Source organism: Streptopelia decaocto (assembly GCF_964273445.1).
Source record: "Streptopelia decaocto genome assembly, chromosome: 2".
NCBI classification, from domain to species: domain Eukaryota; kingdom Metazoa; phylum Chordata; class Aves; order Columbiformes; family Columbidae; genus Streptopelia; species Streptopelia decaocto.
The window spans coordinates 119,613,722-119,673,707 of record NC_138655.1 but is presented as its reverse complement, the minus strand read 5'-3'; the positions used below and the strand labels follow the sequence as shown (position 1 = coordinate 119,673,707).

The 59,986-nt window shown below is 38.0% G+C and overlaps 1 protein-coding gene across 1 annotated transcript; it reads right to left on the bottom strand.

Moving 5' to 3' along the window:
• Positions 1–5,649: 5,649 nt before the first annotated feature.
• Positions 5,650–46,164, bottom strand: TOPAZ1 (testis and ovary specific TOPAZ 1; the record flags this gene model as incomplete). Its single annotated transcript, XM_082044596.1, has 20 exons — positions 5,650–5,896; positions 7,160–7,343; positions 8,091–8,294; positions 9,336–9,500; positions 10,350–10,515; positions 14,504–14,604; positions 16,494–16,668; positions 17,697–17,763; positions 19,222–19,337; positions 19,597–19,689; positions 19,902–20,053; positions 21,723–21,786; positions 26,191–26,328; positions 27,052–27,122; positions 29,042–29,154; positions 31,317–31,378; positions 33,393–33,523; positions 35,894–35,961; positions 41,061–43,494; positions 45,006–46,164. The coding sequence occupies 20 exons, from the start codon at positions 46,162–46,164 to the stop codon at positions 5,650–5,652; spliced, it is 5,910 nt and encodes a 1,969-aa protein (XP_081900722.1).
• Between the last annotated feature and the right edge of the window lie 13,822 nt (positions 46,165–59,986).

The following is a 59,986-nucleotide window of genomic DNA, read 5'->3' as shown; positions in this document are numbered from 1 at the left end:
AGTTCCCTGTCCTTCTGGAACTGAGGGGCCCAGAACTGGACACAATATTCCAGATGAGGTGTCACCAGGGCAGAGTAGAGGGGAAGGAGTTGCTGCTGTCCTTGGTTACAGACTGCACCTCATCTTGTGAGTCTGACTGGTGATACCGCAGCCACTTCTCCAAGGCCTGTTAACACAGGATGCAGAGAAGCCGTCCCTTCTCATTGCTGATAGCAGAGTATGTCTGCAGTTGTTACTTGGTGATGCAGAAATGAAATCCCTGACACAAGAAATCGCTGCTCTTTTGCAAAGAAGAGGGAAGGGGTTATCCAGGCACTCGCACTTTGCATTCCCTTTGGTCTGCAGAAGGAAAGTGCCAAATGGGCAAAGAACCAACTGGGAGCTCTGCAATCCCATGGGGAAAAGCACAAGCTATATTCCTGCAATTACTAATGCTCAATAGATACATAACTCGCCTGGAGCACTGTGTGCAGTTCCGGGTGCCACAGTATAAAAATACACTAAGCTGCTAGGGAGTGTCCAGAAGAGGGCTATGAAGCTGGTGAAGGGTTTGGAGAGGGAGCTGTATGAGAAGCAGCTAAAGTGACTTGGTTGGTTCAGCTTGGAGAAGAGGAGACTAAAAGGAGACCTCATCATGGTCTACAGCTTCCTCACAAGGACAGGAGGAGGGGCAGGCACTGAACTCTTAGCAACCAACGACAGAACCTGAGAGAATGTCAGGAAGATGTGCCATGGGAGGTTTAGGTTGGACATTAGGAAAAGGTTCTTCCCCCAGAGGGTGGTGCAGCACTGGAACAGGCTCCCCAGGGAGGTGTCACAGCCCCAAGCCTGACAGTGTTCAAGAAGAGACTGGACAACGCCCTCAGACACATGGTGTGAACTGTGGGGTTGTCCTGTGCAGGGACAGGAGTAGGACTTGATGATCCTTGTGGGTCCCTTCCAACTCAGGACATTCTATGATTCTATGAAATTTATATAACAATTTTTCTTCCAAGGTAGTTGGTGTCAAGAAGCAGCTGAAGCAGAAATATAACCTCAGAGCAAAAACGCCTATTGCTGACGAGTTTCAGAACAAAGAGAGATTAACTGTTATGGACTGGAGTTATTTGCATACAATCTACAGCATTTCCAGGCAGAAAAGGTTAAAAAGAGGACTGACAAGGTTTAGGAACTATCTGTCGTTCAGTGAAGCTTTAAATCAACACTCTCACAACCCTTGGGGGATTTGCATAATTTCCATAACGTGCAGCATGTTTTTGCCTCCTGATAGAACCCATCAGTTATGTAAGCAAATTGGTTGCATAATTATGCAGATAGGGAAATAAACTTAATTGATTCAACAGAAAAGTGTGCTGTTCATTTCACCCAGGATTTCTTTTAAATCCGTGAGGAATAAACGAAACTGGGGAAGGTAATCAGGAGGTGACACTGCCAGAAACCAACTCCATTGCACAGGGTACCCATTTTCAAACAGAGCCCCCCGTGCACAGGAATGAATTCCTGCTTTTTAGCTAAAGGTCTGAACACTTGCTGCTTATGAATATCACCACCACGTGCTGTGGCAGTAGTATTGTGGCTTTATCTGGTTTTGTTATTCCCCATCAGTTCCCAGGATACATCCCACTGGCTCAGGCATTTCCAAATGGAAAGCTTGTTTTATACCAGATAAAAATGACATCTGAAAGAGCATGGGTTTCGATTACTGCTTGTCCCCTAACAGAAGGAGAATTTTAAGCATCACAATGAAGTTGGCAACTGAGCCATTTTCTCCTTGCTCCTTTGTTTCTGTTCTGGCCCTCGATCTGCAGATGGTCAAAAAGTGGCATCAGCTTCTCCAGTCCCATCACACACAATGGCACAGAAGCTCTGAGGCAAATGTCAGCAGGAAGTTTTTATACTAGTCATCATACCAGTCATTTGAGAAAAGAGTTATGCAGAAGTGGCTAAGACTGCAAAAGGTACACCTGGCTTTTGCCAAAAAAAAAAAAAGCCCCGCAAGATTCAAGATGTATCTGGAGAATGTGAATGGACAAAAATGTGAACTAGTAATTGCTCTTAACGTGGCTGTATTTTACTGAGCAGAGGAGTATGGCGTTTTGGTAATTAAAAGATTGATTACTACACCAGGGACATTTAATTTTACTATTTCTCCTCATGTGAAACTCTCACTAATATCCATTAGAATTCTTCAGCAAACTGAGCACAGCCCATAGGCCTTGCTGTAGCCTCTCCTCGAGTCCGTAGTTGAAACTGGAAGCTGGCCACATCCACAGCTGGGAGCTTCAGTCCAGTTATTCATGAGTGTTTACTACATTATGTGCTACAGCATGGTGAAAAACTGCAGAGTCTGACTGAATTCGCACATTCTTAACCTCCTCATGCAGCAATATCATGGTCTAGATTCTTGTAGAAGTTATGAGATATTAAACTCCATGATTATTTTGACATTTGCCTATTTTCCTGCATACCTAAGAATGTTAATTACAAGGATTTGAACAGAATTAAATAATTTAATGACAATACTGACTCACAAATATTCTGGATACTTCATATAAAGAATAAAAAACGTTTATTAACATCTTAACAAATCATCCAAAATGATCCCCCCAATTACACTATATACTTTATAAAACATGGTAAAACTATCAAGCGTGTATTTCCAGCTTGTCACCTCTGTCCCCATGTGGGTTAAGAATCTCTCAAAACTATGAATACCTTGAAATAAAATTGTGAGAAGTCTTCCAAACAACATTATTCTGGTTTAGTTACAAGAAACTGTCCGCATCTAACAGAAGTAATCTTTCCAAGAGCATACCTTGTAGGGAGTGAAAGTTGAAGAAATATTTTCACAAAGGGAATTTCTCATGCATCTAACAACATACAGTGTTGTCTAGACCGAGCTACTAAGTGCAGAAAAGTTTTTTTGCACATTCTTCTGTCTCCCTCTGCAAACAGTTAAACATAGATTTTATTTCCTATATGAAAAATCAAATATATCAAATGAGTTGCTTAATCCCAAACACTAAAGTTCTTTCAGCTACTAAGAAACAGTAACTTATATCTGGGAAAAGCAAAAACATTGTCTACTGAGTGGCTGGCTCTGCAAATCTGTATTGTCTCTGTGGTATTGAACTTTTATTCTTTGGAACATTTGTTCATCATTCCAGGCTTGTTTCTGTTCCACATTGAGGTTTTGTCCTATTCAGCACATGGAATTTCTGTCACCAAAAAGGTACTGAGAATGTTGCTCGAAAAAACCTTTCTGACGTTTTGATGATGCAGGGAGCTTGCTTTGCTTGTTAATATAAAACATGACTGATTTTGCATCCTATCAGCTGAAGATGATACTCAGAAGATGACGCCAAAACATTGCACAAATCTTACACAGTTCCAAGTTAAGCTAGAAGGTCAATGATTAACCTCTGACTGAAAAATAGGCAACGTTTGGAATTTTTTTTTTCTGTGGACGATCTAAGTGAAAATTCAAGGTTGCTTATAGTGGAAAAAATAACGCTGTCTCTATAACATCCCAAGCTTTCAAGCCATACAGATTAGCAAGAGAATTTTGTCCTTCTGCGTCTCTCAAACACAGTGTTAGTCACATCTGGTACCGCTTACACAAGTGTGGGATTTAGCTGAGGTTCAGATAGCCTCTAATTCCAAGGAAGATTAAGCTACAAAGAAGTATCTTACAAAAAGTAATTAGCAAAAATGACTTAAGTTTCTCACTGCCAGTTTTAGTTTGTTAAAACCTTCCAAATTACTCTTGCCATTAATGCCGGAGTGGTTGGATTAACATCAGTTTAGATTCTTCATCTGAAACCTGATCACTTCTTATCCTGTCTTTCAGCTATAGGGAAACAAAAGCAGCAGAATGCTCCTGGATTTGTCCAGGTCGACAGCCTTAGAAATGGCAGAGCCATCTTGGTGAATATCAAGTGGTGGAACCCAAAGTCTGTTTGAATTAGTGTCAACTGTTCTTCAAGAGAAATTTTGAGGTAATGGGCCTTTATAGAAATGCCATCTGATTGTCAGTACCGAATCTACCATTTTTCAGAAGGAAAGCAGGTAAGTCCCCCACGGAAGAATGATACCCTGTGAAAACACAAGAGCCTCCACCCCTGCATTTTTCAGTACAGGTGGCACAAGAGGAGGGCAGCGATCTTGGCGGTCATCAGATTCAATCCTCTGTCTTCCAGTAGCAACTTCCAGGCAGACTGGGTGAGCAGTGGTATCGAAAAGGGTCAGGACCTGACCCTGAAGAGGGTCACAACTGTCCACCAAGTTAGTTACATCAGATTAACAGCATGAACCTCAAGACCAGAGTGACAACACCCCTAACAAAAACACACTGACACGCCTCCAAAACCCTCTACAACCATCCAGCGCTAAGATCATGATGGCTTTCATGATTCAGACGCACAAAGCAATAATGCTGCTGGAACTGGGAAGAGACTCATACTGCCTCAAAGGAAGGAAAGACTTTTCAAACATTGAAGGCTGATGCCACCATCTTGATCTCACTCATGATGGAACAGTCTTGAAAAACCTCATGAACTTCTATGCCCAAGAGAGCAGAAATTTTCAGCACAAAAAGCTCTAAAGGGGATGGAGAACAGGACCAAAAGAGCTGTATTATTGCCATGCTTGTGAAGATTGATACTGGAGATGTAAACTAATACTGCAGAAGTGGGAAGCTCAGGGAAGTAGCAATATTGACAGAGGTCTCACTGATTTGCCATGAGAGTTTTCTGATATAAAATGTTTGGTCCTTTTTACTCAGGCTGCAGATCAGTAGATGAAGTGTGATGTAAGCAATTAATGCTCTGAATCTGATTCAGGATTTGTAGCTGGAAAAAAGAATTCCCGAAGAACCAGGAATGCTAGAAACAACTTGCTAGAAGCCTCATCATGCAGTTGGCAGAAACTAAACAAACAAAAACCAGGCAAAACCACTTCCCTATGAGAGCACAATCAAGGGAGAAAGCAAGTTTTCCTTTTCAGTGAAAGCATGTACATATACATATGTGAAGCCATATACAAATTATTATCAAGACACAACTAAACCTTCAGCTGTGAGCAACTTGTGTAGACTCAGTTCTGTGTAGGAAGGCATCTTAAGTCAGGCATGTCTCAAATGATCTTGAAGTTATTTTAAACTCAATGCTTTTTTTCTGGGTTTTTGGAGTAAGGAAATTAAGATCTAAGGGGCACACAGGAAAATATCCTCCCAAGATACTGTGAGGAAGACAAAGGGAAACATGTATTACTTCTACAGACTATGAAGCAGTGTGGAAAACCTCTCAAGAACAGTAGATATGCTCAATCAATGTACTTATCACCTGCTGGGTGAAGAATAACAGTGCTAGATGCTCCATAAAAATGGAGAATGTAGGTTCTGAGGCTGTGGCTTTCTCATAATCTAATGATGCCATCACAAAACATCTGTGTAAGCCAGTGTGACAATCTCTATAGTTAGGAAAATAAATTGTACTCTTTCTGTGCTACTATCTGCATTATCATCAATATGAGTATTTAAAACACAACTGGAGTTTGAAGCCTTGCTGTAAATCAGTAAGGCACAGTCTGAACACAGTGGGAACTGCCTTTATTAATTTGTATTATTGTCAACAATGATTGCTTTAACCATTAAAAACCAAAAGAGTCTTTACTAATTAACGACTGCTGAAACAGCCAGACCTTTGCAGCCCACTTCATATTCTCCTGAAGCCATTTTACAGCAGATGCAAGCTCCAAGCTGTAAACTTTTTCCATATTAACATTCATTGTCATATGTTTAAGAAAAAGCTTTGGATCGGATAAACGAGCAGCCAGGATCAGTCTCTCCGCTGCCGCTTGATAGTCACTGTTATTCTGAACTCCCTGATCTTCACATCTGAAAGGGAAATTTTCACAAATACAAAATTATGTACCATACAGGCACTTTGTTACTTGCCAAATGCTTTATACTGACAATGAGACAATGACAAAACCATTAAAATAATGCTTTGTGTTCACTCACAACAGACTATGTAAATTTCTAGACAAATTTTATCTGATTGAAGAATTAAAAAGTTAGGAAAATTTATCTTTTAACATATTTTACATGAATGAAAAGTAACAGAATTTAATGCCAGTGCAAAGTAGGTTTGCAATATTCACAGGATGTTTAATGAAGAAATGCTTGATGGAAAATTCAGTAAAGGAATGTAAACCATTTTACGAACTGGATATAGCAAGAATTCATGTTCATGCTTGAATCCAAAAGGACCACTCATTGTTGGCATGTAATCACTTTTGGAATAAGGATGTGCCTAAGTAACATGCCTACATTTTCACAAGAGCAGAACTTACTCTGCAAGCAAACAAGCAGAGGTACAACAGCATACAGAGGAAAACAAGAGATAAAAAAACTTCTCAGTTATCTAAAGAACAAAATTAAGAGATGTATTCCTTGGGAAGGGTAGAGAGGAAGGAAGACAGAGTACTCAAGTTGGAGATGTCCCTGTCCCTTCTTAACAAATGTACCTTTCCTAAGCAGTTTCAGATTTTGATGCTGAATGAGTCAATCTCAGAGAAAATGGGTCTTGAAAAAAATAAATTATAGGCATAATCTAGTGACAGTGGTTGGTGGTTTATGGACAAAAGGAAAAAGCAGCAAAACACATTTTATCTGAAGGTACTAAGTCTTACAGAAAGTGGAAAAAAATCTAGCAAATTTAAGATATCCCTTAGGAAAGAGAATCAAGTGAAATGGCTTCATGCACTTTCCAAGAAACAGTCAAGAAATGTGACAGTTGCTTTTTCAGAGGAGTAACAACTTGACTCTGCCCCTCTACTCCACTGCTTAACCAGAACACAAGAATTTATACACTGATATGAAGCCATCTTGTTTTTGAAAATACAGTACACTCTTGGTGCAGTAGACACATTCGGTCAGGGAACAGAGGCCAATATCGCTCTGGTACAAGCATGTAAAATCATTGATTAAAAAAAATCCCCAAACATTTACTGTTCTATAACCAATTTAGAAATATGGACTAAAGACAAATTTAAAACCAAGCATTCATTTTCCCAGCCAATGAAAAATAAGGTCTCTCATTAATTACATGATCACCTGGATAAATACAATCAAAATGGTACATATCTGACAACAAACCTTTTCAGTATTATTTGAAGAGACTGACTAGTAGCCGTTGGACTTTGAATATCACTGGCATTTGAAACAAGAAATATCTCAATGGCCAACAGCATCTCAACCTCAGACAGGTACGCTGGAATCATCAAAAGTTTGTGATATAAATTTCCCTGCAGTGGTGGGTAGCAACCCAATGATAAAGCACCTGAGAGTAAATGCAGAAACAAGAGGAATTAGGATTACAAATACTGAATATAGATCTGTTTTATTCAGTATGTGGCTAAAAGTGTGGGAAAAAAAAAAAAATAACAAACTCTTAATGGATTTTACTATTTCACCTATTTGGCCTGATTTCAGAAGACAGCAAGTAGTATTCACTCATAATATTCACTGTTATAAAATGTTATTTTTATCAATGAATATTATCAGCGATGTTTAAAAAGCTCTTTCGGAAATCTGGGGACTCCCAAGTGCATAATAACGCAAGTACAATTTAGGACAGGTCAGACAGAAGCTTTATGAGCAATGATCACAGTGAGAACACATTTGAACAGCATCTCCCCCTTTGCTCCCCCTCCTCTGCCAAGTGGTCCACTAATAATTTTACCACCACAGATCTAGACAGAAATATAAAGAAATCTAATTTGCCTAGATGAAAAAAAAAGATGATGCACTTTTTAACCATTTCAGGGTTCACATGAAACTGAGCGTGAAAAACCAATTTTATCAGAATTACATTTATTTCATGCCAGGTAGTATGCACAGATTCGTATTTTCAGCTGTCACTATTTACCAATAAACATTTTGGTTATAAATAAATTCCTGATAGTGACATGGAAAATACTTTTTTCTTCTTACAAAGGATATTCTTACCCATTTCTCCCCAATTTACTGAGCTATTATGAGCGTCCAAAGAACATAAGGGAAGGATATTGCTTAAGAATCAACTTACTTTTGTAATAGGTCCTAGCTTTAGACCACAAAGAACTTCTTCCCAAAGCTGTGATTAATCCTCTAAGTAAGAAAAAATCAATAGCTATGTTTTTTGAAAGCATGAAGTCTACTGCAGAAGATGAGACCCCAAGGTTCTTGCTCTCAAAACAGGCTTTTATCAGCTTGTTAAAAAGGCAGCTGTACTGAGAAACATCTATAGTATCTGAAATGAAATGAAGAATATTAACTACTGAGTTAAGCCAAATGCAAATCTAATTGAAGAATCACTTCTCCATCAGTACCTAAAATCAGGACTCTTGCTTCTATCAGTAATATGGAACAAGGTTGAGATAACTTATGATAATGATTTATTTGTCAAAAATACTTTCATACAGTTAGTTCCTTCATGCTGTGAAAGAGAAGTGTTAAGGTCCAAGTAATAATTTCCTGCCAAAAATAATAGGATCAGATAACAATCTCAGACTTAAAATGTGCACCAATAAAAATCACCTTGTTGGTTAAAGTTCTGCTTCTACTCTTACTTTGAATGGCCACTTCATCTCAACTGTCCACTTCTTGGCAGGATCAAGCAGCCTTGTATCCACCTCATGCCTCAAAGGACAAGATCCTTTTAGGATTCTCTAAGCAGGTGGTCTTCCAACTAAGCTCTCCTAACATACCCAAAAGCACACACTGGCAATAGGACTGAGACCTACACACAAGCGTCAGCTAAGGTTTCCCCAGTGGAGCCTAAGTAACTACGCATCTCATTTTGAAGTACACATCTAAAATTTGTCAGATAAACTGAGTCCCAAAGAGCACACAGTTCTTAACATGGTATGTGAAAGAAGCCTAGGTTGGCTAGCTCAGTCAGAGAAAAACACAATGCCCTCATCTGAAGCTACGATAAAATGAATTGCCCCAATGACATCCCTATTTTATCTTATTTTATAGGCTGTGTATGATCTTTAAAAATTTAGTGGGTCTTTCGTGTTGCTCTGTGTAACTGAACCAACTGGAAAAAAGAGGACAGGTGTATCAACTCTGTGTCTGTGTGAATGGATGTGTGTGTGCGCGTGTGCAGCAAGAGCTGCAGAGTACAGTATATATTTTAACTGACACTACACTCTCAGGAATAAAAAAAATGGGCTTGTCTACAACCATCTTCTTAAAAAAAATAGAGCTGTCAAACAAACAAAAAGAACAGTACAGAATCATCTGTTAAATTTTTAGCTCTTAACACAGCACCTTTTTCTTTACTTACCAGCATGGTTTTGAAAACCTGGTAAGTTCTGCAGAACTTCAAATGCCTGCCTGTATAAACTCTTCTTCAAGGATTTGTGCACTAGTGTACATAAGAGATTATGTCGATTGAGTATGTCCACTTTATCACAGGGCCACAATGGCCCATTTGTGGTCCACTCTGACTCTGTGGCAAAAAACAGGGCAGTGTTATTTCTATGAACCAAAACTGCTGGACGTTGACACTTTTTGCCATTAAGGATATACTGTAAACTGTAGCAGAAAACAAATTTCAGAATTTCACAGAAAATGCTGTTCTAGTGACTAGTAATTCGTTCCTTATCACCAGTATTTCTCAGATGGATCCTCTAAACCTCTATACTGTAAATAACCCCTTTTATTAAAAATCACAGTAGTAAAATGGATTGTCACATAAATATATCTGTGTATATAAATATGTATGTATCTATGTACATATATAAAATCAAATAGTAAATTTTAGATCCTCAGTATTACTTTATAGGACACCTCCTATTCTTGTTTATACTTCTGAGTTTCTCCTCTTTTCAGCAGATCAGAGTTCCAAAAAGGCAGTCATTATGCATTATTTAATTTAACTCTAAAGCTATTTAACTAAATGTGGATATTGTGAGGGGTAAAGAAACTCTGCATTGACCCAAGCCTGAAAATTTTTTGATACTGAATGTCACCCGGCTCGAAGAAAAACTACATGGGGCAGGGTCACTTTCCAAGCTGCAGCCCTCCCTTATTATGGTAGGCTTTTGAGTTGAGTGGTGTTGATGGCAGACTACTGGGAAAACTTTTCTGAAAAAAATTTGGTATTAGTCAAATATTTCTTGCATATATCAAGAAGAGTACTAACCAGTAAGATGTATCACGTTTTATTTTTGATGTCCCAGTATTATTAACTTTATTTAATAACACAGACCAGCTTGTAACTTTTATCTGAAAGCTGTCATAGAAGGGGACTATTCAAATTTAAGTCAAAACTCAGTTTTCTATAAAAGAAGCTTACCTCTCAATACCCAAGTTGCTCCATCCAAACTTCCAGTTTTAAGAAAAATTTCTGCAGCTTTATTAACAATTTGACATCTTGATGCTAACCTCTCTGCACCTGTAAGTCCTTTCAAGACTGTAAAATGTATCTGTAGCTCATGCAATTTATCCAAAACCTTCCTTCCCTGGCGTAAGAGGGAGGAGGGAAAGGGGGAAGGTCAGAGAAAGCAACGGTATCAGTGTACACAGAGTATAGTTACATAAAATACAGCAGATTTAATTCAGTGATACAGATTTAAAGGCATCAGTTTAGTTATCCAAACTGAGTGAGGGGAAAAAACAGGTATAGTAAAATTTCTAATGAATAGTAAGGTTTTTTTGACTGTAGGCAAAACCCCTCCACCAACCCATTGTTGAACAGTTCCAGGCACACTATTCTCCACAACATTATTTCTACTATATAATGTTCCTATACACCATTTTAAAAATACTTCGTAATGAATTTGTATTTGCTGACTTTAGTATATCAATATTTTTACTCTTTTGATTGCATTCAGCACTACATGACCCATAAAATTCTAAAAATATCATAGAGTTTTTATCTTGCAGCAGAGGTGTAACTATTAAACTGCAATAATTACTCCAGCATAAGCAAAAAAAAAAAAACACTGATAGTTGTACCCAGCAGGACAATAAGCTGGAAAAAATGTGGCCTATAACAGTAAAACCAACAACTTTATCATAATATTCTGGGTTAATATTTTTATACTGGTTTGCTATAGAGGCTTCCTCTTCACAACTTTTTGGTTGGCCTTTTCGTTCAAAGATAGAAGAAAGCTAGCAGTCACAAAGATAATTAAGACATGATCAATCTAAAAAACACAATGATCAAGTCAAGGTGGGATAGCAAACTGATGTCACCAGGAAGGCAAGGACAGGCAGGATTCAACACTTACTGTCTGTACCTTGCTGGTCAAGCAACACAGATGAAGCTTTAGATTTGTTTCAGCTCTTGCTTAGTGGGTGCATCAACGAGGAGGTGGCTTATTAAAAATTGTGGTCATGCGTGTGCAAGCATTGTGGTGGTAGAAAAAGGGTCGTGGAGGCAAAGGGGAAGGGAGCCTTAGGAGAACAGAGCAGCTGACAGAAAATGAAACTTATTTATTAAGAAGACCTGGCATATGCTCAAAATTGGAGACTTTTGAAGGCCTACAGGTATCTGCAATAGTTTATTTCAGCACAAAGCATCAAAGAATATTGACTACATCATTGAAGTTAACATTTAAGGTATAAAGAACCCATTCAGCTGTAGATGTATGTGGTTGCAGGGAAAAATACATACCTAAAAACTCAGCTGAAACTTTGACAGCAAAATAGAAATTTGAAATCTAAGCACGAAGCAGAGACAAAATACGAAATTAAGGAGGATCTGCATCTATTCCATCCTTCCAGCAAAAGGAAGGGCCACTAAGAAGTGTGTCTCTTTACAAAGGTGGAAAGCATCCAGCTATAAGCACAAATTATCTAGAAAGGAAAGGCACCCTATTAAAATGCGCTTGTGGAATGAGAACCTTAATTGGACAAGAACCACTGGCCAATCCTCTGAAGTCATAAAAAGCTGGGTAAAAATAAACCATGGCAAAGTCCTTCAAGATAGAAAATAGCTGAAACAGGAAAAATAGGGGAGGAAAGAGTTGCTAAAGGAGGGTAGAAGTAAATACCCAGAAAGGAGTCTAGTGTTGCTTGAAGAGCTGTCTCCATGGAAGACCTATTCGCATGTCTCAAATTTGCATGTTTTTTGGGGGTACATCTAGTTTATGAACTTTGCTTAGCTCTTAGAAAGAATATTCTCTTCAGGACCAAAGAGCATACGTATTTTACCCCTAGGAGGCACCAAGCATCAAAGCTATTTGATAAAGAGGTTTGATGTTCATGAAAGGAAAATGATCTGAAAAGCACATCTAGAGCTTTAGGCAGTTCAACATATTCATAACATGACACAGGGCATGTCCTAAAGCCAAAATTACTTTGGGTACAGCAGAAAGAACAAATCCATCACTGTCTTATTTTCTTGACCACTTCTTAAAAGAAACAAGACATGGGATCAAGCTGATAGTGCCCTGTAACCAAAGGATTAGCTGATGCGTCTAATGGAATAAAACTGGTCGGAGAGAGGCAGGAACAACAGTTCTAGTTCATCCCTGAAGAAGAGATCAATTTGGGATCTGCCAGTTCCAATGAAAGTCATTCACAGCTCAGCCTCATTCACACTGCAGTACGGTTGGTCAACACAGTTTGTCTACAAGGCTATTTGAAGATTTTGGTGAGCAGTCTGTTGAGAGGTGGGTTTGATGCCTAGTACAACATTCTCAAAGAAGCAATGATCTTTTGCTCTAGACATGAAAAAAATCATACTATTGTAAGAACTGTCTACTTCTAGTAACTCCTTTTATACAAGAGAAACACTACAGATGCTTTTGACACCCTGCACCTCTGAAAGTAGGACATGAAGAAGAACCTCCTTGGAATATCAGAGGTCCTGCAACCCAAATATTGGGATCTCCCTTAAGATGGACCTGGAAAACAGCAAAAATGTGTCAGGGCATTTCCCTACAAATACTGAATACGTGCTGTCTCTGCTGAAGAAGACAGCCAAAACCCAAGCCAAACTAAGTTCTTTGATGGGCATGTAAGTGCTGATCACTCCTCAATGCCAAAAAATTTAGACTCTCTCTTCTATGGCCAGTAATATCTTGACTATTCTAACTGCTGAGTTTTGTGGAACAAAAATGCTTAAAAAAGCTTTAGCGCACTACTACACAAGTGCTAAAGACCCTCTCTCCTTCCTAAATAGTACCACGCTATGCTGCAGCTTCATAGGGACCTGTTAAAGACCATTCATCCAGCAAGCTGATGCTGCAAAACTAATGATTCATCAAAACGGGTGTATTGCCTCTAGACTAAGCATCTCTTGTCAAATATCTCCTGGGACTTGGGTTGACCTGGGAAAAAGACTAAGCAGTTCATAGGTTTTACATAACTTAATTCCTGAAGGTTATCCCCTAGAGACAATAGTATAAAAGACATTTCAATCCTTTGGTGCAAACCAGAAAGGGTTCCTCAACAACAATTCACAAAAAAACCTTGAGAGAAAAAAGGGACATTGTTCATAAAAATATATGCTAGAAGCCATCTTGTACGGGAAGAGAAACATCCCAGTACAGCATAATTATTAGTTGTAACGATCAGGCCCTGTGACACAAAGGTAGAGTTCACAATGTGATCACTGACCAAAATACACACCAAAATCATTGGTGGTTTATATTTTTTCTTATGTTGTCACTGGTCATGTTGCATTGTGTGGGAGATCTGGTCTGGTATACACTGCTTCTTCCAGAACAAAAAAAGGACGAATTTAACGTTGAAATGGATCTTGCAGTGAACTTATGATCAATAGTGCATGAGGCCTAAAGAGTGTAAAACATCCAGTCAAAGGCCTAGTCTCTTAACCCTGGCCATTTGTAATATTTGACAACACAAAAAGGATTATAAAGGGTATTTATTTGAGAGGCCAAGTCTTTGCAAGATTCACAGAACTTAGAACCCGTCTTCAATGGAAGAAAAACACTTCTGATGACATTTTGGGGAATGAGCAATTCACAAAGTGCAGGAGCAGCTTTGCTGTGCTTCTCTTCTGTCTTCCTGGCCTTACCCATTCCCTTTGAGGCCAGGTTCAGAAGGATCAGTGCAGGAAAGCACCCACTCAAACTTTTCTAAGTATTGCTTGAGTTGGGAGGTCTCAGAATACAGCAGTATTGCCAGATAAAAGAAAGTGACATTTCTGCAGAACAATACCATCAGCTCCTCACCCCAGAATCCCAGGACAACCCGTCTGCTAATCCACATTCATTCTTAACTCAGAAAAGTCAAAAGCTGAACCTGAACAATCAAGTTTCTGGGTTGCAAGACAAAGTTGTGACAGGCTCCACAGAAGCCTGCAGCTCAGAAAGGCACAATAAAATACTTTGACCAGGCTGGACAATTAATAAGGACCAAGATGGTGGGGAGGCAGGTGGCACATCCAGCCATTCAACTAGAGGAACACAGTTTAACATCTAGAGAAGAAATAACTTGTTCTTTCTCTTCCCATCAGTTTCCTATAGTCCAGTATACCTTTATCCACTGCAGTACTTTGTGATAAGAATACATTACACTTATCCCAATCCTTCCAATGAAAATTCTGTCTGCTTCATTATGTTGTGAATTTTTTATTACTGGAAAGAAAAACAATGATTTTTTTAAAAATTATACGTAAATGCAATTTTAAAGAAATTATACACTTGAAAAACATAATCACTGTGAAAATATTAAACATACTTTACAAAATATTTGCCATTAAAAGCAGTAACTTCCTAAGTCATAACACTAGAAGTAGGGTAAATAACTATAGTTTATTGAGACACTGTTTCATAGTAGGCTAATTTATCTGTTAGATGCTTGGACATGTAATGGCATAATTTAGTAGCATCATTATTTGTAAAGTAAACTTTGCATTTTCTGGCACCATGAAGAAATGTTGGCAATTACAGAACTGAGTAATTAAGTTTTTCCAACCACATTATACAGATGCTTTGGAAGCACTGTTGACACTCTACAGCAGTGGTCTCCAAAGTGGGGTGTGAACACAACAGTCCATTCAGGTGTGGGAAGAAAATATTTTTTGTCCCATTAAAAAATAAAAATAAATAAACCAAAATATTTTTAAAGTAGTGTCTATTTCATCTTTACATAACATTTTTCATTTGTATTTGTGTATGTTTTATAATATACTTAATATATTAATGCAGTAGTAAATGTATATAATAGATGGATGGATAGATAGATAGATAGATAGATAGACAGACAGACAGACAGACAGACAGACAGGTAGACATAAATAAATCAGGCGTAACTGCTCAAAAACTTTTTAACTGATAGAGGTGCCTATCAGTTTGTAGACCACTGCTCTAGGGAAGACAGACAAAGTTCCAAGCCCCCAACTGGAAGCTGTGATAGCTGTTTTATAATATGAAGGTCTGTGGTCGGAAACATCATGTCATATGTCTGGAATAAGTATTCATCATGTTTTAGTAGTTAACATAGGCTGCAAAAGATCTGAGTTATCCATTATAAAATGCTTTAATATCCCACTGACACTTCACTGAGCCTCAGTTTTCTGCAAACTTACTAGGAATAAAGATACAGATATGTAAAGGAAGGGGCATAAGGGAGGAAAGGGAAAACCTGCCAAAACCATAAAAAGCTACGAAGTGTTTTGTGGACCCAGCCCTTGGAGAAATTGTTTCTTTAGAGAGTAATTCTGAACATCCAAATTACTAACCAAAACCAACCAACCAAAAAGTACAAATGTTATACATGGGGGCAGACTTTTTCCAGGGCCTGTTATGACACGACAAGGGGTAATGGTTTTAAACTAAAAGAGGGGAGATTCAGGCTAGACTTGAGGAAGACATTTTTTACACTGAGGGTGGTGAAACACTGGCCCAGGTTGCCCAGAAAGGTGGTCAATGCCCCATCCCTGGGGACATTCAAGGCCAGGATGGACCGGGCTCTGAGCAACCTGATCTAGTTGACGATGTCCCTGCTCATTGCAGGGGGGTTGGACTAGATGACCTTTGAAGGTCCCTTCCAACTCAAACCATTTTATGATTCCATGACTGTATGATGTAACCCTGTTCAATGTGTTTCAAAATATACAAATATATATATAGCTATAATTACAGCTCAAAAGTTTATTTATACTAATGAGATTGTGACACTTCACATGACTATATTTCAAGAGGTTTGCCTTTGTCCTGACAATAGGGGATTGTTATTAAAAGATCACCAATTTCAATTTCTTTTCATGACTTCAGAAAGCTCAAATGTTCTTCAGAACTTTGACTTGAAGTGTAAGCACTGTGGATTTTACTTCTACTAGAAAATGGCTTCTATTGAGCATTTTAGCTGATTGTAATTTGCACCTCAAGAAATTATGGGTATTGTAACGCATAAAATTAACTAATATTCAGGAAACAGTATATGAATTTGTTTTTTTACCTCTTTTAAAAACTCTACAAAGAATAGAGATGAACAAAAAGCATTTCTTGCACCTTAATTTTACCTGCATCAGCAAAATCACAAAAAGGAACTCCTGGTCTGTCTGTCTCAGAATCTCTGGTCAGTATTTCAGCAATACATAAAGACAATTTCTGAAGATCATCGAAGTGTTCACATCCAGTCCTCGCATTAACATACAAAGCTCCCAGCTTGGTCCAATCACTTTTTTCCTTGCAATGCTGTGAAGAAGGCAAGGGATAAATATAAGCGAACCTGCTTCCAGAACACCAAACAGAAAATATATTGAAAGTCAAGAGATACATCTGGGCTAGACTTATAGCAGAAAAAAGATGCAGATGAAATGCCAAGAACCTCCATATTCAATATGGCACAGTTATGTGTTGTCTAACTTGCATGGACTGCTTTCCACTTTTGTCCCTCAAGACATTAAAACCTTTTTCCATTTATGTCATGACCCCAGTTGGGGAAGTGCGTAACTTATTAATCCTATTTAAGAACTGGCAGTGTTTCAAGATTTTTTTTTTGCAGGATGCATGTCAAACTGATGGTTATTTTCTATATGGGTTAGTCTTTTGCTTGACATATCACTTGATGACTTTGGTGTTAAAGGAGTGAAAAATCAGTCCTGCTTCTTCCCATCTTAAATTTTGGTCTCAGGATCTGTGCAGTCAGTGTGGCAATATAAACTACATTATAATTGTGTATAATAAATAATTTGCCCTGGAGTATGAAAGATACAAGTGTCCAATTAAAGAATTTTTTATAATATTTTCTTATTCTTTAAAATATCTGCTTAGTGTTGCCAATTACCGCCATTTACAATTGTGCCTTTTTATACTAGATATGAACTCTATCTGCTAAATAATGCATTAAATTTTTTTTAATGCATTAAATGTTTTTTTTTGTGAGGAGTAATGTACTACTACCAATTACAAGCAAAACAAATGGAAGGCACAGGAAATAATTGCTTAACATTACGAAGTCTTTGAATTAGATGCAAAACCAAGATAAAACCTACAAGTATGTAAATAAAAGGCTGACAACACAGAAAAGCCAAAGACAGTTTCGCCCTGCACATTAATCTTTCCCAAATATGGCTTTGCATAAATATATTTATCATAATCTTGATATACCTAATAATAAAGCCCACTAATTTTAAATTATTTAGAAATTGCTATTTCTAGTAGGTTCAAAAGAAGTCATAGTTTAAGTATTCCAACAGGCTTGAAGCATGCACATACTGTACCTGAATTTCAGCCACTGCCAAGTTGAAGTCAAAAAGCCAGTTCTTTTCAAAATGTCTTTCCTGAAATCTTCCATAAGAAAAAAAATATTAATACTTATTTTTAACACATCCTATTAAACTAAACTATGCATTAGTGGAAGGTGATCAACCAATTACCATATATGAACTAAAAGCTGATGCGATTTTTGATCTTATTTACTACACACTATGCAAACTGGACACTGAAAACAGACATCAGGAAGTCAGTACACGTATTAACCAAATAAGTGAGCAGAGCTATTTTCACAGCAAATATTCCCTTGTCTCAGTAGAAACGTAACTGACAAAGTAAGGATAAGATTTGCAATCCATTAATTAAATGCAGAACTTTATGGCATGTATTTCTGACATAAAGGTAAAAAAGTAGTTAATTCCATGAAAGAAAGTGCCCAGGAGCATAATACTATATTCTGATGCTGCCACTGAAAAAAATGGATACATCTACCCAGCACAATGCCATCATGTAGAGATATATAACCTACACCTGTATGAGCTAACACATGCAGCTGAAGCAGCACAGCTGCTCAGTCTTCACAGGTACAGACTGCTTCTCAGTTTGTGCTAAAAACACATATGTACTGAAGCAACCTGAAAGGGGTCACTCATTTGCGAATGAGATTCCAAAAAAAAGTGATAAAAATTACCTTTAGCATATGTGGTAGTTTGCACTGGTAAAACATTGAGATCTGTGGCTGAAAGAGACTCCATGGGAAAAGTATGAAAAGCGGCAAATAATTTCTACAGTGCTTTCACTTGAAACAGTGATGGCTTGTTTTCACACAGTAGATGCTGCATGTCTGGTTTCCTCTAAGAATCAAAAGGTTGCTTTATGGATCACAAATTTAGTTTCTCAACTTGTGTGTGCACGTATGATGCAGATGATACAAGAAAAAGGATCATGATCTTGTGCAAGTGATGGGGAGACATCAACAGTTTTGGAACAAGATTTGGGCTGTGATTTCACATTTTGCCCAGGATAATCCAGCAGTACTTAAAAAACTACTCTCCTCCCTAGCCGTGTTGGCACAACTGTTTATACAGTTACACAGTAAATGAAACTAGAAAACTTACTTAAGATTATAACTAATCCTCTTGTTGCCTAGAAGGGTAGTTTATTGCAGAAGTACTGTTTGCTTATGCAGGCCTGAACGATATATTAAACCCTGATGTTCCTAATTTGACTACAGTTATATACATTTGTAGCACAGCTGGGGAACAGATCGTACAATGATGATCCATAAGGAAAAAAAGAATCATAACTGTGGTCAGAATCTAAATTTTGAGTTAACAATCCTTGATCTTTGAAACACAGTAGACTGGCAGCACTTTAAAATACAATTAGACGTGATATGACAGTATTTTCATCCAAAATACTAGACTTGCATTTTCTAATTGCCTTTTAAAGTTTTTACATAAATTTATGAAAATAGAACCTGAAGAAGGAACTAGACAGATGCACCTATGAAATAGCTCCTTAAAGACATACCTGGATTTTATGTTCAAAACAATATTTATTTCCTGACTGGAAACTTGCAATTGGTGTAGGAACTTAATAATACAGTCAAAATGTTCAAGCTCAAGAAGCATACCAGCATCAATGAGCTGTAATGTCAAACAGGGGGAAGAAAAGTAAGCATATAAAAAACTGTGATTACTTATGTATTTCCAGAGGCAACTGGCAAACAACATTGGGAAAAACATGTCACAGCGAATCTCAGGTAAAAATTACAGGATAAATGGAAAGCTGTCACAATTTAAAAAACAGTACTAAAATAGTATTAAAGTAGTATGTTTGAGTTTTAAAACAGGCAAGGCATTTCAGAAATTCCAACAAGTAGCAATAGTACAATCAAACTCATACCTTACAAAAGGTACTGATTAATGCAGGCACAGCGTCTCTTACATTCAAAGAAGCCACATGCTCAAAAACTTTCAGAAGAACATCTACAGCTGGCTATTTCAGACAAAAAAGCACAATCAGTTTTGCAACTCTGTTCAGTTAGAAAGGTTAGAGTTTTTACAACAGGAACTTTTGAATTGTTCTTTTATTTCCTGCAACATTTGACTACCAGAGTAAAAACAAACTTACTACTACAAATGGCTTAGTACTCAAAAAACTAAGAAACTATGGATCAAAGATTAAAAAAATATTACAAGGTCACGTACCAGTGTATTGATTTGTACAGTTACATTCAATATCTGAAATACTTCCTGCAACAAACAGCTCTTGAGCAAAGAAATGAGAAGATCGTTCAGCACTTGAGAAGCAAAATCCACACCAGGAATAACTTCTCTGTAATATTTCACAAATATCTGGACTGAAAAAAACAATTAATTTCACTTTGAGGTAACTGATGCTAACTATTTAAAAAAGTTATTTCATTAAATTTTAAATGCAGTGTAACAACCCTTAATTATCTGGGATATTATGGGACAGGGATATGGAGAAAAATGCGTGAAAGAATCCAGTTTGAATACAGCGCTAACATTACTAGACCCAGAATCACAGAATCACAGAATGTTAGGGTTTGGAAGGGACCTCGAAAGATCATCTAGTCCAATCCTCCTGCCAGAGTACGAACAGCTAGATGAAGCTACACAGGAAGGTGTCCAGGTGGGTTTGAATGTCTCCAGAGAAAGAGACTCCACAACCCCCTGGGCAGCCTGTTCCAGTGTTCTGATACGCTTACTGAGAAGTTTCTTATATTTAAGTGGAACCTCTTGTGTTCCCCTTTGAACCCATTACCCCTTGTCCTACCGTTGGTTGTCACCGAGAAGAGCCTGGCTCCATCCTCATGACACTCACCCTTTATATATTCGTAAACATAGGTCACCCCTCAGTCTCCTCTCCTCCAAGCAGAAGAGACCCAACTCCCTCAGCCTTTCCTCATAAGGGAGATGCTCCACTCCCTTAATCATCTTTGTTGCCCTGCGCTGGACTCTCTCCAGCAGTTCCCTGTCCTTCTTGAACTGAGGGGCTCAGAACTGGACACAATATTCCAGATGAGGTCTCACCAGGGCAGAGTAGAGGGGAAGGAGAACCTCTCTGGACCTACTAAACACTTCACTTCTAATACACCCCAGGATGCCATCATGTCATTATGCTGAACACCATAAACCCTGTAGGTTTCAAGAAAGCTCAACTGATTTTGTGCACAAAACCAGGTTAGATTTGGTTAACCACATCAAGGTTCCTGACTTTCCAGACAGGAAGCTCTAGGAAGTGAAGGGCAGTGTTATCACGGTGGATGGTCTCACAACCTGTTCCAGTGCTTGCCTTGGCAGACATGTACTGCAGCCCGCTGGTACCCAGCACTGTGCTGCAATGCTCAGTATTTCAGCTTGGGGACATCACTACACAGGGTGCAAGTGGATCCTACATTCACATTATGCTACACTCTAATAAGCTTTCAAAAACTCAGGACTGCTCAGGACAGGTACAAAAGGCATGACTGCACAGAGTGAAACTCAGCCCTTTCTGACCGAACTAAAAAGCTCAGATGGATCTGAATCAACTACTACCCCTAAAAGGTGTTAATCATTAATTGTTTGCACATATGGTTACGTGAAAAGACTAAACTAAAGCTGTTTGGGCACTGTAACAGCACTTTATTTCAAGAGCTTAATTCTCAAGTTTTTTTGATTTCTGATGTTTGGCCAGGGTGTTCATAAGTGCCTTAACAAAATTTTGGTTCTGTTAAACCGCCTCCCTGCTCCAGTTACTCAGTTAGACTCTCAAGCCTAGTTCCATTCAGGCTAAGTTCATTTTCCATGGAAGTAGGATTTATAACAAGCTCCTAAGATAACTATGTATCTAAATACCTAGTCTCAATAAGAAATTGGAACACGCAAACACATGGACTGAATGTACTCCTTCAAAATCAGAACTTCTCAATCACTGCTGAAGATGCACCCATTTCTTCCCTCACAGCCTATTTAAATAAAATAAGTACCAAAGATACGTCAAAAGCTACTACTACATCATACCTGCACGTTTTAGAAGGCTTGATTCTTTGATACTGATGTATGTCCTAAGTATTGCCATGCAAATCTAGAAAAAGAGGAAAAAAATCCATAGTGAAATGTTACCTCAGTTTATGCCAAACAGAACCACCCACAAACATGAATTCTATATGGAAATGAGCTTTACATTACTTCTGTTTAACCCGTACATACTGAAAAATGGTAGAAGAAGGTAATTGTGTCTGTAGACAAAGGCACTGTAAAAAAGACAGCAAATCAAATAGAAAAAAGATGTAGATGAAAAGTTTTGGAAAGGAGCTGCTGGGACCACAACTACATGCATGTGTGTGTATATACTCATAGCAAACAAAAATGAATTTGAAAATACAGTTACTTCAGAATTAGTATAAATGTGGCAGACTGTAAACAGAGAAAGGGAAGCAAAAAGGTGAAAGTGAAAACATCAGAAACAAAAATACCTGAATATACTAAGAAGTCAAAAAATAATCTAGAAATGAAGTTGGTAACACTGATCATCACATCAAGTCACTCAGAAGGACATAGAAGAAAAAACTCAGAACTAACCTGACTTAATGAACCATTTCATCCCAGACCCACTTGATTAAAAAAAAAAATCCACAAGTAAATGTTTTAATATCTTGTTTGGTATTGGAACATTCTTGTCTTAACATCTTAAGCTGTCAGCTTTGTGATAATTACACATTTTGCTACATCTCTGCAGATAAAAAAATTAAAAGCTACTGAGATTAAGTCTTAGAATTCCAAGTCGGGAAAAAGACCACACACCCTTTCAGCTACCCTTTGCCACTTTGGCAACATTTACAGCCTTTCTGCATAACAATGTAAATGGGTCATATTTAATGCTGTTTTGTGAAATAATGGAAAAACATGAGACAGAAAACACCTTAAATTAATAATTATGTTATTACAGAATTAAGTTGGGTTAATTTTTACATGTAACTTCAAAACTAGACATGATCTACACATGGAATTTGTTAACACAGCAAAATAATTATCACCAAAGCAGAAGATACTGGTTTGTGGCCAAGACACATTCCTTTTTTAAAAATCATTAGCTTGTTCAGATCATCAAGTCAAAGCACACAAAAATTGTCCATGGAACTATGTTAAATATAAATAAAGCTTATTGGTTTTATTTTGAAACAGTGTCATCATGTTATTGAACTATAGTCTAAGATAAACCTTTCAGAAAATCATGTAGAAACTTTACTTATTAATATATATGCTGTGTCACCTGGCAATGGGTTAACTCATTTAATCCAAATCTACAATCCCAGGTGGCTGAGGGCATTTCCAAAACAAACTTTAGCACATGCTTACAGAATGTAAATCAGTTTGCTTTCTTTTGGAAGCTGTTTTCCTCCTTCTTTGAACTGATTCCCAAAAGAAGCCAAGAATGTACTGGAGCTCTGACTATTCCAAACATTAGTGAAATTGCTTGGAAAATCCAGTTGTAATAGTATTTAATCATGGGACACGTTATATTACATTCATAAAAGAAACTACAAGTGTTATTCATTTACAACTTCTAGAAGGCTTCAGTTGAGTTAGTTGTTCCAATTTTAAAAAGTGTAACTGAACCTACAGACCATGTAAAAATGTGAGAATCTCTAAATTTTAAGCTAACCATAATAGATTTCAAATGAAGGTACATGAAAGAGAAAATTACCATTTTTCTAAAGGTAGTATACATCACACTGTTCTGTCACCTATCAGTTGACTCCACAACTCATTTAACATGACAAGTTAATAAAAACTGTAACAAAGGGCTGTGTATCTTATACAAGCAACTGACTGTCTGGTAAAATGCAGTTCTACTACAGTAACCCAGAAGTGCTTAAATCAGAAGTACCAGAATTTTTGAAATCCTTCAGCACCTCCGAGTCAGTGTGCACTCTGGTCTTTAATAAGGGCGAAAACCCCACACTACAGCCCTTTGCTCAGTGAGACCAAAACCAGGATCCTTTTTCTAAGAGGTTCTGCTTATGAACCCTGTGGCATCTCTGAGACATGTGCTCTATGTTAAACGTGGCTGAAATGGTTCAAAAATTATTTAAAGGTGGTTAGAGACAGTGAACAAAGGGCAGTGCAACTTAAAGTCTCATTTCTTCAGGAAACCAGATTAAAACAAACAAACAGCAGAAGCATACACCCATGGCCCTGAAGTTGCAAGACGACATTAATGAAGACAGAAATCTTGCTATTCTAAATCCTCTTTGTTTCCTGTTAGAAGTTCACAGGATCAAGGACAAAGAGAGTAAGAACTCACAAAAAGTAAACATTTCTTCAGTGGATACAAGCCCAAAAAATATTCATGAGTAAGATGTAGAAAGCTAAAATAAAATCAGAGAAATACAGTTTGAATAAAGACATGTTTTCAAAGCACTTATTTAACTGTGCAGTGATTACCTATGCTACAGGGTGAAGTGTCATTCAAGCCAAATTGAATTTCCTATAATTTCCATTTATGCCCACTGGCTCTTGTCCTTTAACTGGACACCACCGAGAAGAGTCCAGCTTAATCTTCTTTATCCTCTCCTCCAATCAAATACTGATATCCATCCTTATGATCCCTGCTTCCTGCTCTTTAAATACTTTGGGCAGTATTTAAAACACGGTCTTAATAGTTTTGTTTACCTTGTCTAAAACAAAGGAGATTTCACTGTTTGAAATTAAAGGCATCTTTTAAAAAAATAAAACTTGTAGAACTTGATAAGCTCAAGAGTATGCTGATTTTCAAAACATACTATGTTTTTCTGAATTAGATTACCGCTGTGTTGGGTGATCAACCACAACCGTGAACAGTGTGAAATCCAAGTTATGCCTTAAAACATCAACCAGTTACCTAATGAACACGAAGGAATATCCATCATGGGGAAAGGTATTTATCTTCAAAAATTCTGGTAATTATTATCACTGAAAACAGTACTAAGCAAGGGGACCACCACTCTGCATAAAGTTCCTAAAGAGATTTATTTCTCCTGTATTTGACTAGATGACTGTTGCTGCTTTACCTGTCTTCTATTTATGTACTTTGGTGCCACCATGAGGTGCTTGGCCTATTATCATTTTTAAATGAACAGTTCTGAAAAAAAAATAAATACACAAAAAAACCCCTAAAGTATACTTCCAGACTACCAAGAAAGTTAGGCTAGGTTTGGTGGGCAGAACGCTAAGTGTGCTGAGTGTTAAACCACAAGTAATATCAAATGGAATAGATTTTTAATAGTTTTAGGCAAATAATGTCCTTTTCTAATGTGTCTGTATATAATGAAGCACAGCAAACTCTGATAATTTATACAAATTAGCTGAAAATTACTAATATCCACTACAGTCTGCCAAAGCTAATTCATAATTGAGGAAGAGGGAAAATATCCCATACAGAACTACTCTCAAGTGATATCAGTATTTTTAAGCTGTCATAGAAATTTTCAAAGGGGTTACAAAACATGAGAAAAGAAACAGCTCTTTTTTGAGACATAAAAAGGAAAAGAGACAATATTAAGAAACATAAAACTAAATTACACTGATGTACTTTAAAAATTCTGACAAAATATATTTAAGATATCAAGGAGACAGATAAGCTCCTTCAGATGCTATTTTTTTATTATTATTTATGTCTAATAGGTTCACCACAAGATATTGTTTACATTTTGATTCTGTAATTTCTCACTTACTGACACCAATGATAAAATTGTACTCATACTACTAAGATAGCAGATAAGAAATACATCTTGTAAGACCTGATGAGGAGTAGGCATTTGTTTGTTTAGGCATTTCTCTTTGTTCAGTTGTTTTAATGTTTTTGTTTGCTTCCAAGTGACTTACAGAACCACCTACATCTCGCTTTCAAACAGCCAATTCCAAAATCTTATTACATGGCAGCACAATTAGCTTGCCCTGCACAGGCCTAGAAGTATTACAAACTCATACTTTCTTTGTCAAATGGTTTGAAAACACAACTACTTCGCTCAACACTGGAGAAATATTTTTCCTTGCAAATATTATGAGAATTGTTGCTCCATTTAAGGAGATTACAGCATCTTTAAACAAACACGCCCCTGTTGCACAAAACATGCAGAAAGCAATACCCTATAAATTGCTTTTGACTTTAAGAACACACACAAAGTCTGGGTTTGCTTACAGGTCTCCAATGCTTGGGATAGAAATGTCTCAGAATCTCTTCATTCTTCTACTCCATATTGTACAGCCTAATTCTTGATCTTTTGCTGATGTCATTCCACTAAGAAGTCTACTAGTTCAAAATTCTACCATTTTTTTGAAAAATAATTTTATAGGACCTTGAGAGAAAGAATTTCTAACCATTTTTCGAACCAGTCTCCAACACTTACTCGCTTTGCATATACAAATGAATAAATGACATGTAGTTTTGCATTTTAAAAAGTATTCACACTTAAAATAAATTCCTTTCCTCAGTAAATCTCTTTACCTTTTCATCCCCTTGTTCAGGAACATGCCGAAACCAACATTTTCCTCTTTCACATCCACGCAAAGTCATGAAATAAAATTTGCAATATTTACGGGGCAATTCAATCATATCAAGCATCTGCTGCACTGAATGAGAAGCCTAAAATAAAATAAAAAACAAGCAGAAAAAGAACCCCAACAGATAATACTTTTTGAAAGCAAACATGCTAATTTGTTTGAGAATTTCAAAATACCTACAATTCATAACAAAAGCAAAAATTTTGTGATCTCCAATTAAACCTTTGAAACAACTCTCATCACCATATCATATTTGCAGCATTTCAAGGCAGACCAAGATCAATCCCTTGTCATGTTGTGTTAGTGTCTAACACAACAAAAATCTGTCTTGAAGACCCCAGACAGAGAGAATGCAAAAACGGCTAAATGAGATGGGCAATGAGTAGAGAGCAGGAAGAAAGGTGTGGAACTCCAGCATGGCTCTGGATAACAGTCTGAGAATTCTGGGGCATCGATTTATGGGGTTTTTTTCAGTGCCCAGCATAATGGATAATGCAGTCTGTTTTAAACATGTGAAACCTTGTCTACTTCTCACTTCAACAAAAACAATAAAGCAAAAAGCATTATTTGATTTTGCTTAAGCTGGAAATAGAAATCAACAGAGCTCCACTGTGAATAGCTGTCCCCGTATCATTGATTTTCTTCTCAGAAATTGTATTTACTCAGTATTAACATCTTCAAAGGAGTAGAAATGTAAACATACACAGATTCATAATTTCTCACTAGATATATGGAGAATTGCCTGAACATCCACAACAAAATCAGTGCCAAACAATCAGAAATCATTAAGGATTTAACAACTCACAACTCTATTTTTCTCCATCTTCCACGGCTCAAAATCTCCATAATTTTGCAATGGCAGCAAAGCACTTTTTCCTGAAAATCTGTGATCTAAAAATTAGGATGAGGGCAATAAATGGATCATGTAATAAAACGAATCATGCTGAAACCACTCTCATTTATCTTATTTTCCTTTATATTCATAGTTCCTTCAAGTCACAGCAATGATTAATGAAAATTTGATTAATACAATCTAAAGTCAGTAATTTAAGTTACAGTTTTCTTAATTATCCTAAAACTGAGACTTTACACAAACTTCAAGAGTAAGCACATTTAAATTAAAAACTTCACTGCTTTTCCAGGGTTTCTAATCTAACTTACAGAGATAAGAAGTTTTAATTTCAAAAGGAAAAAAACCCCAACTTTATCACTAATCTTTGCATTCCCACATCACTTGCCATAAATTTAAACCATTTTTCCAGAACTTAAATAAAACCTTTCGTACTCTATGTTTTAAGCAGTGCAATATCGAGCTTAAGCCCAATGTAAGTTACTGGTTTCTTAACCATGAAACTTGTTTTTAGAACTGTAATTATTATTTATAACAGATCTCTTTTTCTAAAAAATTAATAATGTTAATGGAAGATAGTTCAAATTTTCAACTCCATATTTAAAGAGAAAGAAGAGCTTTTGAACGCCTTGCTTTCCAGGGTTCCCATCTGGCCTCCTGAGAGAACGGGGTATTCAAAAGGCAGGGTGCTTAGCCCTTTCCGACAAACTACAGGTACTAAAGAGTATCCAAGAAAGATGCATGTTCCACTAGAGACTTGCACGAGGTACACGGTTCTCAATCTGCATGTCCTTCTAAGCAGAAAGGACTATGACAGGATACGAAGGAGAAATAGAATGTAGAACTATCAAATATCTAAATGTTACATACTGTCACAGCTGCGTAATTTTGTGCAGTGATGGTGGGCAATTTGGTAAATTCAGGAACGGATAAATTTAGTGACAGGAAAAAGACTGAGAAAATGGTCAACCACCAGCTGCAGAAAAATGCCACTGGGAACTCAAGCTCAGAAGTCTTTCCTTCAGTTTCTTGCTGTCCCCACAGCACAGAGTTTCTGACCAGGTCCCTTCAACAGTTTGGACTCTCCCTGACAATTTTATGTCAAGTTTGTACGGGAGCAGGCACTAAAGTGAACCAGCCAATCCTGCCTGCAGAGACTTGGGGAGAAGAGGCTGTTTTGCCCTCTTCTAGCACAGAAACTCTTGCTTTGGCAGCCATTTCAAACGATCTTAAGAAGGAAGACTTACAAGAATTCTTCGGAAGGTGTATACATTTTTAAGGCCAAAGACATGAGCAATTTCAAAGTACTGTAATCTAGAGACATATTTCACAGTTGCTTTTTATGTCATAGATGTTTCTTGCAATTCCTGAAAACACTGTTAAATGATATGACAAAATTTTTCTACAGGTGCAAAATATTCCAGGTCAAAATGAAGTGCTGCTTATTAAATCTAGGTAATTTACTTGATCCAATCTACTGAATGTCTCACAAACATTTGAATTGGCATAAACAACAAAGTTCTGATGTTCAGCAAGGTGGGCAAATCCCTTGGACAAGTTTTGCTGATAGGTAACAAACAACCAAGAAAGTCTGCTGTCATTTTCTCTGACCACAAATAAAGAAAAACAAGTTACTTGCCAATAGCATGGCTCAAACACCTGTCAAAATACTAGGAATGCAGGTATTTCTGTACCATTAAATTATTTGAAAACAACAGAATGATTACTATTCAAGCCTACCAAATAGGATTCTGCTAAAAACCTCAACCCAACCCCAAAAACCTCACTAACCTAGAGAGCTTGCATTTTTGCTTCTACGTATGCAAACTAAAACAAATCCCAACCAATGCCTTTAGGACTTGAAGAAATTAGTTAAGATTTTATAGCTAAATAAACCACATGTAAAAATAAATTCTGGAGTTTTCACCAATACAGCATACGATACCATTTGTCCGCGGTTTCATCACTGTGGCTTCACTGGGGACGTTTACTTTTGGGGCATGCAATGGCAATCTTGATAGCAATTCACAGTTCACAAGATCTTTGTATTTACAGTCACTGTTGAGTATTAAAAAAACAAAAATTTGTTTAACCATATTAAACAGGTGCTTGTGCCACATACTAAACACCTAAAAAGGGTGATTAAGTGTATAAAATATGAGAATTGCTCTGTCCTAAAGTGTAATGATATGAAAGTCAATAAATAATAAGAAAAGGCACCCATAACCACTTTCATTTTTTTCACTATGGTGACAGGTGACGTAGCATCTACTTTTCATTAGTCTGTTACCGAAGAAGTAATCCACAAAGTTTTTGAGATAACATTTGAAGAGCCAACTGTTTTATTTCCTAATATATGACTCTATTTTGAACAAGATTTAAGTGATTTCAAAGGGAACTCCAATTAAAGACTGTTCTGCCCTTAACTTTTCCAAATATGTACATTCTGGATAATTCAACTACTAAAATGTGATGTTTTCCAAAACAAGCTACAAATATTGCTAGCAAAATACCTAGTGATCTCTTTCTTATTTGTAAGTAAAGCCTTCCCCTGCCCTCTACAATTAAAAACCTAGGTTCGGTACAACTGATATCTCAGCCTGCTTGCTGTTTGGAGACAAGTTTGCTGTGTTCTATGAGGGGCACATTCTAGCTATTTAATACTTCTCATAACCAGGATATTTCAAATATTTCCTAAATTGCAGGCTGTTTTTAATACAATCTGCAATAAAAATGCTCAATTAAAGAAGAATAAATTCTATCTAATAAAGCCAAATTCTGCAACATTAATCTTTATTTCTATTTTAGTCCATGTATTGTATTGGTCTCCAGAGGAAAAAATCTGCAGATCTAGTTACTCAAAATTTTCAAGTTGCCTTGTAAAATTTTTTATGTTTCCTTGTGATGCCAGCCTCAGATGTGACATAACAACATTTTCATAGCAGCTTACCTTCAGGATAACAATCTCAGCTCTCCTTTTAATCTAGAGATGAAACTACAGACAATTTTGCCAGGAACTGTAAACTACATACCTAACTACATAGCTCTACAATAAGTTTCTTTTTTTTTTTTTTTTTTAAGTAACAGCATCACTAGAAGCAGAGTTTGCTAAATAAGAACAGTAACTATGGTTTCTTCTAGATGAAACTTTGCAATGGTAACATTTTTGAGTAAAAATACAGAAAATAGTTAAGACTCCATAGGAAGAAATAAATGCCTCTTCTCTAACTGCAGAGTGCTGCATTTCAACTAAGGAAGTGAAGTAATGTAGTATCAGTTGCACAAACATAAGTTAACCAGCATAATCTACTTATTCCGTAGCAAGAACTATTTATGCTACTAAGGGAAATTTAAACAGGTATTTTACCAGAAGGAGAGGCTTGGAGCTCTCTAGTGGATTAATGAAAAGATGCAATATTCTCCATTTAATGGACTTCTGGTACACTTCAAGTCTGTCACAGAAATGTGACTGGTGCTGGAAAAAAGCAATACCCTCTTCTATGCCAGCTAAGGTTTCTTGATTATTATGAAAATGGCTCTGAAATATGTTATTTCTCTTCTAATTACTTAAGTATTCCATTAGTTAAGTATACTTTTTCTACAAAGTCTTATTCTGCTTCATTTCTGAGCTCCCGTTGAATGGAAGTTTCTTAGTCTGACACCTGGAAGTTGTACGTACAATAAACACTGTAAGCACAGCCTGAAGACAGCAGAACACTAAAGCACAGGCTTAACTCCACATGCCATGTTTTCAAGTGCCTTTTTCTACTGCTATTCAAATATTTGTCAGCCTGAATTTGAATGAGATCTTTCAATTCTCTCATCAGTTTACAAAGTCCCAAGTGGCAGAAAAGAAAGCTGAAAGTTTCATTGATTTTTTTTTTAAAGTTCTAGTAAGCGCTACTGTGGCTGGAAATGTATCTTACGCCATACTCACACTGAGATGTCATGGTGAGACACTGGCAGAAAGTGGATTTATTTCATCACTAGCCAGAGGACAAAATAACCTCTATTGTCCTGTCAGTCTATGACTATACTCATCTCATACTTTGCACAGTGAAAATGTATTATTTGACATACTTATTTTCTTCATCACAGAGTCACAATAACATAGAAAAATTGAATCAAAGTGCTGATGGTGTTTTGGTGAAAACATCACATTTCATTTGCACAGTAACTGGGGAACATCACAGGTTATATGAAGGACACAGTATATATACCTTTTCTCAGCTTCACTCTTTTTTTCTTGTTTAACATCAGGCACTCCATCTGCAAACTTGAACTGTGAAGATATTTAAAATGTACTTTCAGATACAGCAAAGCACTACTAAGCCCGTAACACTTTACACTACAGACTTAAAACTGTTAGTGATCACTGAAAGGTGTGATAATACAGTCTTGACTGTAAAAACTGTAATTTGGACTGTGGGTTTATTCTTATACCATCTTTTATAATGGACACGCTGCCATTATACTCCGTCATTTTTAGGGATTTTTAATCAGAAAAAAGTGACATGATTGTCTTTGCTTCTTTTTGTTCCCACTGACAATCCAGCAATTTTTAGGCCTACTACCTAATTTTAACTGCATCTGACAGATGTGGAGAAACCCACAAAAAACATTCCATCAAGTGTAATGAGAATTTAAAGCTGTATGGAGGAAAAATCTAAGGCTTCTGCTTAGTTGCACACCATGGTGTATAGGTAAAAAGTCCCCAAAAATACAGACCAAAAAGAGAGCACCTATTTGGGGGTGAGAATCTGAAAGAACTGAAACAGAACAAAGTCATGGAATCCCAGCTTCGTTTTATCCATTATTCATGAACTAACTTGAACTTAACATAATATTACAGATTTATGATAGCCAAAGAATTAGAGATGGATATGCTCTCACTGGATTTCCAAACTTCATTTTAGCAGTTCCCCAAATATTTTTAGGGTTTTCTCCAAGGATAGTTTTCGTCCTTCTCATGGCACTATTAGTTGGAAAAGCCATCAAGAAACCCAAACCCTCAAATAATTTCAAACGGTCGAATACTTGCAACAAGTGTTCTGCCATTCCACTCCCTCCCCAGGTCTGCACAGCTAGTTTTCCATCCACATACAGGAATAAGTTTAGGGCTGTAGCATGTATTTCGTGGCTTAAGGTTGAGTTTTGGGTGCGATTAGTTGTACATATTTACTGTTGTCCAAGATGGCACAGAAAAGCAAACATTAGGACACTGATTTTATAAAGCCACAACACTACAAACTAGCCCAATTGGGACTGACCTGGCAATACTGCAACAAGTACTACATCTCCAGTACCCTATACTATTGACAAACCCTTTTATCCTCTCTAAGAGGTCAGGGAACAAAACGGTGCTGTTCACTTTATGAATCAGATGTTAGCAGACCCAATACCATTTTCTGAAGGAAATGTTTCTATTCTGCTTTTAAAAAGTGATTTTGCCAGGGATACTGACTCCCTACTGTTTGATTACCTTATGAATTACTCATCAATTTTTAGCTATGTGAATTTTACAGTTTAACTTATCCAGTTAAAACATTATTCACTCTTGAAGCGGAGGAAAACAGTAAATGCTATCAACAGATACGTCTGAAGGGCAGTGAGATGTAAATTCCAATCCATTATCAAAGAAGTAAATAGCATAACATTTCAGCAAGTCTTAAAAGACCTAGACTTATTATCTATAGGAAGGAGGACAGAGAGGGTAGAAAGGTCAGATAAAGTCAGTGAGCGAGAAAATGGCTTAATGCTCCCTCTGTATTGCCAGGAAGTCGGTATGTTAATGTAATGGCACTTCTGCCCAAGTAATGAGGCACACAATAATCCTCCTCGGATGCATGATGGCTCTGCAGCTCCCCAGCTTTCCAGCACTACTCCGTCCTTCTGAGACTGTGTGGTAAGAAGCATTTAACACCAAATTTAAAACTAGGTATGTTATGTAAAAATGTCACATATGCACAGTAGTACTGTTAGGTGTTCACCAGAACAATAATTTTCATGCATTGGTAATACAGAATTACCTTAACAACTCATATAACAATATCTTGTTTCACGTCAAATTTGAAGACGAATTATTAGTGACAAATTAAAAACAAAACAAAACAAAACATGATCTGTCAAGCAAAAATTACATTGTCAATAGCACAGTAAACTATGAAATGCTAATATTCTTTTTACTACAGGAAATTAAAAATTTTGTTGATGAAACAGCATTAGTAATTAAAATTATCCAATTACACAATCATTCCTAAAACTATTTAGTGACACAAAACATGATTTCTCAGTACCTTTTCATCCACACTGTAACTCTTTAGAAGTTCATCTAGTTCCTTCAGTTGCCCATCTTCAAGAAAGTCCTCAGTAGCACCTCCCAAAGGACTGCTACCTCTGGAAGAGTTGTGGGTTTTAATATCTGCAGCTGAACACATATACACACATTACTTTGTGTTTCGCATGCTACAAGACAACAAAGCTTTTGCTTCCCAAATATTACAAAGCCTTAATACTAATGACATTTAAGAACTCCTAGGATTTCCTACATGTGAAATTTATATATAAAATTATTTCACCTTTAAAGAACGAACCATTTCAAACAACATTAAACTGAATCTGCAATTAAAATCCTATCCAAGCTGTATGTTCTGTAGCAGTTCCCATAAAACAGTACAATAGGTTTATTTACATAATATTGAATTCATTATTTTAGAAATAAATCCAGTTAAGTTTTGTTATTAAAACACAGCCAAAGATACTTATGGTAATTTGCTAAGCAAATACTTAGTCTTTGCTGGAAAAGGGGATAAACTAATGGTAATGATATGATGCTACCCTGAACTAAATACAGATAGGTTTAAGAAACTCCAAATTCTTGTAATACAGTAAACTCAGTGAGAACCCAGTGTCAGGAAATTTCAGCAGCTTTTGCAGATGCCCCAGGAAATGAACAGAACACCTGACTGCCACTTTATGAAGCCACTGTTTAGGTACAACAGAAGAGCCCTATACAGAAAAGAACATCACTGTTTCATCAGATCACATGAATGTATTTCAACTGCACTATGTTGTCCAGATACAGGAAGAAAAAATCAGATTATTATTGGAAAGGCTTTTATCTTATAGTCACTGGTCTCTGTGTGATCATCAGTACAAGACACATCTGTGTGAAGACAATGTACATAAGATTCCCACTTCAAAGATGAAGAAGATTGATGCCATCCAGAATACCTTAACTGTAGTATTTCCTGCCCTTCTTAGACTGTGAAGCCACTGAGACAAGTAGCCATGAAATCACCACGTAACACAAGACACCAAAGCAGTAACATGTATTTCTAAACAAATACAGAAGTTGTCAGTAATTACCAAACCCAGACATCTTTCTTTTGTTCTGTACAGGTCTTTTTAAAAAGTGATACATCAAACATAAGTTACCATGTGCATATGAATCTAAGAGTGTGATGTGATCCTAAGTTTCTCAGATCTGGGAAGAATGACTTAAACTTTTTTCTTTATTTTAAGCACTGCAAAAAAGACACATAGACTTTTAGCCTCAAACTTCATTAAAACATAAAGTAAACCAACAGTCTAAGAAAATGTTAAATTACTAAATAGTACAGGGTTTGCTCCCAGGTTTAGTTTCAATCACCTCATTTCTGCAGATGCCATGGAACAGGACCTCCTGGTTCTTTACATCACCAGAGGCATAACTATGTAGTTCCTCCCTATTCCTGCTCAGGGAACTTGTGCCTATTGGTGTCTGAGCTCTTAAACCCTCATTGCCTTTTATTTCGTCTTCTGATCACTGAAGCCTGAAACTTTCTCTTCCCCAGATAATCACTATTCACTCCTTTTTCTCCAGGAAGCTACATCTGCTCGAACCACTCACCCTTTCTACATGAACATAAGATATTAATACAGAAAAACAGCACAAGAGGTACTGTCACAGATACTTTTCAAGCCTGCAGCAAAATCAATACATAATGTCAGAGTGCCAGGTAAACAGCAAGTTGACAAACTGACACCAGAAAGGGATACACCGAGAACCTTCAAAACCAGTCTCAGCAATCTATACCTTCTCTAGTGTGCCAGTAACAGGCTTCTGTTCAAAGTCAAAATCCTGTTCCTCCAACATATCTAAGAGAATCTACCACTTCAGACATACCTTGCATACTAGGTCTGTATGCAAACTATAAAAAACAAAACAAATCACACTCAGATGCTGTCTAGTTGGACTGTTCTGCTTAAAACAGGAAGAAAAAAACCTCGCAACATTGAATCAGAAGTATCCTTCCCTAAAAAAAATTAGCATACTTATAAAACAGCACAGTTTGTCAGAGGAATGGACATAGCATCCGCAAAAAAACAAAAGCACAACCTGGAAAAAAAAAATAGATAAAATTCTATCTGCTGATGAACACAAAAGAACAACCAAGTGAGATTGAGTCAGACTCAAAAGCAGTATCATAATACTCAGCATCTTATTATCACCTCATCAACTAACAGGATTTCTTGCCTAAAGTATCACAGAGACGTCAAAAAAAAACCACACACAAAAAACCCCACCCAACAGAGAAGTACTAGAGAGAAGCAGATGTTGCCTGTAAGCCTAAGGTTTGTACCTTTTCAAAATACATTCATTTTGTATGCATTAGGAAACACATAGCTTTTACAATACAAAGGTATTACTGAACTGTTCATACAGAAAATAGAAATCCTAGGGTTTGCGACTGAGCATCTTTGTCATTGCCTTCTTCTCTTGATTATGCATCCAAAAATCTTCAGAGACTCTTACCTTTCAGCACCCAATCACAGGAGTTTTCAGAACCATTCGACATTCCAGATTCTTGAATGGTAATGTGTCTGTTTTGGACAAAAAGTGTACTTAACATTTCCATCTTGCACAAAAGCAGAATTAATCTAACCAGTTACACATAATTAAAGTTCTCAGTAACACTTCTAGTTATGGACAGGTTTCTAACTTACAACACACTGCTGTAAGACTGTTCTTAACTCTCTCTTTTGGCTTTCTTAGGTCCATCCTTATAAATATACACCTAAATATCTTAAGTAAAACCAAGACATTGCAAATCCCCAAATTTGTCAGTAAAAGCTCATTATGTCATTTCACCTTTGCCTAAAACACCAAGAAGGGAAATCTTCTCTGTATAGTAAATTATGGAAATACTGTGCTAATAAACCAATTCATCAGTCTCTACAAAATGTAATTTATAGTAATTTTATATTCAAGACCATTTGCCTAACCATGAATCTAAAATAAAGTAACAAAACATTTGTTTATAGAAAGACATTTACTTCACCCATTTTAAAAGTAAGTTGGAAAAAAATAAGTATTTCTCCTTATAAAAGCTAAGAAGGCAAAAATACAAATTAAAATATTACCTATAGAATATATAAAACAACATCATCACAGATTTTAGAAACTTGTACCTGGCGAATGACACCAAGTATAATGACAGCAAGCTGCCCAGTAAAATGAACAATGAAAATTTGCAATAATCCAGTGGAAATTAAAAAGTTCCCCAGTACACATAACTTGGAACTCTACAAATATTCAGGCACAGTTATCTATGTATATACACAAGATATATTAAGAAGCAGAGTTAAATAAGTTACAGCAAGATGAGAGGGATTTTTTTAAAGGCAGACTCTCTGTAGGTTTATTTCCTCTTTCTCACACATTTTATGTGAAATTTAAAGTTTGATTGATTTTGCCTACAACAATTGACTTTTTGTAAAATTGCAGTGCAGACAGTTCCAGATGGCTATTATCTTCATAAACACTGCTTAAAACTGAAAACATTTAACAGCATCAGGAGACTGAAATCTTCATCTTCAGGTTAAAAGCCACTTCCAAATCTTTACCAGATTCTGCTAATTGTGTAGTGTGAAATAGTTAACAGAAACACTTTCTAAGTTCTTGTGAAGAAGGAGCCTGAAACAGCCACAGTAAACTACTCTCATTACAGTACTTGGCCTTTGCTTACTAGCCCGAGAAACCTAGGAGCGCTGGCAGAAGCAGAAGAGGTCAACACATTTTAGACATCTAGAAATGGAGACTAGACTGTATCAGAACGGGGGATGCTCTTGTAGTATGTTGCTGCTGCTGAAGTTTAAACTAATCTCTCCTTACAGCACAAGTTACACGAACCACAATGTTCAATTTCCTATTTTGCATATGAAAAATGGATTCAAGTTTAGGCTTTTTATTTAAAAGGAAAACAGTAAAATGCACAATTCTCCTAAAAGTAAGAATGGCTGCAGATGTGCTTTCAAAGGTATGCACTGAATCTACTAGTTCTGTCGGGATCTGAACACATACTGGATACCACTTAAAGTGTCCAGATTCCCTGCATGAGAGGAAATACATACCTCAGATGATTGTTTCAAAAACCTGCACTGTTGGGAGTTACTTAGGGGTACACAGTAGAAAATAGAGAAATCTATGTGAAAAGAAATCTATATGAAAGAGAAATCTATGTGAAAAGTGAGTTTCACTGCCCCATTCAAGCTGCAGGTCCAGAATCCTCTCTTGATGATGTCAACTAATAACTGGAAGCAACCAGCACCTGCTCTTCTCTTCTTAAAATGCAACCATAAGAAGAATAACCAGTCCTACTTATCCTAAAGGTCAGAGCATGCTAACTGAATCAAACCATTCAGGACATACACACACAGAGCCTGTTCTGAATCTTCCTGGATTAAGAGTACTTGCTTGTCCTACTTAAACCTACTTGTGTAGAGACATCAGTTCTGAGCACATGCACAAGCAAAATTACAGTAGTCAGGAAACTTCAAGCCAGACAGACGCACAGCTAGGCCAGGTGTCTCTTTGGCTGTTGGGTGCTTTGTTGGTTTGCTTGAAACGAAGACAAACAAAACAAAAAAAAACCCCAAAAACCCAAGCCTTATTTGAATTTTGGACCTCCATCACTTTTGCAACCTGTATGTTCTACTTTTGAAGGATATGTGTCCTCATTATCTGGAATTTGGAAGGCAAAAATTATTTTTCTTGGATTTTCAGAACTAAAAAAACCACTCTGGCTTTTGAGGATACATTCAAAGATGAAAAGTGTCATTGGCTAAACACTTCTTGGTGTTTAAATTCAAAGCTCAAACTAAATGGATCCACATTTAATGGTTCCACATCCAGTGGCTAATAGTTGCCACTGAACACTTGTCAGTTACTGAATCAACCTGAAATAACCTTCACACAGTTTCAGTGCTTTGGTTTCAAAATGAAACTTGAATTAAAAGTATTACTTCATTATAGCAACTGTCATTTTGACAAGCTGCTAGACGTAAGATTTTTGTGGTTGGAAGAACACCAGAAATTAAGGCACTAATCAGTTCCTTTACAACTACAATTAAAGTGCTATTAAACTTGTAAGTAACACTCAACACATTTTAAAAAAGCTTTTTAACAACCCAGCTATACTTTCGTAATAACTTGCTGCTGGCAGAAATTAGTTCTTACTGATCTGTACAATTCCAGACTAAAATATCAGTACACAAGAAGTAACGTACTGAAATTCATCCCCATGTATACATGCACTAAAACAGTGTTAGCAAGGATGGAGATTCTGTCATCATCTAACAAAAGCTATATATAGATAGTTAAAGAAAACATTCAGCACCAACCACCATGTGCAGCCATTAAGTGCTTGCATTGCTCTTCTATGTAAAATCCCCTGGATTACCTTCATCTACAGAGTAATGGCTAACACTAACCAAATGTTCAACTAAACGTGCATATTAGAGATGGTTTACAATAGTGGAGTTCTGACTCACTGATCTACATGGACAGACTATAGTGGTGTTACCAACTAATACTGCAATGAAACAAAACTGAGTATGCATAAAATAAGAAGCCAAACAAGAACACATATACAATACTCTAGAATATCTCTAAAGGAAAAAAAAAAGTATACTAACAGAAAATAATATTTTATTTTAAAATATGTAGTATGATGTGGGAGTAATTCTACCAGAATAATGTTTTTGGTTGGCCAAAGTTGAAGTCGCAGCTACATCTGGTAAATACTAACAAAATAAAAAACAACAGCAGGAACTGACCATTCGTCATATTATCCAGTGATATCATAAGCTACCTGATAAAACTGTGATAAGGTCTATTGCCTTATTTTAATATTCTTGTATTCAGTTCATTAATATGTTCCTGACTGTTACAACTATGATTAGTCACCGTCTAATGATCTTTGCATGAAATCATGGCTGGTGAAAAGCAAAAATAGACAATTTTGCCTGCTTGTTTAGCAAATTAGAGGGAAATTCTAAGGAATAAGGACCATGCATTTTAATTTTTCGTAGCTGATGGCACACAAATTCAGCAGATACAGGGAAGAAAGTTGAAATATGACTTCAAACAAGTTCAATTTCCATCTATTTCATGGTTGTGATAATGTCACTCTAAATGTCATTACTAATTAAAAGGACAATTTGTCCTCCCTACAAAGCTACTTACAAGACCAAATAAAATTTCCCGTTAGTATTTATACAAATAGCAAACTTTACACTCATGTATTCATTATGGTATAATAGTAAAGGGCTCAGCAGCTCTGGTCCTCCTTTCTGTGCAACAGCTGTCAGGACACTGTTAGTTAGAAACCATTTCTGAACAGTCGTTATTTACCCAGAGGTAATAAACAGTGAATATTCATTCTGTCATACAGTGCATATAATATACACTGTACTACAAAGTGAATGCTCATTCTAATAAATTTACTATACAGCCTAGTTGCTGCTTAAGAAGTTGGATGGTCCTCTAAAGACTTGCCCCGTTCTTCAGAGGTTTGTTTTCAGCAGAAGTTTTATTCTACTAACATCTGAAAGTTTTGTATTCTCATGTCTAAAAAACTGCTCAGCACCTCAAAAAATAATCTTTTTCCTCTTTTGCATATGGGTGTAATGAAGGGGAAAGGATAAGGAGAGTGAAGAATAAAAAAAAAAAAAAGAACACACTTACAAGCTGGTATAATGTTGAAAATAATTAAAACATTATTTAAAATACAGATAACATAAAGCCACCCAGAAAGAGCAGAGGAAGAAAATTAAAACACCCCTCCCAATAAAAAAACTAATCTTCAGAGGAAAATCTTGTACTATTTCTATCTAACCTTTATGTCTTTCTTCATAAAATGAAAAATTTAATCTTAAAACTCATTTATCAAACACAAGAATCAAACCTTAAAGAGAAAACAGGGTAGACAGTTGATGAGTTCATCTATCCCATGAAGGACTACTACCTCTTTTACAAAAGTTTGTTTCTACTTTGAACTTGTCTTCTTCCTTTAGTGACTTCATTATCATCTCAAAACCCAGAAGAACATGAATGCCTAATAATTTACACCAGGAACTTCCTGAATGAAGATACAAGATCATAGACATCTATAATGTGTTAGTCAAATTACAGATTTGAAAACTATTCACACGTCTGGCAATAGGAGAAAGGCAGGGAAGAAGAATGGCAGAAACATCCACCTACTCATACAGATCCAGCAAAAGAATAAGCTACACCTAGAAAGTAAAAAATATGTCTGAGTATTATATCACTTTACAACTAAAAAACTACCTTGAGATATCGGCTGTCTCCAATCAAGCCATATGTTTTAAAATATTAACTTTATTAAGAATATTAGTCTTAATTAGTTTTATTTATACTTTCATATTTTACTTTGCTTGGTCTAAACCTATTCTTTAGGGCTACGTTCTCCTTCGATTTGGAGTTTATCCTAGTACTTATGCAGAACAAATTAATTTGCATTCAGAACACAGTCATTATCTCAATCAAATTTTGACACTTAAAATCAACCCAGAAATTAATGAAATTCTGTAAGGAAGGCTAACTCCTACAATCAAAGTATACTGATATGAGAACAAACTACTTAGGATTATTGTAATAGAAAGAACGATATGCATACCTAAAATTATCGTCTACTGAATCTCGGTTTTCTGAGATAACTGGATACTCAGGCTTAAGATCCCGCTTTTCGTCTTTAATGCTGATGCTAGTACAGGATGCCTTCAGAGGACAATTTTCAGAGTCTGCAGCTGCAAGCTCTTCTTCATCATTGGCTCCAAAAAGGTCAGGGTCATCCTGAATTACATCAATGACAAGAACATCTTCCTCGTAAGCGTCAAGAATATCTGGAAAACTCTGCCTTTTATGTTGTGAAAGATCCTCTCTCGATTTACTATCATTTATTTCTAATGCAACGGGGTGATCAACTGATTTCAGCACACATTCAGTAGCCCGGAAATCAGGCACAGATGGCTCCAGTTGTCCATCAAGAAAAGGAGGTGGGTTTAAAGAAAAATGTTCAGGGAGTGCAGAGATCTCATTTGAAAGGTTTTCAGAGCTATCATGCTTAAAGTCCTCACTGCTGATCTCAACAGCTTCTTTCTTCATGGAAGCTGTACACGTAGCATCACTCACGACAGGAAGAGGCTGCTGCTCAGAATTTACCAAAATCTCTTCACCTGTTTTCTGCTTCCTTGAAACACTAGTGCTGTCAAGAAGCTCCAGTGGACTACAGGTTTCTCTTTCCAATGAATGGGCAGATTCCAATTTCCTGGATTCAGGTTTGTTTCTACATAAAGGAATTTTGAATTTTGTCAGGTTTCCAGTGTTTAATACTTTCATTAGCTTTAAATCAGAAAATGTCTGGTTCACTACTGATGCTTTACAGCTGTAGTTTATTCTGCTTTTGTTACCTGTAGATGTACCATTCTGGACTGCCACAGACAGGTTTCTTTTTGTTACAGCTCCTTTATTTTTATCTTTTTGTTTCGTTTTAAGATTCAAGGTTGATTTAACTTCTTGCACATCATCATGGCTAAAAGTCACAGCACTTCTATCCATATTAAGTGGTGATTCCACATTTTCATTGCTTATTCTCAAATTCTCATCCATATCCAGAGAAGAGGGTTCTGGTGTTTCAAGTGAAGTCAGACGTTCAGCATTTGGATCTATTACTTTCTGTGTAGGTTCTTTGCTAATTTGTGTCGATGACGTATTCAAATCCAACTGAGTCAAATTCCCAGCCACAGCACTGTTTCCTACAGCTATAACACTGCTTTTATCAGGGGATTCCTCAAGGGCAGCCCTCAAATGTCTTTTTCCTTTTGAGACGGACCCATGATTTTTATGAACCCATTCAGAAGTCCTGGCACAAGATTCCAAAGGCCAAACATTTTTACCAGTCATAGGTACCGCTCTTTGACAGGTAAACGACGACAATTTCTTAACTTTGTTAATTTTTAATTCTCTCTTGCTTTTGTGACTATTAGAAATAACAGGGACCTCAGCTAGCACTCTCAGGCTACCTGAGCCAGCAGAATGATGTGCCACGCTGTTGGAATTTTCTCTTTTTGCTATTACAGAGAGCTCAGATGTGTTCTTAAAGCCATCTTCAAATGCAAGTAATTTGGTATTATTCTTTCTCCAGACTGATCTATTTTGTGCTTCTTGAGTATTTTTTCCTACATGAAGATTTGATGTATGATCACCTGAAGCTGACAGAGTAATTTCATTATGATTTAGTCCTAAGACTGCAAAAGAGCTTGAGATGGCAACTGCCGCTTCTGTTTTTAACTCACACTCACTGCATTCATTAGCTACGTCTGTGAAAATATTCTGCACTGATGACTTCTCAGTCATCTTCATCTTTTTTCTAGGCTTTCTACCAATATTCCACTTCTTTTCCCTTAAACACTTATTGTTTTCACTCTGACAGCATGAAAAACACCCTTTTCCGTTTTCAGTTTTTTCTTCTTTATTAAACAATAAACCACCTTTTATGGGTGATCTTTCATTTTGCATGCTACTAGTGCTGCAGTTCATATCACTCTGTTCTACAGTGCCATCAGGAAAAATATGCTTTCTTTTACCCCGGGCTACATGGAAGAATCCACTTAATTTATAACTGCTGGTATTTCCACTAGCTGAAGACTTTACAAACGTATTGATGTAACTACAGGTCTCTAATCTCACAAACGGATTTTTTTCTGTTGCACAGAACAAGCCATTACAACGTTTTAGGGCGTTTCTGCAATGTTCAGCATCACATTTTGCAGATACCTTTCTCACTTTTTCAGCAGGAGTCACACTAAAACTTTGCAAGCACTTGATTTCATCAGGTCTGGGTTTCTCTTTTTCATGCTTTACTCCAGACTTTGTTACAGGACGGCATAAAAAGCTCTTGCTTTGAGTCCCACCTAATGTAGTGACTGTTGGAGATTTAGAGTAGGGAGGTTCCTTTTCCTTGGAATCTTCTGATCTCTTTCGATTTGTCTTAAGCTTCTTCACAGCCTGTGTACTGGAGACTTGCTCAACTGCTTTCCATTTTTCCTTTGCTGATGAAAAAAAAAGAAGTGTCATTAAAGAACACACTAAGGGAAAAAGACTCCCCTATTGCAATATTTTATAAACAGGAAAAAACATTCAAGGCTACTAAAGAACATGATACTGTGTAAGGCTAAAACACTTCTGTAAAGTTTTATCAATTTTTAAAAAACAAGCACTATTAGCAGACTTACAGTATCAAATAATGTTTTGTCTTCAGAAAATGCAAAGATGAACAGAATCTTAAGGTGTCACAAGGACACTGGAAGTTGTATATTTAAAATACAGGTGGAAACCAAATTAGAGCAAGTCTGGCAAGAAAGTGCAGATGCTGTTCGCACAGCCTTAAAATCTCTTTTTTACACAGAAGATTCTCTGTGATAAGAAAGCTTGTTCGTAATAATATAGTTATTTATTTCACATGTATAGTCCAAACAAATGCATCAGACAGTTCAAGAAGATCCAGGAAAACCGCGGGACTTGCATTTTTATAAAGTGCCATTTTTTATTTAAGATCAAGTACAGATTAGGTAAAAAAAAATGTACACCTGAAAATTTTGTCTGGAGAACAGGCTCAATTATGTACTAGTAAAATGTTGGGCTTTTTAGATCTTTGTTTTCAAAGTAAGATACTATTTTAATACCTCAGTTTTTCAGAATATCAGTTCTAGACAAAACTTTTATTAACAATTACAGCAAGTATTTGTCATGTGGATGTACCCACTTCAAGAGTAAAAAGAATGTCTTTTAGATAATAGTCCTGCAAAAAATGAGACGTTAAAAAGTCCTCTTTCAAAATTTTTCCAGTTTGATATAACATGCTCTTAAAACACCAAAAGACAGTCTTTGCTTCTAAATATTTTAGGATTTTGCAGAGAATTGAAACTAAAGAGCAAAATGTTCTGAAAACAAACCCTGGCATCCTATAAAGGCAATCACTAAAACAAAACAGTATTATACATATTCAAAAATAATTTAATAATATAAAGATAAATGAATAATTGACTAACTTTTATTTGGGCTGTGCTGAAACTACTGCCTCCTTTTCTGCTTGTGCCTGACCTTTCACTCATAAATGAACAGACTGTTTTTGACAGGGGGAAAAAAAATTCTTACTCAGTGCCTGGTGCTGCCAATATCCTTTCCACCCTCCAAGCAGGAATCTGGTCTCCCCTCTTTTGTGCTAAAGAACTGGTTCACCCCTTCAAGAAAAGCCTTTCCTCTTCCTAAAAATCTGTTTTCTTCTATGGCTGGTATTCACCATACTGTAAAGCAGATCCTAGCTCTTTTCTCTACACTTCTTGAGCTAAGTTAGCTGCCACACACTAACAGTCACTTTGATATACGGTACAAGCCACTCTTTCCTGCTTCCATGACTTTGTCTCACATGGATAAATGTGCAAAAGAAAAATTATCTCCTGTATTTTTCACTTTCTAATGGCATCTTACTGCCACACCAGTCCCTTGTCCTGGGAGCTCAAATTCTGCACCTGTACTTCTACAATGGGATACAAGTGCTTACCACTTTCCCCCAGGCCGTCTGCTCCTTTCTGAGGGTCTGAGCTCTGCTGCTCTTCTTGCATGCAACACTTGTGCATCTTTCCTCTGCTTGTTGGTAGTGCTTGCCCACTTACACCCTGTAGCTGCTCTGACACCAGTGTGTTTCTGTCCTTCTTCCTCAGAGCTCCTTTCTTGGACTCTGGATACGGTATATGCAGTTCTACCAAGGCAGATCTACCCCCTTCTCTGGGACCTTGTAGTTTTGGTTTCAAAGATGTCCTGCCCTTCTTCAAGCATCTCTTTCTTTTCTCTTGTGTCCCTGGCTTTCTTGCTTCAGTTAAAGTATACCCATCCAACCTCTCTGGCATATCTACCTCTTCCTGAGGTTTTGGTTCACACAAGGATTCCTGAGTCCCCAAATTCTTCTCGAGATCTGGGGTTTGCATATTCAATATCATTAAAGAGCCAGTGCTTTTCACTTGAGTACTGCATGTGCTCGGATGCAACATCTCTGGTTCTGGCAAACAAGAAATGCCATGTCTCTCTGTGTTCTCAACTTCCTCCTCTGAGGATGGGATTTGTAGTTTTACTTCCATAAAGGAGTATTTGTCTTTTTTTGCTGAGCTTCCAGAACTCTCCTGGAAAGCTGAGAGGTTCAGTCCTTCTGAGCTATGTTCTTTCATTTCAATCCCTGTTGAGGATTTATTTTGCAAAGTAGTTCCTGAAGAAAATGGCTGTTGACCTTGTCCCGTCCCTGTCCTTACAGTCTCTTCCAAGCACACTGCTGCAGCTGTGGTCGCTGCCTGCCAATCTTCACATACAGCAGTGTCTGAAATTGGCATAGTTACACCCTTCTTGCTTCTGGCAGCCCTCCTACATCGTACCCCCTTGGTTTTTTTACCTGGGAGTCTCTGGCTACTCTCACCTTGCTCTCTCTGCATGGGCACAGGAGGAACAAACTGTTCACAGGAATCGCTGGAGGGCATGGCAGGTTGCATACAGCAAGGTAAGGGCTGCCCAGGTTTTCTCTTTGGTGCCAGAGGAGGCCTCTGCTTGACTACCAACACCTTCCCTGGCTCATGTCCTACCTCTGCACTCTGAGAGCTTGGGCTGGCGACTGTCCTGTCAGCCGACTTCACCTCGCTGGCTGTTACCACTTTCCCAGACCTTAATTGCGGCATCACAGGAGCCTAGAGACGGCAACAACATCCACAAAACCCACTCACCAGTGCGCCTGTAACAGCAACCCCGACTCACCCGGCACCCAGGTGGGCACAGGCCCGACCAGGACAGGAGCACAACCCCCGTCAGGGGTCACTCCGCGGGAGCCCAGCCGAACAGAAATCAAGCCCAGGCCGCCTGGGGAAAGCTCACGGCCACAAGCGAGTCCGCACCACGGCGGAGGGGGAGAGGAGAAGCAGCCCCGCACCTCCCCCGCCTCCGGGACCGCGTCGCGGCCGCCCCCGCCACGCCGCCCGCGACTGCAGCAGCCGCCTGAGCCGCCACCCGCCCTCTCTCCTCGCCCCGTCCGTTCTCTACCGCTCCTTCCCTCGACGCTTCGTCGGAGACCCCGCCAGCGCCGCCTGCCCGCAACGCGCCCCTCGCAGAGCTAGGGAGCCGCCCGCCGCGGGGAGCAATGGCGGCGCAGGGCGGCGGCGTGAGGGAGGCCCCGCGGTGGGGCGAAGGGGGGGCCCCGGACGGGCTGACACTCACGGGCAGGAGGAGAGGAGCGGCTGCCACCACCGCCTCCTTGTGCTCGTCCTCTTGCCGCGTCAACGGTGCCGCCTTCATGGCGGAAACCCCTCTCCTGAGGCGGGGCCGGGCGCTGGGGTGGCGAACGCTGCCCGTCCGGGCAGTGGTTTCTTGGTTTCGGCTGAGGAGCCTTCGTGCCGCTCCCTTTGTGGCCCGAAGCTCCGTGCCCGCGGCGGCCACGGGGTGAGAGGCCGCCAGGTACCGAGGTCCTGGGTAGAACTACCAAACCTTACGAGGCGCCAAATGGCAGCAAATGTTCAACTCACCCAGAGCTGAGGGAAATAAAAATGCCAGACTGCCCGGCTTTCCAGTTTCTTGAGGTGTTTCATCCACCTCAACGAAGCATCATCGCGTCCGTTGTCCACAGTGCCTCAGAAGCTCTACAAAATGGAGGGGCGATACAATTGCATAACCATAGCTTACATGAACTTTATATTTCAAATAACACAGTTCCTCAGGACTGGAGTTGGAAAATAAGTAGCTCAAAGAGTTAGGCTATGTAGTCAAAACAGTACAAGTTAGTGTTTGAGCTTAAAACGTGGTGATAGTTTCAACACAAATGGAGGACACCAAAGCTTCAGGACAATTCACTAACGTGAACACGTAGAAACTGGTTTGCAAAAACAAAGTTATATGAAGGTTGAGTCTAAATGGCGAGTGCTACGAAGATCCTAAATAATTAAACCCAGAATGGTGACAACGGTGCCAACAACGCGATCAGCAAGATTGCACGTGGTTGATAAGTGACTGTGTCCTAGCCAGTGGTCCCTTTCTGTTGGCAGGTGGTCTCCGAGAGATGACGTGCCTCCTTCATTTCACCCTGACTTTGTGCTTGGTGGTGTTCATGTTTCACCTGTCCTAGTTGGAGACCCCTGCACAGAAAGAAAGCTTTTTGTGTCACTGCTTTCAAGAAGGGTAGGACTGTGGAATGTAAAAGAGTAGTTGAAGAGTAAAGTAATATTTTACCAACTCATGTTGGCTCGTTGTGTCTTCAACTCATGTTACTCACCTTATCTCTGTTTCTCCATCTACAGGTAGAGATAATACATCGCTTACCAAATAAAGACAAAGAACACTGGATTTTTGGCGAAAGCCCTCCATAGATGAGGAAAGAACAGGCAGGCTGGGAAGCCATTAACTTTCTTTTGCTTATCATCTTCTTAGGTTGCATGGACACACTTAAGTACAACAAAAAAGTCGGTGAGTGGCTAACTAAAGCTAATCAAAACAGAAAATACAGATTTCTTAGACAGTTTCTCCCCCAGCTCAGCATTGTGCTTCAAGTCCTTGGGACAGAAAAGACCGATAAAAGGGAGTTAGCTGCACAGCATTTATCATCGTCAGTGTTCTGCAAGGCCAGTATTAAATAAAACATTCAGCTCTGGGAAAATTTAACCTTCTCTAGTTCAAATATAACCTTCTCCACTGTGTAGCACAGACTTTTAAGTTTGATAGCAAGACAAGAAAGAGGAAGATATACTGAAAAGCAGTACAGTAGTAAAGGAAATCTGGAAGAGACGCATATGAATTATCTTACTGCTCTTCAGTATAATTTTTAAGATTTGAGTATTTAGTCAGTTATTTACAATGATGAGAACTCTACTCAGACCAGATTTTTATGAAATGAATAAAAAGTGTACTTAAAATGAATACTAATTAAAGACATTCATGAAATCCTTTGAAAAAAGGGCTAGAGCCTCAGAAAGGGCATTTTGAAGCAGCTGTGGATTATGTTAAAAACCAGATTTCATTCAGTTTGCAATACTGCTAAAAAGAGGTAGTGTAAACGTTGTCTTGCAAAGTGGATCAATTTAACCATCTTTTAAAAATACTTGGAAAAAAAGAGAGAATTTTAATACCTAGGCATATTATTTAAAGAAGATCTGTGTCAAATATTTATTAAAACTGTAGTATTAAAGTGGAAATAACTTTTTGAAGTAATTTAAACAGCTTAAGGGGAAAGAATGAGTTATTTTCACATTTGAACAACATTTGAATTAGTAATACTACAAATGAATGTTTAAACTTTATTTTAAATTTATGCTTTGTTTGGAAATAAATGCTTGTTTCTCTTGAGTTTTGTAAGTTCTGTATCTCAATGAGGTATCTAAATTTTTGAGCTATTATTAATTCAACTTTTGCTTTGTTTCACTTGTTTCTTGTTCATCCTAGACACTTAAACACAGTAAGATAAATATGAGATACCAAGTGTCTGAAAGTAAAAAGGGAATCCTAAAAACATGTTTTTCCAGAATAACCAGTATAGTCAGAGCTGCCTGGCAATTTCCAAAAGAGAAAAAAGAACTCATGTGACTACATTTATGTAAAGTCCATGAAATTATTATTTTTTTATTCTCTCAGAAAAGTAAGTGTGTGGTTTTAGCCCCCCAGCTAATGTAGTTTACATTACAAGTGTGGAGAAATCATGGCTGCAGATCTAACAATGCTACATTTGAGTAACCTTCTGAAAGTTCTTGAAAGATTGAAATTTATAAGCACATGAACCAGCTACATAGGTGAGCAAATCATATAAATTTTTTACTGGGCTGTATTTTAGGCTTTGCTAATACACTCATCTAACAACAGAATTAAGTCGTCTTTTTTTAGCTAGGGAACTGAAAAGAATTAACTTGAAAATGAATTGGGTTTTTTTTGTGAGGCAATGTGAAAAATGTCCCCTGGGACCACTTCTTTTTTGCACAGCTTACATCTTCATGCTTGGCTGAGGGATAGATTTGTTATCTCCAGCAAACCTTAGTGGAAAGAGCTTGGCTGTGCTGTAATAACTGAGACTGAGCTCTGAAGAATATGCGTAGTCTGTTACATCCTTAAAATGCGCCAAATTCATCCCTTAAGTAATACAACTAAAATGAAACAGGGAGGAGTTTTAGTCCAGTATGTCCAGGGAAGTACCCTTTTATAACCCCAGGGATTGATTTGTTAACAGTTCTGAGCTATTGGTTTTGCAAAGGTAGCACCCAAAGATAGTAAACATAGCTATGATTTTTAAGTAACGTCTTTACCCCCCCCGCCTTCTGCTCAAATACATGGGTGTTTGGGAAATAGGTGTAGTGCTAATTTGTTAAATAAAGGAGTTTTGTCTCAAGCCAGTCATGTATATTCCTCTAAAACTGCCCTTGCTTTCTGTTCTCAGCACTTAATGCAGGAGCCACTTTTGACATGATATCTGATGAGGATTGTGCTAGCTGCCCTTGTTAGGCTTGAGGTGCAATGTTCACATTCAACTCATCCTTGGTAGCTCAAACTGTAGAGGTGTTGATCCAGTTTATACTGACAGCTGTTTGTCTGCTTGTCTAGCCCAAAGCTATTCGCTCCGATAGATGAGGGCCAGTATGGTGTTGGGAGCAGAGGTACCTCTGGAAATATGTGATCTGTTTTGTCAAGTGATTACACTGCATGGTATCAGGATGGTAGATGAGTTAAATCTGGTGAGTAGATGGATATTTCAACCTCTGTTCTGGTGTCTGTTTCTATTATAGAGCTCTACAGGGTAGATTAAAGTAACTTAATTTTCCACCAGTTTAAAATGAGACGCTGGAGGAAAAAGGACAGCTGGTGTATTTCATAATGAACCATCTGGCGTTTCTTGGTGGATCTTCTGATTCCTAATTTGCTACTGAATTGTGACAGCATGAAAATCAAAATTATTGATTGTGTAGAATCAGTGTTTCCCTCTGGCACATTTTGTGCTCCTTCAGTTTCTCTCAAAGGATAGTCATAAGAGGGATGAGCACCTCTCACACTGAGCTTTGCAAAGCTTGAAAGACATCTATACCATTTGCCTTTTTTTGGTAAACATGCTGCTTGACATTTATTCTAGAAGACCAACTTTCCAGATGATCACATCTGATCTGAACCTCACAGAAAGTGGCACTAATAGGTTTTAAGGTTCCTCGAGGGAACTCCTGTGTTAAGTTCGTGTTCTGGTTCTGTTTTATTCCCTTTTATTTATGGCTCTGTTTTAAACTTCCAATGCTAGGAGTTCATGAAATTAACTAACTATTTGAGATTCAAAAAATACAGATGCAGTAGTGGATTAACTAGTCAACTAGGAGACTACACATTCACTCTCAATTTATTTTAAAATTCTCTAAATAAAGCATATCTTTGTTTTAACTAAATAGTACATAACCACGTATCTACCACTAAATCTGCCTTCAGAATCAACTTCTTTTAGTGGCTGGATGAAAAAGATGTTGGACTTACAAGGAAAGCATCTGCATACCAGCAAGTATATGACAGCTCTGTCTTGCTGCCAAAAAAAGATTATGAAATGTGATTTCTAAATGAGAATTAAAAAAGAAAGGAAAAGAGGAAATAGAAGTTGAGTAAATCAGAGCTAGAAAAGGCATAGGATTAGAAATTCTATGTGTGGGGTAGGGTATAGACAGAATGTAATAAAAGAGTAGATAAATAGCGGAAACAGTGCTAGACAGAGATCACACCAAAAATTGGCAAATTGCTTCACAAAATTGCCCTTAGGGAAAGAAAAGAGAGGTAAAGACAAAACATAGTAATTGGAAACTTCTCTGTCATTCAGATTGACTGAAGAAACAGTGGAGGATCATCTTCAGCAGTGCTCCTAGGGAAAGTAAGGAGAGCGTTGAACTTTGAATGGTGACAGTGATCAATCGCAAACTAGAACCCAAATCGGAATCCTAATTAATCTTGCTGTTGGGCATTGAACAGTGCCTGACTTCAGTTCAATTTCTTGTGCTATGGTCATCCATTAAGGCCTTACGTTTCTGTCTGCTGAATAGTGTCAAGGTGACTGACATACAAAGTGTGGAGCGTCAGAATAACTTGCTGTCTCTTTTCTTCCTTGAATGATTCATCCATAAGCACTAGATCACTCCATATCCCCCAAAATATTATATAGTTTGTATATTTGTATAGTTTTGAACCTGAGGAGCGTATTTGCAGTTACTGTATGTTTTCAGAACTTGAATCTGAGTTTTTTAGAGCTGCAGATCTACGAAATGGATGCTGCTTACCTTTTTTTTTTTTTTTTTTGAGAGAGAGTGAGTATTACTCTCTAGCAGTGAAAATACCTTTTACAATTGATGAAACAATTGTTTCAGCCATGCTGACTGCATTGAGCAATGGGCTGACTATGATGCTTCCCCTAACCAAAGCAGCATACAACCATTTAAAAACATATGCTGACTTTACCACTGAATGTTTTCCCACTGGCATATCCAGGGTAATCTATGGGAAGAGCTGCCTGAAAGTTGACATTATTGGTTTATGTGTGCAATAAATTGCTGTTCAGGGGAGAGGAGACCAGAGATTAACCTACTTTTGCATTCATCTGCTTACTTCCTCATATGTAATTCACTACGCTATTTGAAAACAACAGAAAATGATCTTCAGATAAACCAGGCACATACTAGGTGCTGCAGTGAGGGTTTGAGGTAAAATTTATTGATGCTAAGTCAAAGCAAGGCACCCATTCAGCAGGGAGCTGCATCCAGCATAAATTCTTCAGTTAATATCGACATCACTTGCATGTCTTCATCCTTTGATGAGCTGAGTGGCTGGGTCATAACCTCTAAGTGGAACCTTTGCTATTTGTATTCTGCATACGAGAAGACAGGTTCATTTAAAATTCAAATACTTCCTGCCTGTATGCTCTGCTGCTTAAGCAGCATTTGGGGATGGATAATTTCTTTTTCATCTCTTCACCTAGGTAAATATTTTTCTAATCAGCAAGAGGATAGTTGATGTGCTTGTGATTGTCCATAATGTGTTAAATGCAAGAGTGTCCACTATTCTGCTTGGCTGTAATCTGCTGAGTCAGACTGAGTGCCTAAGTAATTATGGAAGGTGTTCTTTCTGAAGTCAGTGTCCCACAAACAGCAACTCTGTGACTGCAGAGAGCTGATCAGAATGTCTCCATACCTATCAGGTGTAGTAGTTACTGAAGAAATTAGATGTTTCACTGTTAAAGGAGGAATTATTTGCTGGAGTTGTCTTCAGCCTTGCTACTTTCTAGAGCAATTCCTTTGACTCTAAATAAAGAACAACTCTAATGATACAATACTCACAACAGCTCTGAAACCCCATTATGAGTCATGACTCCACTGTAGGCTTTCTGCGTACTATTAAATTGTTAGAGTCCTAAAAAGAGTAATTCCTGGTCCCCAAGCCAGTCAGCTGAAGATGGTTGAACAAGCTATCTCAAGTGTTAGTTTCATGAAGACTTTCTGAGCAGAGACTGTACACAGATGGTTTAAAGACTTTTATTCATGATGATAATTAAAACTATACTTTTAGCGCTTATTTGACATGTTGCTCAACACGAGAATTGGAGTTCTTTGCATTACTCATATTGTGATAATCAGGTGAGAAGTGAGATTACGCATTTGCACGGCTTAGGGTACAGAAGTCAAGAAAAGTAGGTCTTCTCTGATGTTACTCTATCTATGCAGAAGAACCTTTCTTGCACCTCAGGTGTTTGTCTTTCAAAAGCTTATTCACCTGTAATAAGGCTGGCAATAAGGATAATACTCAATTAATAGCAATGTTGTCACCATTCAAGTCAGAAGAGCAAAGCAGTCTGTTTCCTTCGTGGCTGCAGTGATGGTTCTGGACTCACTGCTTGCGTGCCTGCTTATGTCAGTCTTTCCTTCCTGGCCTCTGAGTAAGCATCAAACATTGGGCGATTTCCTCTAAATTCGACTGTGTTGGGATGGAGACTGCACAGCTTTTAAGTCCCTGCATATTTCATGAATATGGACATCCACACAGATGAGAAATTATCCATGGAAAGAAAGGCTCACCCTTTATTAAGCATCAGAGAATCCACAGAAAAGGGAGATTTCAGGTACCAGGGCTTGTTGTCCTACTGCTTACAGAGCTACTGGTTATAAGCTCTTGAACAGGGTTTCAGGCAGGACTTGCTGTTAGGGGCCATCTTGCTTATGAGAAGACCTGCTGGAGGCGAGAGAGCTTTTATGGAAATTACACTTGCTAGCAGAGCTTTGTGACCAAAAGGTCCTCAATATTGTTCCTGAGGGTTTCTTGAAGTTGGGGCACACAGGCTAGAAGATGCAAAGCAGTTTTAGTCCATGTGTGGATTAATGTTTCCATATGTGACACGACTGAATGATTTTTCAGGGCTGCCCCAATGAACCTCTTCCTTGGTCTGTGTGAATTTACAGCAAAATCATTTTTATACTTAGTTTATATTGTGTAATAAAACTATAAATAAATGTAAATAAAGGTTGTCTTTTACTTTAAAAACATCTAAGTTGCTTTTGCAAATATGCAAATAGTTATTTATGTTTGCAATATATGTTAGTTTCCCATTTTGTTTGAAACCTTAAAAAGAGCCAGGTAATAATTTGTATTCATTTTGCATGCTCAACAGTCTGAAAAGAGACAAGTGAAATCAGTCAGTTGCCTTATGTGAGCTAAGAATGATGCCTCCAGGGATTCAGGTGATTAGGGCCAGGCAAATGCTGTCCTAAGAAAGCTGTCCTGCTGTCCTACCTGTGGTGCAGGAGAGACTTGGTACTGTGCCTTTTCCCGATCATCCCATCCTATTTACATTTCATCTTCAGGTGGTGGTTTGTCACACAAATCTACATTGTGGTCTTCCTGGGGGGTGTTATCTGTTGTTCCTGGCCATTGAGGAAATTAAAAGATGTAACAGAAGACAAATAATTTTTTCTAATCAGGAATCTGTTTGGATGTTTTTAACTAGCATCCTTGCTTTGAGGTAGTTACAGACTTCCTTGAACACAGCATATTCCCTTACTTTATTGACTGTGTTTATTGAAACAGAAAGATGATTTAACAAATTGCTGTCTCATTAAAAAAGTCAGGCACTATGTACAGCATTTATTTTTGATGCTGCTTTTTCAGAGACCTGTTTTCTGATACCCTCATCCTCCTCTTTGCCTAAATAAATGCATTCCATAGAGTGGGATGGGAAGGAGGTTATTGTAAATAGTTGAGGGACTGCGCGGAGTCCTTATGTTCACTGTGGAATTGTCAGTGCTACTGGATGTACTGCACTGCTGAGAGGCTATGCGTGGGGTCATTTAGAGTTATGTGATGGAGTTTTTTGGTATTGCTTAACTCCAGAGAAATAGCAAAAAAATGGTCCCGTGCAAGTCGCTGTGTGTTCTCTTAGTAAAACAGCCCTGCACTCTGGTACACCTTCTTGTCCCCAGGAGTCCTGAGCAGTGAATACTGGGTAGAAATTCTAATTTCAGTTGGCTTCAACTGGATATTATTAACAGGACAAAAAGCAATGCAAGTGTTGCTAAAATGTAAAAATGAGGCAGGACCCTCCAGTGCCCATTTCTGGCAGGCACAGCCTGGGGGCTGCTGGGAAACTCTGCTCCGGGTCTGTGGAGCACTGCCCTCAGGCTTTGGAGCGCTAGCTGGTATTTTAGCTGACCCTTCATTTTGAATGACTGCATTTGAGTATATTTCTCTCAATAAAGTGATGCAAGGATTTAGAGATGGCCTGAAAGCTGTTCGAAATCAATGGCCAGCCAACTATTTCCCTGACATGTCTCTCTTCCTCTTCTATGTGGGAGCAGATGCCACGGACGTACCCCAGTGTGAATGAAAGCTGGTATTCATACAACAAATCCCTCCACGCCAAAACAAGTGCACTTGAACCCTTACCTTGGGTTTTGTATCTGCTGTTCTCTTTCAGAGTGACAGCCAACCTCCTCGACCAGCGTGTGCTGGCCCTGTGGACTGGAGTTTGTGCTCTGCCACCACAACCAGCATTCAACACACGTACAAACCTCTGCACTCTGGGAGGAAAAGAAAAAGGAGAAGCAGGAGACTTTGGAGAGAGAAATACTGACATGCTCTGTGAGGGGGCTGCCATTTCTTTTCCCTCCTCTGCATGCTGCTTCGCCATGCATGAAGGCTTCAAGCTATATAATATGAATTAGTATAATACATGGCCCATGTGCAATAAAAGCAAACTAAGCCAGCACGTCTGATTAATCAGGTAGAGATTCAGAGACACTGTTCTGAAAGGGCATTATATGCACTGCAATAGTATTCTCTAGATTGCACAACCCGTACGTTTTTATTATCCCCTCTCATACATCCCCTCATTTATGCCACATTTTTGGGGAGACTTGCCTTTGAAACTGCAGGCTTTTGGGTCAGGGACCATTGCTCTGGGTGTCTTTGACCTGCAGAGTGAGGCAACAGCTGGTGAAGCCTGCAAGTTGCTGCTGTGCCCTGTACATGTGAGATAACAGCAGTAACATTTGTGGGTCAACCAAACGAAGAACTTCATCATATATGGCCTTTAAATATTGATTAATGGATTTAGCACTTGAAAAATATTTAAGGCTTGTGGATTTGTCTTCTAAAACTGTAAATTGCTACTGCTAGCAGTCCCCAGCTGGTTTCAGAGAACACTGTTTGTCACAATGATCTTCCTTCCTGTTAATTTTTTGTTACTAGCTTAGAAAAAAGAATTAATCAGGAATGTCATTCAGATTATTTAAGCTATAGTAATCTTTATGTTAAAATGTACCTTTTGTGAAATTAAACCATTTTTATGAGGAGGAAACTAAACTATGTTGAATTAAAGTGCCAGAAGTTGTTACAGTTAGGTATTTATATAGATTTATACTCTCAATTTTCCCTGCTATTTTATGAAATTCTCATCGTAGAAACTGTTTTCCAGAATCATAAAATGTTTTAGGAGAAATACAGTTTGTGGGTAGTAGATTGGATTTTTCAGGACTGAATGGGCGTTCTGCTTGCAAATACCATTGTGGGGCAAATGACACAGTGGTGTAGTGAATTTGCAAAGTTGTAGACAGACAGGGATGAAAATCCAGTAATACTTTGATATGTTGGTAGCCATAAACTGGAAGCATTTATTTGAAAAACATAATGGATTGCCCTTTCTTGATTGTTAACCTATGAATAAAAAGTTAACCAGTGAATAAAAAGTTCACGCTGGAAGTCTGAACACACAAGCAGATTTTCCTGTGCTAACTCAGTCTACTGGGATTACCAATAAGAGTGGAAAAGTGTTTCTGTAACAAACTAGATTAATTGGCTCTCCTAAGTGCATCTGGTCTCTAAATCTCTGATATATTCTGTAATCTTGAACCACCTTACGGCATGCACAACTGGTTGGCTGATACTGAATAAAGCCTACAACTCTGTTAGGGTTTCCTGGGTGACTTTCCTAGATCTTTTACTCAGTGTAAAGCTTATATCTTGAGATAATATAATTTAGTTCAACTCAGTCTTAACTACATCTTACTAAGAGATCCTTAGCTCTTGGAGGTTTTGTTTTGCTTTAAAGGAGATCCAAGAGTTATGGTTCTGCCAAAAGAAACCCCACAAAACAACCCCAAAACCACAAAATGCTTTGTAGTATCACGGAATACAGCATTTCTTTCAAGAAAAAAGTTTGGCCATTTTTCAGTAATGTCTTTCTGGTCCTGCCTATGTCACACAACATGATGGGCTGAGAAGATCCCTGAGGAAGGACAAATGGAGGTATTTTTTTGCAGCAGCAGTGGTATGGTTGTCTCAGCGTGTTGCCCATACCCTTAATCAGAGCTTTTGAGGGTGAAGAAATTCTGTCCTGGAGTGCCCTTTCAGGGTGAAATCTTCCTGATTTCCATCAAAGGTTCAAACTTCTCCAATGGATGTTTTTCTGAGCAGAAAAAAAAATAAATCTGAGAGAAAAAGAAGTGCCTGCCAAAATTTTCCAGCTGGCTCTTGCTGTTAATGTGGGGAGGATGCATGGTGTTTTTCATAGCTAATGAAGATGTTGATATCCTACTTTATAATGAAGCTTAGTTTTGACTGTGGAAATGTGACTAATTCTACAGATTTAATGCTGGCAAAACAACACAGTGCTATGCTCACTAGTTCAGATCTCTCACCTAGCACCACCTTTTGTTGGATTAACCCTTGCCTTTTATGTCTCACTTGGATGTCTGAAACAAGTCTGCTCAGAAGGGATGAACACCTATTATAAAACCATTGCTCAGTCCAAGGGGCCCTGCATCAGGTTCCCAACTTAATTTTGGCATTGCATCCCAGTCTCTTGAAAATGCCTGCCAGTGAAGTTAGCCTGCAGAGGTTAGAGGCCACTGTATTGAAATGACTTCTTGGACAGGACCTTAAAATGCAAACTTTCTGGCAAGTTCTCCTAGGTGCCAGTTGCTCAAGTAACAATCTGATTAACTCGCAATGATGAATCACTTCATCTTTGCTGAAAAGAAGGGAGAAGAACCAGAAAAGTGGAAGTTTTTAGGACATCTTGTGCTTAAGAAGATGGGTGCTGACAACTGCTGGTGCTGGAAAGATTTATCCAAAGCGTGTGTGTTCCCAGCAGATGGTGCTGCCCTGGTGACCATGAGCGAGGGATGAGCCCAGGACTGCTCCTTGTCCTGGTACCAGCAGTTTGTGATAATGCAACTTGAGCTGTAACATTAATTGAGGGAAGGGGATCTGAGGACAATGGAAATGGCCAGCGATTTAGCCATCCACATGTGATGTGGAAGTGCTCTGTTTACACATATGCATAGGTGCTGTGCAATCTGAATTTCTCCTTGTGGTGTTCCATTACATTTGCATTAGTCTTTAGTTCATTTGCACTATTGTCTTTGTATTGTATTGCCCCAAGGTTTGCATAATTTGTATAAATATACAGCTTACCTCGGGGGCTAGAAATAATGTGCACCCTCATTTCATTAGTTCTCTCAGGTGAGCCAAGGCAGTGCTCCTCTTCCATTCTTCATTGAAGAATTATTGAGCCTTTTGGGAAAAAAGAACAAAAATAATCTTTGCATCACCTCGTACTCTACTATTTTGGAGTAACCTGTAAATGTGAAAAGCACTTTAGCAGTTAGGTAGGCAAAACTGCAATTTTTATCACAAGCACTGCACTCAGGAATTGACACAAAGAAATGTGAGTGTTCACTAAGTTCCGGCTGTGTTTCTTGAACAGGAAGGCCCTGGCAGCGGTCAGAAAGGATTTTGCTGATGTCCTCCTGCCTGTGGCCCATGGTGTGACTAATAAGGGATCAAGGTTCCTGAGAAATGGGGACAGGACCCTGTCAGTGACATCATGGCTGATAAGACCAGCCCTAGTAAATTCTTCCTACAGAAATTGTCTAAATATCTGAGCAGACAAACTTTTTAGGGCAGCTTTCAAATCATTGGCGTATTTTGTGCCTCATCTAAACACATTTCATAGTGCTTAAATACCATATTGTAAGTATGTGGGAGGAACACAGAAGTATATGCAAAGTGCTATGAATTACCCTGTGCTTTGAAATACCACCTGATTTTTAAAGACCATATTACAAATGTCATAGTAACAATATATTAGGACCCTTAACATGGTTTAATAGGAAATTTTTAATCCTGGAGTCAAAAGACCTGTTTATCAATGTTGAGTGTAATCAAGCAGAATGAGCATATAAGAAATCTTCACAACAAAGCAGCTCAATGTTGTTTCCCTTGCAAGGCCATGGCCTTTTCATCACATTGACTGCGCAGATGTAGCAGGGCTTGCAGTATTTTCTTCCCTGCCTTTGTGATTATCACTAAGCAACTGGCCCCTCACTGTTTCTCTGCTCAGAACTGTTTCAGAGACATTTGCATCATTTCAAACTTTTTCTTTTGTAGAAACTGTATCACAAATTAATGGACTAAAAGCAAAGTGCCTTAAGTGAGTGACATTTCTTTGTCAAAGAATTATGGATTACATTATCTTCTCCAGCCCTCTATGGAGAGAACGTGAAAAGCATCTCTGCAGCCCCCACAGCATCCTACTGATGTTGAAATCTTGCAGGTTTGGGGAAAGTGAATTTTGAAGGTGCCTACAAACAATATATCAAGTATATGTGCTTGCACATAAAGGTCCCAGTTCAGCAGTTGAGCAAATCATATGCTGTCAATGCATTTCAGATGGTTTGCTACATTGCAGCACAGCACGAGATATTTCTGTGCAGAGATCGGATTTACATAACCTGTTTCCCCCCTGAAGATGAAATCTGCAGCAAAAAATTTTTTCTCTGTACTTCTTCTAGGTCATTTCATGGGAGAGAGGAGTTCTCTATAATCACAGAGGTTGAATTGGGCTGGTACATAACAAATATACCTTTCTGGCCCACTCCCAACATGTGTTGCAGACATTGGAACATCACAGGTTAGGTATGGGAGAGAGGTATATCTAGATTTTTATTCTAAACACTAAGCTCTGAAAAA